Source organism: Populus trichocarpa, chromosome 8 (genome assembly GCF_000002775.5).
Source record: "Populus trichocarpa isolate Nisqually-1 chromosome 8, P.trichocarpa_v4.1, whole genome shotgun sequence".
NCBI lineage: Eukaryota > Viridiplantae > Streptophyta > Magnoliopsida > Malpighiales > Salicaceae > Populus > Populus trichocarpa.
Window position 1 is genome coordinate 4178935 of NC_037292.2, and position 71568 is coordinate 4250502.

The 71568-nt window shown below is 33.5% G+C and overlaps 6 protein-coding genes and 1 long non-coding RNA gene across 9 annotated transcripts in view; 5 read left to right on the forward strand and 2 right to left on the reverse strand.

Moving 5' to 3' along the window:
- The first annotated feature begins 15402 nt into the window (after positions 1-15402).
- LOC112328315 (uncharacterized) lies at positions 15403-16420 on the forward strand. Its single transcript, XR_002983069.2, has 2 exons — positions 15403-15856; positions 16158-16420. It is a non-coding gene; the product is annotated as an uncharacterized LOC112328315 (long non-coding RNA).
- A 3233-nt stretch (positions 16421-19653) lies between these two features.
- Positions 19654-24786, forward strand: LOC7494498 (protein SMAX1-LIKE 8). Its single transcript, XM_002311190.4, has 3 exons — positions 19654-21298; positions 21939-22182; positions 22663-24786. Exons 1-3 carry the CDS (start codon positions 20034-20036, stop codon positions 24574-24576), a joined length of 3423 nt encoding a protein of 1140 aa, XP_002311226.4. The 5' UTR covers positions 19654-20033; the 3' UTR covers positions 24577-24786.
- Positions 24787-27042: 2256 nt separating this feature from the next.
- On the forward strand, positions 27043-31662 carry LOC7494499 (PHD finger protein ALFIN-LIKE 2). Its single transcript, XM_052455487.1, has 5 exons — positions 27043-27289; positions 27412-27444; positions 27647-27873; positions 30984-31100; positions 31194-31662. The coding sequence occupies exons 1-5, from the start codon at positions 27196-27198 to the stop codon at positions 31434-31436; spliced, it is 714 nt and encodes a 237-aa protein (XP_052311447.1). The 5' UTR covers positions 27043-27195; the 3' UTR covers positions 31437-31662.
- An 8986-nt stretch (positions 31663-40648) lies between these two features.
- On the reverse strand, positions 40649-45181 carry LOC7494500 (jasmonate-induced oxygenase 2). 2 transcript variants are annotated; one of them, XM_024606447.2, is made up of 3 exons: positions 42991-45181; positions 42417-42669; positions 40649-41105 (listed from the first exon to the last, which is right to left on the reverse strand). In XM_024606447.2, exons 1-3 carry the CDS (start codon positions 43485-43487, stop codon positions 40857-40859), a joined length of 999 nt encoding a protein of 332 aa, XP_024462215.1. In that variant the 5' UTR covers positions 43488-45181; the 3' UTR covers positions 40649-40856. The 2 variants fall into 2 exon arrangements, with proteins under 2 accessions (XP_024462215.1, XP_002312162.1); XM_002312126.4 differs by having other exon boundaries at positions 42339-42669; positions 42991-45162.
- A 12268-nt stretch (positions 45182-57449) lies between these two features.
- On the forward strand, positions 57450-60732 carry LOC18101417 (zinc finger CCCH domain-containing protein 29). Its single transcript, XM_006379568.3, has 2 exons — positions 57450-57767; positions 58295-60732. Exon 2 carries the CDS (start codon positions 58304-58306, stop codon positions 60341-60343), a length of 2040 nt encoding a protein of 679 aa, XP_006379630.2. The 5' UTR covers positions 57450-57767; positions 58295-58303; the 3' UTR covers positions 60344-60732.
- A 5130-nt stretch (positions 60733-65862) lies between these two features.
- LOC7494501 (N-(5'-phosphoribosyl)anthranilate isomerase 1, chloroplastic) lies at positions 65863-68213 on the forward strand. Of its 2 annotated transcripts, none has more exons than XM_024606580.2 (5): positions 65863-66081; positions 66442-66504; positions 66728-67092; positions 67170-67333; positions 67709-68213. In XM_024606580.2, exons 3-5 carry the CDS (start codon positions 66862-66864, stop codon positions 67932-67934), a joined length of 621 nt encoding a protein of 206 aa, XP_024462348.1. In that variant the 5' UTR covers positions 65863-66081; positions 66442-66504; positions 66728-66861; the 3' UTR covers positions 67935-68213. The 2 variants fall into 2 exon arrangements, with proteins under 2 accessions (XP_024462348.1, XP_002311229.3); XM_002311193.4 differs by having other exon boundaries at positions 65901-66068.
- A 1239-nt stretch (positions 68214-69452) lies between these two features.
- Positions 69453-71568, reverse strand: part of LOC7494502 (omega-3 fatty acid desaturase, chloroplastic) — a 2737-nt gene continuing 621 nt past the window's right edge. Inside the window, exons 1-8 of the mRNA XM_002312127.4 lie at positions 71448-71568; positions 71173-71262; positions 70977-71043; positions 70787-70879; positions 70493-70678; positions 70300-70380; positions 70003-70140; positions 69453-69904 (exon numbers count right to left, since the gene is read on the reverse strand). The exon at positions 71448-71568 is cut by the window's right edge and continues 621 nt beyond it. Of these exons, the coding sequence (XP_002312163.4) occupies positions 69719-69904; positions 70003-70140; positions 70300-70380; positions 70493-70678; positions 70787-70879; positions 70977-71043; positions 71173-71262; positions 71448-71568 (962 nt within the window). The 3' untranslated portion in view covers positions 69453-69718. The remainder of the gene's footprint in view (positions 69905-70002; positions 70141-70299; positions 70381-70492; positions 70679-70786; positions 70880-70976; positions 71044-71172; positions 71263-71447) is intronic.

Sequence of the window (71568 nt, forward strand, 5' to 3'; positions counted from 1 at the left end):
AAACCATGCTTGGATTTTTTTATATATTAAACGTGTAAATGGATTAATGGACAGCTTCCTCTATATTCCAGAACCCTAAAAATATTTACAATATTCTCTGCCATCAATTTAAACTATTTTTCTCCTCAAATTCGTCGTAGGATTACACAGGCAGGAAGGTTTGAGGCAGTGCGTTTTCATTTTCACAGGTAAGAAGTCTTTCCGTCTGATGAGGTCTGACTCGGTAATTATTGGTCAAGTCTGATGTAGGGCCCGTTGATCATTTTACTGGTATAGCCTCCTGCTTCTCGTGGGGATCATCATGATAAGTAAAATACAACCCACGCCTCGCATCATAATGTTGTTCCTTCATGAATTGTGTGACGCAAAATGGCTTTTCTTTCACTTTCTAGCTTCTTTCCCCTGTGGCCATGGAAAGATTGACTCGGCTGCTCTTTTCCTCCTCTCCTTTCCCTTTATTATCATTATTGTCTTCTTTTTCTTTTCCTTTCCCTTTCCCTTTTTTTTTTTTGTGGGGTTGGAAATTTGAACCAGTTGCCCGTTGGGAAAAATTAGCTCTAATTTTCACTGCCAGAATTTATATTTATTTGTAAATTCAGTCGATAGGAATATTCAAAGACGAGACCGGACTTAGCAGGGGTGACCGTATAATTTTGATTTTGAAGGGGGCATTTAGTAAAAATGTTTTTTAAGAAATTGATAAGCACGTGGGTAATTTTTTGAAACTTTTCAAACTTCGGGGAGGTGGCCAGGCAACCATAGCCATCCAAAACCGTCCCTGTGAATACGTAGAGGAATCATGTATATCCGTTGGTAGATGCTCATTTTTTGTACCAATTTTCAAAGTTGGGCATGGAAAAAGGGGGTATTCACTGTTTCCAGATTGACCAAAGACTATAATAGGTTATTCGGGGTTTTGGTGTATCCCGCTTTTCATAATTTTTTAAATTTCTTTTAATTAAAATAATTTTTTTTGTTATCAGAAAATTATTTTAAAAAAAATTATGTAATATTTTAATATATTTTTAAATAAAAAAATATTTTAAAAAATAACAACATATTAAAACATCCCCGAACAAATCCACAGTATAATGGCTATTGATTAGTCATGCCATATGCCGTGGAGATGGATTGAATAGGATAAATACCTACGGTCAGCAAGTGTTTTTATATTTGTCGAGAATAAACCCGGTATTAGCCATAATTTTAGGAAGCGTGGACTTGCTGCTTCTCCATTCATGTGAACACACAAGCCTGCCATACGCTACAAATCTCTTCTATTTTTTCAATAAAAGATCCATGACTGCGCCAGGGAAAAAAAATGGAGATTCGTGAAAAAAGATTGTTATTAAATTCGGACAAGTTATGGGTTTCAAATTATTTGCAAGTAGTTCGGTAATATACATAATAATAATGATTCGGTTGTACCAAGACAAAAAAAGGAGGAGATTCACGAAAAAGAAGAGTTATTAAATTTTAATCAAATCATGGGTTTAAAATTGGTCAGCAAGTAGTTAAATAACACGCATGATGATAATGACTATCCAGCCGATTTAGATCAATATTATAAATTAGATATACAGATATTATATTAAAATCAATCAAACCTAGTTTAGTTTAGTCGAATATTGATTAAATGCTTAAGAGAATTGAGGTTTACTAGTATATTTAAGTAGATAGTTGTTTTTTAAAGTACTTTTTACTTTAAAATAATTTAAAATAAAATTTTTTATTTTTAATATCAACGTATTAAAACAAATTAAAATTTTAAAAATTTAAAAACAAAATTTAAATACAAAAACAAATATAATCTTAATCCCTCGACAATTGCAACAAGTTTTTGGATTTTTGACGCATTGCTGCACAATTAAAAACCTCTTCCTAATTCTCGAAAATTAATAATTTAATTATCACGTACATCTGTTTCTAGTTTTTTTTTTTTTTTAAAAAAAAAAAAGGGAAACCGAAGTGAACCTATAACATCGAGGCTTTACTATCTGGCATTACTATTTAGAGCCAAACTCGAAATTTGAGATAAGATGATTGGTAAACGAACACATCTTTTTATCTCTTGAATTTGTTTGGAGTTTTTTTCAACGAGAATTCGGAACCAATGCACCGTGCCGTGGCGACGACGAGTGGCGAGGTGACCCGTGAGTTTGAATTCTAGTCATCTCATACACTCAGGCCTTGGCAGATTTTTGGATCTCACTTGCTGGGTTTGAATAGCTAAGTGCATATTAGGCCCCACCTTTGATAGATGGCCCATCTAACCATGGATCAATGTCTGCTTAACAAGTGGGTTCTTACGTGAATCCAAGCAATCCACGCTCTTTTTTTGCTCGAAAGATTTTGAACTGTAAGCCCTGTTCAGTGTCTAGACCTCCTCTCAAGGATACCATTCTTGCCGACTGCCACATTTTATACACCCACAAGGTTCCTTAAAAGTACACAATAAGCTAAAAAAAAACATAATATAGGTATATAATAATCCAAGAAAATGGTAGATAGCCAGACGTACAAGACAAAATTGATATATATCTGTTCTAACTCTTTTCTTAATTTTCTTAATATTTTTTTTTATCAATTTACCTTTAATTTATATTTTTTGGTTTGATAAGATGTAATTTCAATTTAAATTAATTTCACATTAATTGGTATTAAATTCCCCCATTGAACACATGATTTATAGTAGTGTAATGTATTCAGATGAATTTAATACATTTATTTAAATTTTATCGAGAAGGTTTAAACTTAGACAATGTTTGTTTCTGGAAAATCACTTTTTAAATTTTCCTGTGTTTGTTTGTCATAAAAAAATATGGTCAACGGAAAATACTTTCCAGTCAAAATAAAAACACTTTCCGGTCAACGGAAAACACTTTCCGGTCAACGAAAAATTTCACTTGGTTTTCCAGGAAAGTGTTTTTTCTTTTGGCTATGTTTGTTTTCCGGAAAATAGTTTCCGGGAAACCACTTTCCAAACTTTCATGTGTTTGTTTGCCATTAGAAAAGTTGATCAACGGAAAACAATTTCCAATCAAAGAAAAATTTGACTTGGTTTTCAGGAAAGTGTTTTCCTGAAAAATTTGGGCGGAAAATACTTTCCGGAAGTTGTGAAAAATTTAAAAATGTTACTATTTGCTGATTATATCAAATTTGATCATCAAACTTTTGATTGCTATATATATTTTGTTTTGAATATTTATTTTTTAATCTCATCTCTTAAAATTAAATTTTTATATTAACTTTGGTCCTTGTTTTTATAATTGCTATTTGCTTTTTCCTTATCATTTTCTTTGTCCTCATTCTTTTTTTTTGTTACTTATTTTATTTGAAATAATTTATGAAATGTTTATTATTATTATTTTAATTTATTCATTTTTCAATTTTTTATTTTTTATTTGATCTCTGTTATTTTGATTATTATTTATTTTATCTGAAATAATTTATGAAATTATATTTTTTTCAATTTCATTCTCATTCAACCTTTTAATTTGTAAGATTTGTTCCTCATTATTTTAATAAACTTGAAAAAAATAAAACATTAATAAGTTATTTTCCAGCTCATTTTTCATAACATAACCAAATACTGGAAAGTGTTTTTCAACTTATTTTTCATTACACTACCAATTATCAGAATTCACTTTAAAAAAAAAAACTACTTTCCAGCAAACAAACGGGGTCTTAATAAATCAACTAATAAATCAAGAAAGAAAGCACAATTATTATTTAACCATCAAACCAATACCTTCAATTTCTTTTAACTATACGATACGTGTATATAATTTACAAGTAAATGTATAAATGTTTCTTGTCACATTATAATTCACTACTAACTTCTCTTATTCTGAAAGAAAAACTCTCAGACCGATGGTACGACACGAGTCCTTCTATGTTGGGCTAGGAATAAGCATTTATGAGCTCGAACTCAGGCATATAAAGTTATAAACCCAAAACAGCCGGAATCCAAGACAAGCCTTCCAAAATCCACCTATCCTACTCGGTCGTCAAGTTCCTCGAATGACGAGGCTGGGTCATTTATGATACGGGTTATTCAATGGATCCAACCCAACGTCTCTCTTCTTTCCCATTTTCTCGTTTGAGTGCACGGTGCAGCAGAAAGTGACCAAGCTCTTTCCCAGAACGAGCACATCTTTCTGCAAGCAATGTGTTTTAAAACATATACTCTATCCGTTCTAGAGAAAGCGAAAATTTGTCAAATGGTAGGACTAATGGAAGAGAAGAACTGGGTTCCCCACTAGCAGAAAACATATCACTACAAGATTTAACAGTTTTACCGACGGAATTTTTCCGTCGGGGTAAGACACATATTCCGTCGGTAAATTAATTACCGACGGAATCACTAACGAAAATGCTCTGTCGGTGAATCTTTTGTCGGTAATTTTTTTTCCGTCGGTAAATCCGTTGGTAATAAAAAAAATAAATTTATCCGTTTCATTTCGTCGGTATATCCCTCGGTAATAATATTTTTTTATTACCAACGAATTTACCGACGGAATTACCGATGGAATTTCCGTCGGTAATTATTTAAAAACATTTTTAAAAAAATTCATTTTATAAAATTATAAAATAATTTAATTAGCATAAATTAACACTGTATAATATATACTCAAAATGCTTGGAAAAAAGAATAAGAAAATCAACTCAAACAAATTTGCAACAAATAAATAAAACAAAAAAAAAATTCAACTAAAAAAATTCATATGAAAAAAATAAAGTTGCAATTGCTAAAAATTTAAAAATCATATAAATAAATCAACTAAAAATTGATCTCATATGAAAAAAAAATCTCACAACAACATTTATACAATTATTAAGAACAAAAACAATTAAAAATAAAATAAAAAACAAATATAGTGAAAAAAATCATGAAAAAAGAAGAAAAAAGAAAAATCTTACCTTAATGTAGTTGCAAGTGAAGCTAAGGAGAGAGAAAAAAATTTCGTTAAGCATATTAATTAAAAAAAAAACTAAGAGGATAAAAGAAGAAAGAAGAAGAAGACATACCCAAGCATGGAGGAAAAGAGAAGGAGATGAGGAGAGAAAAGAAGAGAAATAAATATATACTGATGTTTTTTACATATAGTGAAGAAGAAGAAGAACAAGAAGAAGAATAATAATAAGAAAAAGAAATGAGTCTGTCTCTTGTGAAATAAGGGGATTCAGGCTTTTTATTGGGGCGCGTTACCGACGGATAATTGAATATTAATATTTTTTAATTATTCCGTCGGTAATTCCCTCGGTAATATTTAATTTAAATTTTCAATTTCGTAAAAAGTTTTCAGAAACCGCCAATAATTACCGACGGTTTTTCAATCCGTCGGTGATTCTGTCTGTAATATTTAAATGAAAATTTTAAATTAATTGAATTTTTTCAGAAAACCGCCTAATAACACTCTCTGAAAAATACCGACAGAAAATTCTGTCGGTGATTCCCTTTGTAATTGACATGATGAATAGTGTCCACAGTTTACCAACGGAATTACCGAGGGAATTTACCAACGAAATTTTCCGTCGGTAATTCTGTTGGTAAAAATGACACGTCATCTTTTTTTTTTGCTTTGTTTTAAATTGTTTTCCCACGGTAATTCCGTCGGTATATACCGAGGGAATATTTCCGTCGGTAAAGTTCCTCGGAAATTTACCGACGAAAATATTTCCTTGATATTTCCGTTTGTATTTATCAATTTTCTGGTAGTGTATACACTACTTCCTATTTAGGGTAAAATCCAAAGCAATAGGAGGTAGTTCACTAAGCCACCCCCACCCACCCACCCTATTTCTGTTCATGTGCACTTTGTTTTCCCTTTCAACGCCTCCATAATTGCCTCTTTACGTGGAAAAGAAAAACTTTATCCACAGTTCAAGGATCACTTCCATGGTCATACGCATCTCCTACTAACAAATAGAGATCGCCACTGTAAAAACAGGGACCTTTGATTATATATTGTTGCTCGACTTTAATGATCGTAGCCATTATAAAACATGGTCTTGGTGGAGGCCAAAAGCACTACAGGACATGTGTATACCAAATATGGCAACGAACATACAAGTGGCCGGGAGATGCTTCCACAATTATGTGTACGATGGGGAATATTGGCGGTTTGCTTCTACTATGGCCTCAACTATGCAAGATGGTTTGATTTGAGTGGCCTCCTAATTCTGGCAAGTGGGGTTTTCCAGTCAGAGCCCTTTGAAATCAATGGTGCTGGGGTCTTGTCTTTGGTCCTCCGCTATCTGCTTACACTCCATCCAGTGAAGAAATTAGTGTCCTGTCAACCACCATAGGAGTTAGTTACATGACGGAGATGAATTGCCTAATTACCTGCCGTTGAGATTTCTATTATACTCGCATGAAATCATAAATACAGGAGGGAGCAGTGTTTCTTGAAAAACTTTTCTATTGTACAAAACTTTTCTTGTTTTGTTATTTTATGCACAAACGGGCATCCATACATGCATTATTCAATCTATTAAAAATGAGATACTAGATAAGTTAATTAAGATCCATACAATTTGAGATCTAATAAACTTAAAATAAAACAATAAAGATTAGTTAATTTTTAATTAAATATTAAAGATTATTAACTATATAGTTAAGTATCAGTTAATTGCCATGTATAAAAAAATGATTGAAGTTAGCAGTCAGTTAGTTTCAAAACATTAATTTGAAGTTATTTTTATCTTTAAAATGAAATACACAAACTTATACTGTAAAAATCATCACTTCTCATATTTTTTGAAGTTTAATTTAATATATATTTAAATTGTTTTTATAAAAAACACCTTTCACTCTCTAAAGTTAAACAACTAATTTTTAAAATTCTAACTAAATATTATTTTTGGTATTTTGCTTTGAAACAAAGCAATAAAATCTAGAAAAGTAGGGGCCAAACAAACTCCATCGGATAGGACGAGATCAAGAGAAAACTCAATTCTCTGTCATAATTATATATATTTGGTCATATTTTTCAAACTAATATAAAATAAAGCCCATGTTTGTAGCTCAGATCGACCATGTAAATCATATAGAATGTGGAGCAAATAACAGTTCATCTCTCCAGGGATTTCAAGTAGGCTTAGGATATGTTTGTTATAACAATTTCTTTGACATCTAAGAAGCCTTGATAGGGGATTCTCTCGTACCAAACACCCTATTAATTGCATGACATGTTCTTGCTCCTTGTATGTGTTTCTACATCAACCGCAATATTTGGCAGATGTGTTTTTATATTTGCAGGGAATTGCTAAATATATCAGGAGTAGTAGCATTGCTACTTTTTATATAATATGAAATCTAATGTAAAAATTATTTATAGATTTAAACTTTATGTGAGATGGAAGATTACAGTTCCAAATATATAATTGGAGTTTTATCTCTGCATTAGATCGCGCCAAGACTTCCACTGACTGTTGTCGACCAGGACTTGTCCCCAGCAATCTTCGATATGCTTACTATATAGTTTCCACTCGCAACTAACGAAAATTTAACCTGGGCGTACGTACTAGTTTTGTGTTCGGACAGACATACATACATAAAACGTAGAAAATCATCACAGTTTCGGAGTCTCTCGAAGTTCGTCGCCATACCAAAGCATATCTATCTCCCGATGCTTCATCGAATCACGTCCCGAATTTTTAAATTCCCATCCAAATCCGATCTTAAAAAAGACCCAGAATAAGAAAGAAAGAAAGAGGAGAGGAAACAAACGTCACCTAAGATCCATGTCCTTAATTAAATAGACCGATCCCCCTTTGCCTTTATGAGCATTTCCTTCTAATGTTTAACTGTAAGCTTATGATCAACCCCGTCACAAGAATACAGAGAAGAATTTGCTGGTTATTCGTAAAGTCTTGGTGAATATTTTCTCGCGAAGATTTAAACTAGCTAATCAAAGTTTGTTTGGTGTTATACGTACCAGATTCTTAGTTAAAGATGTTTAATGACAAGGGAAAACGATCGAGCACCGTATTTTTATCGGAGAAGATAAAAGAAATTGAGCCTGTGAATGTTGAATCTAAAAATAACGAAATTGAACTGATTAGTTTTATTTTTTGAAAAGGATGGAAGAAAGGATCATTTTTTGGGAAATAAATTGATTTTGTGAATTTTGAATTTAAAAATAATAACATTGAAGATACTACTTTTATTTTCGTGGAAAAGAAAGATCATTTCTTTGGGCGTCCCTCGGTTTCTAAATTTAAAAAAATATGAATGGTGTAGATGATGACGGATCGAGTGATGAATAGGTCAAAAAAATATAAGAATCCGATCTTGTATATTTTGTGATCAGTGGTTAAGAAAAATAATATAGCATATGGTTGAGAAATAATTATGCGTACACTGCTAGTGATGGTAGATTTTTGCATTATATCCCATTGGTTGGTGTAATTAATCGTCGCTATGGTGGAATAAATGGTGCTAATGCACTTGACAATTGCGTGAAATGTCAAATGTGCTCATAGTGACATGTTTAATAAAAATAATTGTCACTGAAATCATTTTTTCTTGGTGGGGCATTAATTATTACAATTTACAAGAACAATCTTAGGAAGAAAAAAAAATGTTGAATAGCTAAATTAATTTGTCTTTATAGGATGAGATATTTTTTAAATCCGTTTTTATATCTCTAATTCAGCCACTTTTAATCACGTAATTAATAATAAGTTTCTAAACTATCATTCATGTCAAATTCTCAAGCCAGCATATCAAGATTAATTAATCACTTAATAATATATAATTAAGTTTATATTAATTTGAATATGCATAAACTATCCAAGTCACGTTTTTTCATTTGTAAATCATGTCACTAATTTTGATGAAATATCCTAAAAATCTCATAAAAAATAGATTAGAACTTAATCTATATTTTATTATAAAATTAGCTCAATCAAAGATAAAATAATAAGCTGAAAACGTACTTCATTGATTTAATGATGTTTGTTTTACATAAAATAATTAATATAATATTTTTTATGATTTTATTGTATTTGTTCATTATAAAACATTTTTTATGAAAAATGTTTAACTAAAATATTTTCGTTTTCCAGTAAACCTTTATAAAAAATATTTTTAATTCATCAAATTCTATAAATAATATTATACAATAATTTACATCACCCCCCCCCCCCCCATCAATTACACTATTTTTACCACATCACCCATCACCCTACCACTAACACTACCAAAATCTCATCACTTCATAGTTCATACCACCATCGCTATCGTTAACTTCCATCTCTATTCTCATCAAAACTATTATCACAACTACCATCTTTGTTGTCTTATTACTACAACATGTTATCATTATTATATTTGTATATTTTTAACATCAAATATTGTAATTTTTTATGTTAAATAATTAATAATAAGGATTTCATATATATAATATCTTTAATTGGTAAAGTATTTTTTTTTAAAAAAAACAAATGTAATCTTAATAAGAAAGTGGCTAGATGTACCTGCACAAAAAAGCAAAGCAACATGACTGCCACAGGATTTCAATCCCGCGAAACACGACCTTAATTTCACTGAGGACCGCGCGCGGCAGCTCAGGAAAATCTGTGTAATTAAAGCGTGTTTATGTGATTGTGATATTTGGAATCAATACGTTGAAAATCATAAATGCCATTAAATCCAATTGGATTTGATACAGTGAAAGTTATAGCATCTCTCTCTCTAAAAAAAAAGAAAAAAAGAAGAGAGAGAGAGGGGCCAGGGTGATGCATTAATATGGAAAAAAAATATGCCACGACAGGTGAGAACGAGGCACATTCCACCTGCTTATTCATGCCACCAAATTTGTTCGTCCAAGATGCATCTCCACGTTTTAGCTCGACCAGTGCGAGAATGATGGCGGTGGAACGGCCCCCATCTAATCATCACTCAGAACTCAAAAGAGAATACTAGCTGGAAAGAAGGGGGGGGAAAGGGACAATAAGTATGAGAGGTATTAAATAAATAAATAAAATCTAAAAGGAATCACTGTTTTATTGTATACATAAACTAATTACAGTATGGATTATAATGATGTAATGACAGTTTTACTTTTCTAAAAAAATCAGAGGAATAACTATTAATTATTATCAATATTGATAGAGAATTGAGGAGAACTTGGTTTTTTATATATTTGTAGAGCAGGTAAAATAAGTAAATTATTTTTAAAATCAAGATTTATTTAACTAATTTTTGGGGGGTTTTTTTAATTTTTCGAGCACATTAAAATGATTAAATTAATCTTAAAAGCACAATTTATTTAATTAGTGTCCAAGGGCATTTCTATATTTTCATCATGATTTTTTTTTGTTAATTTAGTATTTTAATAAATATAAAATATTATTTACAAAACAAAATTAGTTGGCATGTACATTGCACGCGGCAACGCATCGATCCACTGCTTTGTCTTGTTCATTTTGGATGTGCAACAAAATCTATCGGCCAAAGACGACCTCTCTCGATGTAGTTGAGATTGTCTTGGTGGCCCATCTTTCCTCGTGCAACACGTGTAGTTTATTGACCTTGCGCAAACAACTTATTTTCCCTTTCTTTTTTTTTTCCTTGATTTTCATGTATAAACCTCTAGACCTCAATTCAAAACAACCTTTTCATTATAAGTTGGGAATGCTTACTTCATGATGTTTTATTTGGTTTGCTTTGACGACGTGTGAGGTTTCTTTCATTGTCATCGTATAACCTTTTACATTGGTGTTAGAATATCATTTTAGTGAGCTATTTTTTATGATGGAAGCGGTATCTATGATGGAGAAACGTTGAGTCTCTAGTGGACTTTTCTTTCTTCTTCTTCCAAATATAATATTGGTAAATTATTTTTTGTAGTTGATTGTTGCCATTTCTCTTTGTCAATGCTTTTTTTTAATCATGTTATTAAATTAATCAAGCTTATTGAATCCAGTCAAGTCAATGACATGAGTCTCAAAATTTTCTTACTTGTTTAAAAATGCTAGTGTTGCCTGAATATTGACCTTCATAATTTATTTTTATTTATTTTTTACAAGATTATTATAATTATACATGTTACAGATTTAACATGTTAACCTGAATTAATCTAATTACCGTCTTGATATTTTTAAAAATATTATTCAATATATCATTATATTAATATTTAAAAAATATATCATTCAATATATATTCTATTAGAAAATATGTTAACAATACTTAAATATTTTTTATACATTAAAAAAATTATTCAACTGACGACACAACACGTGTGAGTGATGAAGTATCACTTAAAGTAACAAGATACAATTGACGCGCATTAGAAGATGAGTCATAATAAAGTTTCTAAAAAATGGAAGTCAAATCCCATCACTCTTTACACACACACACACACACACACACACATAAAGCACATCCACGGATCATCAGCAATGGTGCTCATACAGTTTTCAACCAAGAAGTGAGGGGAAAGTTTAATATATCTTTATATATAGCAAAATATCCATGCGCTAAATGTTTTTTCTGAAAAGCGATGAACATCATCGACCATTGGAAATTGGTATTCTGTTGTTGGCCCCATGACAAATGAACCGAGAAAAGTAAGTTCTGTTCCTCCATATTTTCCCCATACAAAATTATTCCCTTGTAATTCATCTTCTCATCTACAGATCCCATTAAAGATTTGCTGTGCTAGCAGTATAACTCCAGGTATAAAATTAGCTAGCTAACTAGCTAGGAGAGGGCCACCAACAAAGCATCCACATGCATGCATGTCCCCCACTGATGATATGCAGTCACCTTTTTGTTGCTGTATTAACTATGAATAATTACTCAAGAACTAAATTAGCGTTTTCATAATCTTTTCCTTCTTCCCTGCCCTAGTCTTCATCGTACCCGAGTGCAGATTCCTTTAATGTACTCAGCATTAGCAAAAACGCAACAAATTTACTTTCCCATCTGCTTTTTCTCAAGAAATCATCAAACTTTGCGCCACGCAGATGAATGACGACCCTCCTCAGAATAAATCTATGGAGCAGTTGTCCTTCTAAAATGGAAGTTCGAAGTTCAAACGTTTACTGGTAGAGAGTTTATACATTAATTATAATTAACTTTAGCTCGTAAGCTACTCTCCAGGTGACTCCAATCAATGCTTTTATCCACCAACCACCAGGCACTTAAAGGAGAGTTCGAAAAGCATTAGACTTTAGCTTTGCTTTGGTGGCCATAGATGATAGTGGATTACTTTTTATACAAAGGATCTCTTCTGAACCATAAAAGTTCCTGATAGAATACACAGTTTTATCAATAAAACTGCTGAACTTGCACCTTGGTTGCTTTTACACATGTAACCAGAGCCATTTTCAAGTAGAACATGAGTAGAAGTGAAGCCAAGTCCACTAGGAGCAATGGAGTAAACTATTCCTGACCAAGCAAAAGTAAATACACTGACGAAAGATTCCAAATCCAAGAGATCTCCCTCGCCCAGATTCTAATTCTTCTCCTCTCCCTTTCTGCATCACAAATTTCCTTTCTATGCATTTTTCCAAAATATTTGATTATTGTTTGTGGTGGGACAAGAATGCCTGTCTCTTTGGCTACTGAGAGGACAGCAATTAAATGTATGTGCTTGAAAATGAGCCATGAAACCCGGCCTCTATATATCTCGCAAGTCACAGCAAACAATACGTGGACGGAGACTCTTCCGCTCATACCTGCCTACCTAACTAAACCTTTTTCCCTGTCGGATTCTGCTTCCAGGCTATATATTTTTTGAGTTAATTATAACCTAGTCCCTCTGGTTTATAACAATTAATTGATTAGTCCTATAGTGTCAAGATATAATTAAACAATCCATCAACTAACATTGACTTTACATAATTTAGTATTAGAAAATAGTATAAATCATATCTTGAAACCTCACCTAACAGTTTAAACTATTGGGTTGAGGTTAAACTATTGGGTTGAGATTATTCTTTGATATGATATCAAAGCCTTGATGACCAAGCAGTCACGAGTTCGAATCTCACTATTCTTATTTATTTGATAAAAATTAAGTATAAAATAGTGTGGGCTCGTGCAAGTTTCAAGTCTAAAGGGCTTTCACTTGAGATGGTGTGTTAGAGAATAATATAAATCATATAGAACCTTACCTAACAGTTTAAGCTATTAGATTGAAACGGTTCTTTGACATGGTACGTATCAGATTCTTAAAAATCAAACGGTCATGAGTTCGAATCTCATTATTTTTATTTATTTGATAAAAATTAAGCATAAGATAACATAATTATTGAATTAAGATGATTCTTTAACATTTAAGAGTCTTTCTTCTTCTTCTTTTACACACTTCTCTTTTCTAGTAAAAGATTTCCATATATGGTGTCTATTTCTTTTTCTTTTTATTTTTTTTAAAGAAAGGAAATAAAAAAATAACATAAAACTCATGATAGCTCCATGTTGTAAATATAATTAAGTAATCGTGTAAAGTCAGAGTTAGTTGATGGATTATTTAACTATATTTTGATACTATATATATTTGCTGAATTTATGGCGTGACTGGATAAAATTGCTTGATTAATACAGTCGTCAACTGTATATAACTGTCATCTGTAACTATCCAACTAACCTCTTTACCAATAATCTAAAGGCACCAGTGAACTTTCCTAGAGAAAAAGATAGTCTAGGGGATCCACTTTTTTATGGATCAAACCTTAGCCTTTACATCTAATCAGTATTTATCTATAATTCATAATTATATTACAGAATAGGGACGAAGCCGAGAAGAAAATTGATAAAGGCGAAAAAAAGCACAACGAAAGAAATAGACTAGTCTCGTTTGGGGTTTGTGGTTGTCCCTTCTAATAAATGTGTTTTCTGAGAATCAAACTTGTATTTTTATCCTTGCAGCGATATAACAGTGTCTTAATCGTTAGATCAATATTTTATTAGTATATGTGAAAATATTATAACTATCAGATATAATAACTAGCATATATATGTGCAAATATTGTTATAACTGAATGGAGCGATCCAGGTTTTTTTTTTTTTTGGTGAGATTTGTGAGATAAGTTAATTTGGACTATTTTCATAAAAACAGAGTCAGGTTTGAATTGCTTACGAGTTTCTCACCAGATCCAATACTTCTTTTTTTCTTTTCTCATAGTATTCTTGCTTTGTTCCTCTCCAATTCTGCCGCCTGCTTTTAACCTTTTCCCTTATTCTGTTGTTTTGTCTTTATATAGTTAGAAAGTTCCCAGTAATATATATTAGTCTTCCCAAGATACGAGAAAAAGAGTAGAAATGTTTTCTTGGAAGAATTTCTTTTTGAAAAATTACACGGTTAGGTAAAAAAATCTTAGAAGAATAATATAGGGTTGAAAAGAATTTGAAAAATAATATATTCTAAACACAGCCGTGTATTTTTTGATATCACTCCTATATATAATTATTTATTTACAATAGTGGTTGTTTAGTGAAAGACAAAATACATGTTATACCCAAATTTATTAATTTGAATAAAAAATAATTTAAAATTTTATAAAAATTTAATAGCCAAGAGATTTAAGATCTAATAGTCAAGAAAAAAAATAATGGTTGTTTAGTAAAAAAAAATGCATCTCTTATACAAATTAATTAATCTAGATAAAAATCAACCTAAAAATTTACAAAGATCTAATAACCAATATATAAGATTTAAGATCTAATGGTAAAAAAAGAGAGAAAAATAAGTTGATGTGATAAGATAAATAAATGAGAAAAGAAAAGGAAAAGAAAATAAAGAATGGGTCATCGGGAATACATCTAGACACTATTTTTAACACACTTGATATCGTTAGAAAAATATTCGATCAGATAATTCTAACAATACCTTTTAATACCACCAAACAAAATTATAATTAACCTTAAATTAACCCCGAACAAAACTCTTGACTAGTTACAACCTCGTTTGATAGTCTTTCAAGGTGTGATTGAAATCGTCTTGTCAGAATTTTTCTAACAGTATTGAATGTGTAAAAAACAAAGCACTTGTGTGTTCCTGGTAACTCTTTTTTCTTTCTTTTCTTCCTTCATTTCTCTCTTTTGCCATGTTAACTTATCTAGTCTCTCTTTTTCTCTCTTTGGATATTGAATCTCACCTTTTAACTATTTGATTTTCATAAAATTTTAGGTTAATTTACATATTAATTAATTAATTTGAATAAAATATGATTTTTTAAAAACCACTATTCTATTTTATTTTTAATTATATTTAAAATATGTTATTGTTCTAATATTTAGATTGTTCTATCCATGGTTGTTAAAATCACGATTCAAGTCGTAAAATCGTACGTTTTTACGAGTTAATATAGACTTTACGTGCTAAATCGTTTATAAAAATCGAAAATGAGTAAAATCGGGTCAAAAATAGTTAAAATCGGGTGAAATCGCCTAAAATCGCGATTTCACCACCGATTGAAAGAGTTTGCCCGCAGGAGAACAAAATTCAGTGTAGTTGCCACGTGTCACCCGCCTATTGGCTTGAACAGATCGAAGGCAAAGTAACTGTGACTCACCGAATCAGTCTTCTCTCTTCAGTCTTCTCTTCAGTGACATTCACAATTCAGTAATTCACGAAATCCCTAAATTGAAAATCTCAAATTTAACAACCAACAGTCTTCTCTCTTCAGTCTTCTCTTCACCGAATCAGTCTTCTCTCTTCAGTCTTCTCTTAATCTCTTGCAGTCTTCCTCTCAGCCAACAATCAACCACCGTCACAGCCCTCGCTCGTCCCTCGTCTGCATTATTTCCATCATCGACGATGTTCTTTCCACCGGCCACTGTGAGAATCACAGTCCACACAACAACAACGGTCAACGACGTCTCTCCAGTCTTCACGAGGTAAGTTACACTGTCCGTTTATCTTGTTTCTCTAGTCTTCAAGTGGGTTTATGATCAATGTACATTAGCAATAAATAGTATTTACGTCAGTCACATTGAGCCCAATAGTAGATAGCTATGTATACAACTCTTGTGACTGCCAAGAGCACCCTTGTACATTAGCAATTTGATATTGATGATGGTGAACTTCAAGATTGCTAAAGAAATTACCTGGACAATTTGCTGTTTCCTATTGAACTGCTGTACCCTTAACCTGTCTCTCATGAAGTTTGCTTCTTTATATGTGATACACTTTTGCAAGAATCAACATCAAATTGAGCAGTGGAGGGAACAATAGAGAAGCAAGTTGATTACTTATTCAGGATGTCCTTTACCTGGGACTGCAATGAGTTGATTTTTCCTTTTTAATTTCATATAGTTGTAATAACAACACATGAAAATTCTATTTAATAGCATTGAAAAAATTGGAAGTTCTCCATTTAAATTAGTATTTCTGTATTTATATTGTTGAGTTTCACCATGAACCTGAATAGTATTCGTTGCTCTCAGCAACAGAAAGATGAATATGAAAATACTGAGGGATTGCCAACTGATGGATCTGAAAGCACCGAGGGGTTGTTAAGAGAAGACCTGGGTCGCCTTGTTGCTTCGCGTTGGACAGGAGAAAAAACTGAACACCAAGTTGAGGAAGTTGAGGAATTTTTTTTTAATGTATTTTAAAATTCCTTATGATTTTTTTACGATTTTACAATCCGTTTTTACGATCCGAGTTTGCGTGCGGCTTTCCATGCCGTGTTAAAATCACGATTTTAACAACCTTGGTTCTATCTCTACAGAACTTTCAGAGAACAGTGTTAGAATAGTAGAAAAACCTTTACAAGAATCAGAGTTGCAATGCTCGTTTTTTCATAACTGTGGTAATTATGATTTTGTAGCCGTAAGTCATCCATAGGATATAATGGCAGTAACCAGGGATGTCAATAGAAGTGGAAGATGCATCATCTTTATAGATATTTCCTGACCTCTGTATTCATCTATATGTATACCACAAATAAATTTTATCACAGTACTGGCTTCTATTAGTGCTCGAGGTCAATCTTTATTGAATAAAACATATAAACCATCAAAAAAATAAAATAACTTTTATTTCTCGAACAAAGTCAATGGAAATAATATTAGAAAAGAAATACACAATATTTTAGATATACATCTGAAAATTATAGATACAATATATAAAAATATAGATGTAAAAGTCGATCAAGTGAAAAGATATCAAAATAAGTTCAATATTTTTACCCGCATTACTTCTATCTCTTAAAACAAAAGTCTCCATGTAATAATACCGACTCTCTAAAAGGTGTAATTCAACTAATAATGTTTTGGGTTTATTTTCTAGAAGTCACTAATTCGAGTTTTATAAATTTTAAAATTATTAAAAATTTATATAATTATTAATTTTAAAACTCATAAAATTAATCGAGATACATATAAATGTTATTAGTTATTAAAGACAAATTATAATCATCTTCTAAGTGATTATTCCATATATCGGGATTTATGCGGGCTCCCCATGTAAAGTTAAGATGAATATTTATTTATTTATTTATTTTTATAACGAGTACATGTACACTTACGTAAAAAGGATAATATTTTACACGGTATTAACCAGTGAACACCTTGCTCTGTGAACATCTCTTCCTCTTTTTACATAAGTACTGAAGCCAATATTTAGTTTTTATATTACGAGAAATTAAAATCAAAGATATCTTAACAAGGGACAGATTACTATAAACGTTGGGTTCAGAACTAAACCCACGCTAATTAACTTTAAAGATTTGATTTAATTGTTCAAACAATCAAGGGGCCGTTTGCCTTCCAGTGAAGTTGGATTCGCCCATCAAGAAAATTAATAAATGGAAACTTCAAATTGTAATCGTCACACATTAAAAAAAGAAAGATTTTGACTCGTGGAGTCGGCTGTAGAAGACGGGGGAATCGGAGGAGGGGTTCGAATAATGACCGCTAGCTAGCCAGGACGAGACCAGCGAGGAGAAAGGTCGGATGTGTTGGTATCTAGGGAAAAAGAGGCTGCTGACAAGGGTTGCAAAAATGAACAAAGAAGGCACCAACAAAACACCATGTCAATTCGATTACCTTTTTTCACCTCCCCCCCCACACAGACACGCTTGAGCGTGTTTCATGGTTTTGATCAGAGATCGTTTGCTTTGATATTCCACTCAGATGATGAAAGGTAAGTGTGCGGTAGTGGGTGCAAGGCTAATTCTCTCCGTCACTTTCAACCTTTTCAATTTTGAAGCGACCCCACTCCCCCCCTTTTCATACATTGACACGTAGATGCATATGGAGACTGCTTGAAACTGTAGTTGAAAATCGAATTTGTCACGCAACCTTCTCATCCTCGAAATTTAAGCCGAAATTAGATTCGAAGATATAATTAATTTAATTTTTTAATATATAAACAAAATTAAATAATTACATGAGATATTAAAATATAATTTTCTAACATATTTTTTTTAAAGGTAGAATTTATATAATTCTTTAATATACCTTCTCAGATAAAAACATTTTGAGCTTAAAACTTGTATAAATTTATATTATTTTATGTTTAATTTTTATCAAATAAAATAAGATGATAAGATTAAAATTAGTGATTATTTATTTGACAAGGATTTGATAACACGTTAAAGAAATATATTAATCTAAAAATTTAAGTTATTAGATGATATTTTAAAAATAATTTTATATTATTTTTTAGTAGTGTTTAATTAAATTAGGTTTTTTTTAAATAATTTTAAAGTGTGATATTAAAAATTATTTAATGTATTTAAGAAAACCAAGATTATTTTTTTCACAAATGAACCAATGATTAGTCTGCTCGATCTCGGGGTGTGAAAATTGATTTTCTTCATGATTTCGGAACTGATCAAGCGAACCCATTTGCATCATTTGCAAAAGTTTATTACTCTCACTCATATTTAATTATTAGGTCAACTTATCTTTGTTTAATCACTTTTGGGACACAATAATCTTCACTTTATGAAAAGCTAAGGTAGTAGTTGATGGAAATAGAAAGTTGACCCTCCCTTTTCTGAGGACAGGTGCACTGCACGGCTTGAGAGATGGTAAACAAATCTATATATTTATTATATCCATAAAAATAAAAAAAAAGCCTACATAATTGAAAGACGCTCACTGTAAACCATAAATAAAACACAGTACGTATAACCCACAAGTACTATTCTATTCTCCTTCGGATCACTAGATACCTCTGTGATGAAAATGTACTTGGAGGTATTTTTTAAAATATTTTTTATTTAAAAAGATATATTTTTATTTTTAAAAAATTAATTTTAATATTAACACATCAAAATAATTTAAAAATATATTAATTTAAAATAAAAAATAAAAGAATTAATTTCTTTCGAAAACATTTTTAACACCACCAAGATTTTATCTCTGTTAAGGAACTCGACCGAAGCAGCTGGTGGGTTTTATTACCTAGTCTAATCGTATATTATAACTCAAACATTCGACTCGAGTCAAGCTGGTGATCTAACTCATCACCGAGTCAACTTACTATCAGCACTTTTTTGAAAACTCAATGACTCCCTTCTCACTCTTTACGGGGAAAAAAAACCCCACCATGGCACCAAACAATTACACGTAAGCAGACAGTGACGTTGACTGTCACTGTTGGTCCACTCAAACTTAAGTGGACACAGCATCTCTTTCTATCTCCGCGTAGCTAGCTTGATGTTATCAAACAAACACACAAACTCTCTCCCTCCTCCGATAAACACAGAAACAGAAAGATATTTAGATATATAGAATCTATGCTCCCCACCCCTCTCTTTCTCTTACTGGGCTCCACTTCTCCCCTCCACCTCCACCACCCTCGGTACCTCCTCCACCACCAACATCATCATCGTCGTCATCATCATCATACCATCATATTTAAGTTTTTAACACCCTTTACCAAAACACCGAACTTATTCTTTCTCATTTCTTTCTTTATAAGCCAACTTTCTTTATCTTTCTCTTCTAATCTATAGAAAATATACAAAACAACACAAAACAAATATATATATATATATATATAATAGTCGAAACAATTTTTTCTTTACCTTGTAACTATTTCGTACAGATTTTACCGGCCATGCCGACGCCGGTAACAACAGCAAGGCAATGCTTGACTGAAGAAGCAGCTCACGCTCTCGACGAGGCAGTGAACGTCGCACGCAGAAGAGGACATGGCCAGACCACGTCGCTTCATGCCGTCTCGGCTCTGTTATCACTCCCTTCGTCACCTCTACGCGAAGCGTGTGCGCGTGCGAGGAACTCTGCGTACTCACCGCGACTCCAATTCAAAGCGCTCGAGCTCTGCCTCGGGGTGTCACTCGACCGAGTGCCGACGAGTCAACTCGGTGATGACTCACCTCCTGTTTCGAACTCGCTCATGGCTGCTATTAAGCGTTCGCAAGCGAACCAGAGGAGACAGCCGGAGAATTTCAATTTGTATCATCAAATTCAACAGCAGCAGCAATCGTCTTCTTCGATTTCGTGTATTAAAGTGGAGCTTCAGAACCTGATTCTATCGATTTTGGATGATCCGGTTGTGAGCCGGGTTTTCGGTGAAGCGGGATTTCGGAGCTCGGAAATCAAGTTGGCTATTGTTAGACCGTTGCCTCAGGTTTTTAAATTCCCATCCTCACGTTTCAAAGGCCCGCCCTTGTTTTTATGCAATATATTATCAAGTGAGGATCCGGATTCGTTGTACTCGTGTCCGGGTCGGAGCGGTGTTTTTAGTTTTCCATTTTCGGGCGGGTCGTTCCTTAATAATAACAACAGCAGTCATAGTACTACTAATAGGGATGTTAATTGTCGGAGGATTGGTGAGGTTCTAGCGAGCAGCAGAGGGAGGAATCCTCTGCTTGTAGGTTCAGGTGCTTACGATACACTTGCAATTTTTAGTGAGATAGTAGAGAAAAGAAAAGAGAATATCTTGCCTGTGGAGTTACGTGGGTTAAGTGTTATTTGCATTGAAAGCTATGTTAACAAGTTTATTACAAGTGAGGATTTTGATAAAAAGAGAGTGGATTTGAGGTTTGAGGAGTTGGGTCAGTTTGCGGAGAGGCATTTGGGACCTGGGTTGCTGGTGAATTTTGGTGACTTGAAGGCATTTGTTAGTGACGACAGTGATAATAATGGTTTGGGTGATGCAGCTAGTTATGTTATTGAGAAACTGACCAAGCTGTTGCAGTTATATGGAGGGAGGGTGTGGCTTATCGGTGCGGCGAGTTATGAGAACTATTCCAAGTTTGTTGGAAGATTTCCTTCCACTGAAAAGGATTGGGATTTGCAGCTCTTGCCTATCACTTCTCTCCCGACTTCTTCCATGGCTGAATCTTACCCCAGGTCAAGGTAAAGTGATGTTTCTTGCATTTTGGTACTCTGGTGTTTTTTTTTAGTTTTTATAGACATGCATGCATGCTTGCAAGTCTTTTTTTTTAAAAAAAAAATGGTTTTTGAATTTAGAATTAGTTTTTATAGACAGTTTTTCTTTTCTAATGAAAAATTAAAAAAAAAAAACGTGTTTATTTATTTAAAAGAAGAAGAATTTTTCCACCGGAAAAATAAACAATACATCATGATTACAACTATTTTTCATAAAAAATAAAAAATCTTAATATTTTGTATTTAAGATAACTTAACCGTAGAATGTTAATTTTATTTTATTCAAATTTAAAACCATCACAAAAAAGTTATATTGTTTGCTCAAAATATAAAGTCTTTATATTAGATTTATATAATTTGAAGTATGTACATAGCGATTTATTTAATTCAGTCTCTCGTTTGGGTGAAATCTCTAATAATAGTTCATCCCGAAGGTCTTGTATTTTAAGAAACCTAAAAAAAACCCATCATTTTTAAGTCCTTTGTGTGAGAGCATGTGGACCTTCCTTGTGTAGGCTGTATGCATGTGTATATGTTTCATTCTAACCTTCAATCATTTCTTGCCTACTATTCTCACATTTTCATGTTTTTCCTGCTGTAATTGCAGCTTGATGGAGTCATTTGTTCCATTTGGCGGGTTCTTCTCCACACCTTCTGACTTGAATGGCCCTTTAAATACCCCATACCATTGTATACCCCTTTGTCATCTATGCAATGAGAAGTGCAAACAAGAAATACTTTCTGTTTCAAAGGGAGGATTTGTCGGCTCAGTAGCAGACCATTACCAATCTAGCTTACCTTCTTGGCTGCAGATGGCTGAAATCGGCACTAACAAGGGACTGGATGCGAAGGTGTGTATCGTTTTTATCCTCCAAATATGATACGCTTCCTTACTTGAACTGGAGTTGACTATAATGTGGTTCAAGTGTTTAAATGTAATATATTGTGGCTGTACACCTCTGAATAGCTACAAGGCACATCATATTTAGTTAACCTTACTCTCGTCTGGCCTTATTGGAAATAGAATTTGTGCATCAACATAATGTCTATAATTTCAACAGGTATGATCTGATCTCAGGGGGCCTAATAATTGTAAGCCCAACTTCCTTGTTAGGAACCACAAACTTAACTAAGTCTATGCTTTCGGTGCAAGTTTATGGTATGCTTCATACGGTACTTGGTGTTTTGGACAAGAACTGGCTAGTAATTCTTTCTTGCAGGACAAATGGAGGGGATATTGTCATAGCACATTTGATTTAACACACTGCATTAAATTATGATGAATTTTTTCCATGTCCATGTAAACACCAGTTTGTACCTTTTCAGTGCAGACCAGAGATGATGGAACGGTATTGAGTGCCAAAGTTGCAGGTCTGCAAAGGAAATGGGACAATATATGTCAGCGTCTTCATCACACCCAGCCACCTGGGTTAAACACTCATCTCCCTCAGTTTCCAACTGTTGCGGGCTTTCAGCTGGTTGAAGACAAAAAGGAAAATGCTGAAAATCCTAGAAGCAAAAATACAAGTGCACTGCCAAATGGAAGCAGATGTGTGAATGTAAATTCATGCATTCCCTCTGACATACAAAAGACACCGAGAAAGCAATTAGGTTTTCCTCTTCCTATTGTTTCTGAGGCTAAGAGTGATTGTATTCTATCCAAGCAACGGGAAAAACCTTCAAAAGAAGAAGATCTTGAGTCTGGTGGCTTCAGTTCTCCACAGAATTTCTCCAATTCGAGCATAGTTGATGGCAGTCAAGCATCTCCAACATCCATGACTTCTGTGACCACAGATTTGGGCTTGAGAATAAGTTCCGTCCCTACTAGTAATGAACTGAAGAAAACTGTAAATCAAAACCACATGGAGCTTCCACAGGACCGATCAGGTTCCTTTTCAGCAAATGTTGATGTTGTGCATGGGAGTATGTCTGACCATTGGGCTCCATCATCATCATCATCTTCTTCTCCTGACTACGGCGGGCAGTTTGATCTCAGCAATGCCAAGATGCTCTTTAGAGCTGTCGTTGAAAGGGTTGGCTGGCAAGATGAAGCTATACGCGTTATTAGCCAAACAATAGCTCGCTGCAAGGCAAGAAATGAGAAACGACAGGGGGCAAGTCTCAGAGGGGATATATGGTTCAGTTTCTGTGGACCTGATAGGCGTGGGAAAAAGAAAATTGCTTCTGCCCTTGCAGAAATCATATATGGAAGCAGGGAGAACTTTATTTCTGCAGATTTAAGTGCCCAAGATGGGATGATCCATACCCACATGCTCTTTGACCACCCAGAGGTGAATGGCTACACTGCAAAGTTAAGGGGGAAGACTGTGGTTGATTTTGTTGCCGGGGAGCTGTGCAAGAAACCCTTGTCTATTGTGTTTCTTGAAAATATAGACAAGGCTGATGTGCAGGCTCAAAAGAGCTTGTCACATGCTATTCAGACTGGTAAATTTGCAGATTCTCATGGGAGAGAAATTGGAATCAGCAATGCAATATTCGTGACAACTTCAACATTGACGGAGGATAAAGTTTGCTCTTCTAGTAATGAGTTCTTCACCTATTCCGAGGAGAGAATATCAAGAGTCAGGGACTGGCCAGTGAAGATATTAATTGAACAAGCTCTTGATGACGAAGTAGGCAAAATGGTTGCTCCATTCACACTGAGAAAAGGCGTCTCTGGTTCTATCTTTTTGAATAAAAGAAAGCTGGTTGGGGCAAATCAAAATCTAGACAGACAAGAAATCAAAGAGATGGTGAAACGAGCTCATAAGACGTCAGCTAGGAATCTAGATCTGAACCTTCCTGCAGAAGAGAATGATGTGCTAGACACTGACGATGGAAGCTCTGATAATGATCATGCATCTGACAACTCCAAGGCTTGGTTGCAAGATTTTCTTGAAAAAATTGACGCAAGAGTGTTTTTCAAGCCTTTTGATTTTGATGCTCTTGCTGAAAGAATATTGAATGAACTTAATGGGTGCTTCCACAAGATTGTAGGTTCGGAATGCTTGCTAGATATTGATCCAAAAGTCACGGAGCAGTTACTCGCAGCTGCGTATTTATCTGATCGGAAGAGAGTGGTTGAGGATTGGGTGGAGCAAGTTCTTGGTTGGGGATTTGTTGAAGTTTTGAGAAGGTACAAACTGAAAGCAAATTCCATTGTGAAACTTGTTGCCTGCAAGGGCTTGTTTGTAGAAGAGCGCATGTCAGGAGATCACCTTCCAACAAAAATTATAATCAGCTGATGCCTTCAAAAAGGGCAATTCCTGTGTTTTTTAATGTGTAATTTAGCATTTAGGATCAAGTAGCTCTTGTTTATCCTCTTAATCCCATCAATTCTAGCGGGTTTTGCAGGATAGGTACGTGTAATTGTGTATTAATTATAATCTGCATGTAGTGCTTTGGTGATGTGTCACCTGCTTGTTAAATACATAGTTATATGTCTTCATTGCTTTGATTCCTGCAGCTGATGTACAATATTTTTGATTTCCGACTAGGTTTGTGGTATCCTAGCAGATACTAACCTACATAGGAACTTTTTGTTCAAGGTTCTTGAATGCAACTTCAATTGTGTAAATGTGTTGGCTTGCTGTTTCAAGACAAGGACAGAATATTGGGATAAAAATCTGTTTAATAGCAGAGAGAGAGAGAGAGAGAGGGAGGGACGAGAACAAAAACTAAATTTCATCTGTCTTCGAGTCAGAAATTGAGCCAATTTAGGTATCTCCAAAAAAGAGTATAAGAGGGACATGTTCTAGAGATATAAATAATATATTTTTTTCAAAACTAGCCAAAAAAGCAATTTTTTCGTTGTGATACACTCGTGAGAGGAGATGAGCGCCGAACACACATTGTCTACGCTAATCTTTCTTGCCCAAGGTGCGTCCCAATCCTGACACACCTAGCAGTGGTTCCAAGCCCGGATCTGCTTCTTTTTTCCTCTATCTATTCCAATTTCTTTTACACGTGTATATTTTTAAAATTTCCCTTATATTTTTTTTATTATAAAACTTTATTTATCCGCCAGTCAAGAAAATTTAATAAAATTAACTAACTAAAGTAGATTATGAGTTTTTCCTAATATATATCAATAAAAAAATGAATTAACCAAAGTAAATTACAATGTATTAGATAAAATATTTTTTTATAAAGTTACATTGAAAAATAATAAATAAATAAATAAATTATGAAATGAAGAATGTTTTTCAAAATTTAAATAAAAACTTAAGTAATTATAGAATTAAGAATTTATTTTTAGCACAATGTGAATTGAAAAGAATATTATTATTAAGAAATTATTAAATAATTAACATGCATTATTATTAAATGAAAAAAAAATCTATTGTTTTAAAAAAAATTATTAACATGCATAACTCCTGAAAGGCCTTCAAGGAACCCCGTCACCGCTGTTTTATATTTGATGATGTTGTAGAAATTTAAGTATTTTAGAAATAAAGTTTTCGAATTGGATAATCAGTTAATTAATTAACTATAATGATTTTGTAATAAAGATAGTTATTAACTTATATTTAATACTTAATAGATCAAGATAGATTGTGATTAGTATCTACAAAAGTTTCTCTTTGATGAAAGTAAAGACTCTTTAATATTTAAATAAATATCTTTTTAAATAAAAAAATACAATAATATCAACAAAAGGTTCTCTTTGATTATAGTATTTTTTTTTTAACAAAGGTGGTTGATAGCTTATATTTAATGTTTAATAGATCAAGATGGATTGTGGCTAGTATCTATAAAAGGCCCTCTTTGATGAAAATAAAGATTATTTAGTATTTAAATAAATATCTTTTTAGATAAAAAAAATACAATAATATTCTAGAGAGAGATGCTTTCAATATGTATGTGCAGTCAAGAATAAAAATTGCGAACTTTTATTTTGAAAATTTCACAGTGTAATTATAGTCCACGAGTCTTGTCATTTTGTGTAGATGAAAAACTAAAGTGTAATTCCACCTCTGTAATATTTTGAGTTGTATTCCATTCATTTTATCTAGCTAAAAAAGAATGACATGACTGGTCATGAAGGAATTTAATATACTTAATTGTTTTGGTGGAGTATAAACTTGATAAATTAAGCTTATTTTTTGTGAAATAATTCATTTATAATTTTATATAAAAATATTCTTAAGGCTTGACACATTGTCTAATCCAATCGTAGCTGGGTTTGGCTAGCGCCGGATCCATAACGTTAGGGCTTGTCACACCGCCAAGCCAATCATGGTCGAGTTTGGATTTAACTAAATTTATTATGTCAGATCCAAGTATAATATACTGACGCATACCAGCTCAATACACCAAAAATTTCAAAAACATTATATCTATATATTTTTTTTCTTAATCAAGTAATTTTTATAAAAATATACCAATAAAATCTTATTTTATCGACATCCTAAATCGCATGCTAGCACCAACCACTGCTTACACTGCTTACTTGCCTGCAGTTTAGAGCCACTTTTAGAGATTGACATTCAAATACTCACAAGAATACCTGTTAACCGATCCAATAAAAAAGGAACAACAAATTAAACCCATGGGTTTGAAAGTCCAGAGTCCAAGTTCTAATAATACGGCCCAATAGAACAAAACGTCTAGATAGTCCATTTTCACCAAAACCAGCCCGAAGTGAAAAAAGAAATCCTGGCCTGCCAAAACTCACACAAACCCAAAAGACATAAAAACCTCCTCTTTCTCATTCTTCTCAGTCTTCAGTCGCAGCCTCGGTCTCGATGCAAAAGACGACTTCAACAACCTTTACCACCAGTACTCTCCTGTACAGACACTAACCTACCAAATTACCCTATCCATCAACAATAACCAAATTAACATCATTAATTAACTTATGTATGGCTTCCATACTCACAAGCCCTCGCACTGTAGAAGAGATCTTCAAAGATTACAGCGCTCGTCGCTCTGCCCTCGTTCGTGCTCTCACTATCGGTATCCCGATTTCAAATCCCTAAATTTCTTAATTCATTAAATTAATCTTCTTCGCGTGCATGTGTATATCTTGGGTTTCTTTTTACTTGTGCTGATGTTGTTGCTGTTGTTGTCTTTGTCAGAAGCCGATGAAGTTTACATTCAATGCGATCCAGGTTTGTTTCTCGCTCTCTCTTTTAAGCTCAACGTTGACCTAACAAACAAAACAAAATAAATTCAATAATTTTTTAGTTTCCTTTTCTTTTAGGATTCTACTGTTGTTTTTATTAATCTTTTCATTATTTGTGATTTTTTCTTGGATTTTTCATTAATGTTTGTTTTAACCAACGGAAATTGACCGTGTACAATGGATTTTAGAAAAAGAAAATTTGTGCTTGTATGGACATCCAACTGAGTCATGGGAGGTGACTCTGCCAGCTGAGGAAGTCCCCCCGGAGCTCCCTGAGCCTGCTTTGGGCATTAATTTTGCCAGGGATGGGATGAGTCGTAAAGATTGGCTTTCTCTTGTGGCTGTCCATAGTGACTGTTGGTTGCTTTCCATGGCATTCTACTTTGGTGCACGACTTAATCGCAACGACAGGCACGTTGTTCATTCTAATTTTGTTTGTTGATTCCTGCTTACATTTGTTCACAAATAGGTGGTGGAGTCTTAGGTTCTTAATTCTCCGTATTTCAGAGGTTCCATTTGTACTTGCACTGATTTTCATGTGATGCCAATTGCTTTATTTGTTAACTTAACTTGGTATTCTGATTCATGAATTCTGTTTTGTATAATTTATGTGAAAAAGTCAACTATTCATAGTGGCCAAGAATTTTTTGGGCTAGGGTATAAAAGAAACAAAATTCTGGGAAGCTAATATTTTTTAAGACATGAAATAGTGTGAAGAAATATTGTGTTACACTCCATGAACACTTAAATGGTGCTTGTGAGAGTTTTAAGAAAACTCAGTCAAAGGAAATGTTCTGTTATGCAACATGATTGGTGCTTTTGAGAGGATGGCAAGAAATTTTCATTTGCTGAAAGTTATATTTCTAAATAAATAAAATGCGCAATCATTCTGGACTTCACAGACATCTCAGCTAGCTCAGTAGCATTGCTGTGTAATGTTGCTTTTTATCAGAATTCAACAACTTTTCACAGTTAGGTGAAAAGACAACATTTTGAACCTGTTAATGCATTTTGAGCACATAGAGTAGTTTGAATGATAGCTTTCTTAAGTTCATGAACATTGTTATCATATTTAAAATAGAAATTGCAGTTTTAGACATAGCAGGAAAAAGTAATATTCATGTGGTTAACTAAAATCACCTTATCTAAAAGGCATGCTTCCCGTGTTTATGTTGTTAAGAGGAATGTAATAGATGAAAAGGGGACTTGATAGGATAAAGTTAACGTGTTTGTAAATGTAAAGAGACAAATATTTCTCATTTTCCCCTCATTAATCTTCAACAAACAAGATTGCTATTGAATTGGTCTGTGCTGTTTTTCTTTTGTTTGTGAGCTTGTTCACGTACCCCAAGACTTTTTTGCTCATTTGCTGCAACATCACATTGAGGTATCTTCTCAAGTTGTCTGCATTTTTTCATTTTGAATAGGCATATGGTTGGGGATTTTTCTATGTTGATGTAGAAGAAAAAAGACATTTGGGTAGTTAGGGTAACAAGACATTGTGCTTATTGAAATAAAACTGGCCCCTACAGCGACGTAATAAAAACTAACTAAATGAAGCAAAATGATATTTGAATTATTTGAATCTTGAGAATCAACTCCTTTGACTAAAGACAGTCCTGTTGTTCAACTACTTAATTTGTTGTCTTGTCTTCACTGAAGGTTTGTCGCATTGTGAAACCTCCTGTAGTTATATGTGTTGTGGTAGAATAGTTGCTTTGTGGAATATTGATGTGAAGTGAATTTGAGGAAGGATGTAGGTCCTGTATCAACTTTCCCAGTATATTCATCCCTTACATTATGATACTTGATCTCCGGTAGATATTGCTTTCTCTCACCACTCTGTTTGTTGTTTTAGTTGCATTGGTCAATTAAGAATGGTAGAATGGTGATGTGGCACACCATGCCACTAACTTGTAGTTTTGAGAAAAGTATCTTCTAAGAAATATGTTTTGCTTTGTGCACAAGTTATAAAAGTGACGATGTCCTACACTCCATGGAAGACTGCTGAAGTATCGTCCATCATCAGTCACACTTGCGTACTTCGTGACGCAATGTATAACATAGATAGAAACCAAGTTTCTCAACAAGTAAACCTCCAAGGTTATAGCCCTATACTATAGAGAAATTAATAGAGAAAAACTCTAATATATTCTGAAAAGTTTTTAATTCAATTATCTATAAAAAAAAATATCACACCAATTGTTTATATAGAGGTAAAAACTGGTCTAACCAAAAGAATCTAAAGCAAGTTGGAAAAACAATAAGAATCTGAAATTAACTAGGAAAATAATTAAAACAACAAAAACAATAACTTCATCGCCTAATTTGAGGGCCATCCCGACCTCGGCTAGCTGACCCCTATAGAACCGTGCTCTTGAATCTCTTGATCAAATTTGAGCTTGGTACAATGATCATATCTAAAGTTATGGTTGTTTTTGTCAGATATTGTGTTTGATGTGTTCTTCGTAGGCTCTGACTTATTTATCTGGTCTATAAACTCATCCGCAACATGTTCCACATCATTCGGTATGGAATTAATCTTAATTGCTTGAGAGGGAATTTTGACCTTTTGAGTTTGCAGCTTCTTGTTTTCATATTTTGGTATCAAAGTTAGCAGTTTTGCCATTATGGAGAAGCACTCTAGCAGTGCTTGTAAGCACTTAGGTGTAATATTTCCTTCTTTTTATCCTTGATCTTTTTTTAATGAAACACCAGAGAGAATGAGCTGGGCTTCTAATGTCTTCAACAGCATTGCTTGTTAGTTTGTTAATTAAGTGTATCTTCTTTTTAATATTTGTGCTTGGGAATGGTCAGAAGTTTGTTGGATTGTGCCTGACTGTACTATGGCCCAAATGAATTAGAATGCTACTCTGGTCTTTGGGACCTGCCTGGGATTTAGATATGAATATGATCGCAGGCATACATGGCACAAACTGAACAACAGATTTAAATCAGGTTGCACCTGTCTTATCTTTTCCATGTTCAAGTTTACCTCTCTGTTAGAATGGCGATATCTTGGGTTCTTGACCTGCATAGGATGTAAATACCATCATAGAAATATTTGCAATAAAGTGAACTTAAAACTGGACAATTTGGATCTCCTTGGGAGTGCACATGTATCCGCAATGCAATTGTTTTATGATCCCCCAGACATTGATGATAACCCAGATCTTGGGTTCTGCTTGCTGGAATTTCCATCCACTACTAGAATAGCATATGGCTAGTAGTTTTGAATAATCTTATTAGCCGGATACTGTATAATGAGGACCTTGTGATAGAGCTGTTAGATGTTTTCTACATGGACTTGTGTTAACTATTATTGATTGATAATCTTGCGTTCCTGTTCTCTTCATGCACCTGTCTCAATTTGTTTTGCACAAGTTGTCCAACACTAAATACTTTATGTTTCTGATATGATTTCCTTTTCCTTGTTGTGTGCTTATGTATTGAACCTTTGATTTCAATGTTGACATTTCACAGTAGCATAATTTAGTGGTTATGTGCTTTTCCCCCCTCAGGAAGCGATTGTTTAGCATGATAAATGATCTGCCCACCCTCTTTGAAATTGTAACTGGGAGGAAACCAGTAGAAGACAAACCTAGTGCGGAAAGTGGCAGCAAATCCAGGAATAACACAAAGGTGAAAATGTCTCTAATTATCAAATTTAAACTCATAAATGCATTTGTTTTGTTTGACTAGTTTTGGATCTTTAACCTACCTATTATATTGCAGAGATCAATAGATGGACAGGCGAGAAGTAATTCCAAGTTAAGTTATGTGGAGGATGAAGACGAGCATGGAGACACCATTTGTGGGAGCTGTGCAGGGAACTACAATGCCGATGAGTTTTGGATTGGTTGTGACATCTGTGAACGATGGTACCATGGAAAATGTGTGAAGATAACACCAGCAAAAGCAGAAAGTATCAAGCAGTACAAATGCCCTTCTTGCAGCACAAAGAAGTCTAGGCACTAACAGACAGCAAAGCTTTTGAGGGATCGACCTCATTATTGCTCACTGATGTTGTTCCAATGCACGATAGTTTTTTCTTTTATTGCTTAAAAAAACGGTGTTAAGGTTCCATCTGGGGATCACAGTGCTTATCTAAGTGAATGTTGTTATAACTTTGGGGTCTTCACACCGAGAAATTCTTGTCTTAGATTTTGGTTAACGATAGTTTATGGAGGGTGATTAATATTAATGGTGCGAATATCGAATTGCAGGAGGCTATCCCCGAAGGATATCCCAAGGACAGCCACGGTTCGATACAGTTGTAGATCCTAGCTATGCTGTGAGTCACGTCTGCAAGTGAATTGTGGAGCCCATTGCGTGTGATTTGCATGTATAACTAGGATTTGGGACTGCATGCAATCGTGGCTATGTTTGGCACGGTCCATTAATGAACTTCGGCTGATGGATCTCGGAGTATAAAGGTTCAAACCTGGAGATATCATCTCATTCTCTGTGGGTGGTAGAGCATTTTTTTCGTGACGAGTCAGCTGCTTCTAACACGAGTCAGTCGAGTTGGATATTTGTATTTTGGGTGCGTAAGTTAAGCCCGTCTGTGCAAAATGGTCCTCTCTAATCCTGTATGCCATGCGCCGCCCTCGAGTTCTCTTGACAGTAGCTGATTAATTAATGCCTTTTTCTTTCTGATGAACGAGTTAATTTCATTATCGATGGAAAGAGGAAAGAAAGAAAGAAGAGGACAACGGAGTTAATCCCTGTTGAAATGAAGGATTCAAACAGACCACAGTTAATAAAAGGCAGTCTGATACCGTCTCTTTTTATTAAGGGGAACAGAAAAATATGTCAACCTCAATCATTAAGCAAATCTCAAACAGCAAACATAATAGGTTGTCTAACATCAACTTTACAAAAAGGGGAACCATAAAATCTATTTCTATTTTCGAACACAAACACAGTAGATTGAGCTATGCAGTTCGGAGAAGATCAATGATTAATATACAGTCTAGCATTACTTCCATCCATGAAAAAATGATGCATGCACACCAAGAGATTCATCAGGATTCCAGTTTCCAAAATCTAAGTTTTCTTCTGTAAGCTCTGTTTATACCAGGCAAATTCTTGATCCCAACTTACTTGTTGATGTTACATTTCAAGTTCGTATTTCTTTGAAAAAATGGCTAATCAAAGAACAAGTGATCTCTGCTTTTGTTTGCTTGCTCGCAGAGAAGGCCTCCTATGTTGCAAGTCAAGCAGATTCATGGAGCATCTATGATGTGGCGCCTTCCTCCATAACTTGGACTTCCGTCAAACAAAAATCTGCTGTTTCAGCTAGGCATGTTGCTATTTATTAATTATTAAAGCAGTGTTTTTCAACAAATAAACCAGGTAGAAGTAATATGCTGAATTAAAAAAAAAATGAAGATGATGGCCTTATAAGTTATAAATATACTGCAGATGATTGATCTCGTCAAATGATGATCCGTTATAAAGTCCAATTCTCAAAGACTCGGTTGGAACTGCATCTCTTTTCCTCTTCAGTTTTGTTTGAAGGTGTGTTTTGGTGGGATGGAACTGGAACAGATAAATGAGCCAGCAATTTGAGGTTTTTGAAATTTATTCTTTAACGGAAACCCCTCATGTCACGAAGCTTTTCTCCTCATTCCTCCAATATTATGTTTCTACGCTGGGGGAGGAAGTGGAGAGAAAAGGGGAGCCTTGTTTTAGCCCCTAACGTTTTACCTGACTGTCAATCTCATCCGAAAGTAACTGCTTTTATCAACATTTCTCAATTGGGTTCTTTCTTTCTACACGGTTTCGTAACGAAAAACGTCAAATTATCTTGAAAAGGGGTATTTAATGAAAAACATTAATGGACATGGAAATGTTTGATGTTTTAGGGACACAACAGAGAAAACATTTAGCTTGGAGATCCAATTTAGAGCTGGTGAACGGGCTGGGGACTCATCGAGGATTCTCTAAAGATAAGGAAAGCTGGAAAAATATTTTTAAAACTTTGTAAAATGTCCTAGAGCAAACAAGAAAATAAAAGTTGAAGGAGATTGAAGGGGTGTTTTTTTTTTTAGCATGTTCTTTAAAAAAATATTGGTGATTACTGAAATATTTTTTTAGATATCAGATAGGATCTATTTGGGATGGTGATAGTGATGGCGGTTCAAAGTGTTTTTCGCTTAGAAATATATTAAAATAATTTTTTTATATTTTTTAAAAATTATTTTTAATACTAACACACCAAAACAATCTAAAAATATATATAAAAAATTTAATTAAAAAAATAATTTTTTTTATAAAAACAGTCCAATCACTCTCATGAGATTGTACGATAGTGTATCAGGTGACGTTTTATCATACGAAAGGGATCACGATTACATACACGGAAAAATAAATAATTGGTACCGTGCTTGTTGGCTATGATCAAGGCCAATTCTAATAGTTTCTTGACCGTCTACTCTTCTCTGATCGTGCCCTTCTAACCACCGCCTACAGAAAATAAACGTGCCATGTCTTTTTAGCACGTGGAATCTGAGTCTACCTCTCCCTTGTGCATGATCACGCAAACACAGTAACATTTGCCCTACTTTGATAGTAATAATCACACACAGACACAGTAGTAAACTATTGACGAGATTTTTGTTACTTTGCCCCCATTTGAGCATCGGAATTTCACATCTTTCTTATCGAAATTTAAGGTTCACTGAATCCAACCAGTGGAACACTGTGTGACACTGAGTACTCCGGTGCCATACATGCAATTAATTACAAGTTGCAATGTACTTAATAAATATCCTGATAAATCCATGCCGATGGTTTCCTTGAGCTGTTTGTTTTTCATGTCTTGTCTGTCCTGTGTTCAGGTTAGGAAAAACAAGATTTTCTTTTTCTGTGAACGTATTTTTCTTGGTGCAGGTGAGGATAATCTTTTGAGTATTTGATTTTAGAGAGAGAGAAAAAAAGAATATTTATTATTTTTGTAGATGTACGTGTTTTTCTAGCTAGGTGTCGGTGAGGATATAATCTTTTGAATGTATATTTGACTTAGAAAAATATATATTTACTATTTTTGTGATTTTTGCTGAATTAAACCCACAACCAACCACCATGTTATGATTTAACTGGGATTTTTTTTCGGAATTCTAATCACTGGAGTATCAGCTTAGTAGGTGCCAAAGTTTGTTGAAAGGCTCCTATCCGTATCCAACGCAGCAAAGAGGCAAGCAAATCAAATTAATTGAATGTTGATTGATATAATTTATGCATTATTGACCGTCGTGTGTTTTTTTCTTTTCTTTTTCTCGTTAAAATTATTAAAGTTGTATCTGAAAGAGAAGCGCACATGGACTGTCAACTGTCAACATTCGTAATATCAGCAGCACTTGGGATCTTGAGAAAATTGCAAAAAACAAGAGGAACATAAGAACTCCTAGTCTCCAAGGGAAATTAAGCAAATATCTTGGATCCGCACAATTAATTAATATTATTATTCACATCCAACCCGCTTTCAATCAGGTCAGATCAAACGAAAGCTTCTTTTTAGATGTGATTACTGTGAAGGATCTCATGTATTTGTCAATAATTTTATTTTCCCGGGAATTAATATTAGATGTGATTTAAAAATATAAAATTATATCATTAAAGACCGATACTAATTAAAGCAAGAGTTTATAAGTGATTAATGCGATTAATGTATACTATATAGTGTTGAACTATGTGGTTATTAATTATTAAGTGACTTTGCAAGTCATGTAGTAAGAAAAGAATACATCACCACCTAATTTGCATCACACATCGCTTGGTACGTACTTGATATATAAGAACTTAGAGACCTTAAATACTAGTTTTATATATTTTTAATTGATTACTATTATTATTATTATTATTATTACTATCATGCATTCATAATTATAAATTAAAATTCAATTATAAACGTAGATTTATTTTTACAGGGTTTGCTATGTAATATAATGATAATTAGAAAAATTAATTAATTTATTAAATAAGATTTAGTTTATAAGCGAAGGTTGGATAGTTAAATTTATTTTATAAGGCTTATAATAACCATGTATAGTGATAAAAAAAATATTAAAAATACTAAGTTGAATGATGGGTCATATAAACCTTTGACGTGCACTTATATATCCAATCCATTTAATTTAACCCTGATCAAATCCAATAAAAACTCAATTCAATTGAGTTGGGTAATATCCATTACCCAATATTGGATAAAATTATCATTCATAAGTTCTTCAATGCCGCCTGTTGTGCTTTTTTTTTTTTTTTTTCTTTCGAGTTGTATAATTTTTTTTTAAAAAAATTTGAACTAGACTATGATCCTACTCCAAGACCCTCTTAGGATCAAAATGCTTTCTTGTTACTACAAATCTTATATTCAATTATCACAAATCTTAATTTTTTTATTTTATTTTGTTTAGGAAATAGAAAACTAAGAAAACACATTTACTTATGGAAAATGATTTTTTTTTCTTGAAAACAAATGTTTTCTAATTTTTCACTTTTCTAAAAAACTCAAAAAACATTATCACATTTAACAGTTTTTCCGATGAAAAATTCTGTCGATGTTTACTCTAATATGTCGTAGGTGATTATCTTACCTATAGATTCACGGATGGCCGTCTGAAAAAATCTCATCAGTAATTTTTGGGCTGTCGATAAATCCGTCGTTAATAAAAAAAAATTACTAATGGTTTTACAGACAAATAATGCATGCAAAAAAAAATTTATCCACTGAAATAAACTGATGGAATAATTCCGTCGGTGATTCGCAATGGTATTTGTAGTAATTCTTTTCTAACTCTCTAGAATATATCAACAAAATATTTTGTCAGTGACCCCGTCCATAATAATTTAAAAATATTTTTTATTTAAAAATTTATTGAACAAAAATAGAAATTAAAAAAAAATTAATTTGTTGATTCTTCCCAACTTTAAGAGTAGATTGATTTGACTAAGCAACCTACTACTATTCTAACACCTACCGAATCTCACCCGAGTCACTTCACTCCGCCTTCAGTCTTAGAATGTGCCAAATAAAATTCAAGTATGTAAAAATCAATTATCTTAATATAAAAGTTAAATATTTATTACAAATTTATACGTTCAAATATAATGAAACTAGAACAAAAGAAACGCTAAAGGAGGAGGAAACTAGTCTTTTCCGGGGCCGTAGGGCCAATAAAAGGATGCATATGTATCACCCATCTATATATGATTTAATAGACATGATCATTAGGTGGAGTTCTTCATAATCCGCAGAGCGTCGTTTATATTTTTCATGGAGATGAGTCGTACGTTCTTCCACTCCTTGATCTAACAAGGTCGCGAACTTCAGAGACTGAGTGTTCGAGACCGATTACGAGCTCTCAAGGGTTGAAACACCACGAGCTATCCGTAAATTCTCGACCTTAGTGCTGGAGAGTCCGTACACCTGAATTCTATTAGCTCCACCAGATGATCCTACCTCCAACCATAAATCCGAATCGAAATCTGGGTAGGTCGAATAATTGTCCCTGTATCTCTTCTTCAATCGGTTGTTATATGTGTCCTGAAAATAAAAAAATCAAATTATCAAATTCAAGAAAATAATAACTTAAAAAAAATAGTTGAAAACCAATATACCATAAAGTGTTGAGCTTGGTTGTCGACGAACTACTGCACTCTTTTTTGGCGGTCTTCACTCCGCATGTGCTTTCCATAAAAAGTTTCATTGGGCTTGACTTACGTTCAAGTGTCGTAGCTTGTAAGATAACAATGTAGTCAGTTAAATATATTTATAAATAACAATAAATTAATTAAAAATAGATGTGATTAAAATAAATTTTACCATCTGCTTCGCATGCGAAATAAACGGAACGGAGCTGCCGGTGTGCGTTGTAATCTAAGAATGAATCTACCGACTCCGGTTCCCCACACTGAATTATAATCGTCGTGTGAAACGCTCAGACATCATGTGCTGAATATATTTCATCCAAATATTTTTTTGGGATGTACAATAATATGAAATCCTTCCAAACCCAGCAAGACGCATCAATAAATATATGTAAAAATGAATTTCCTAGTAAGCAGTACGAGCAAGACAAAATTGTATGAACCCAGCAAAAGAATGCAATTTGTACAGTAAACGAAACATTAGTTATTGAGACAATAAAGTACAATTTATGGGTACAGGTTGAAACGTGGCACTATTCTGATTGCGTATCATTGCTCCAATGATTAATTGTTTGCTGTGCTTGACGGACTCTTCGGCGCCAAAGAATGAATCAAAAGGGGACAAACGTGAATGCAAAGTGTCTTTTCAGTGGAAAAGGAAGCCAGGATAGTGTCCACATTTCCTTCCACCAAACAATCAAGTGCTTGATACTCGAAAGGAGCATTGCAGTAGCTGTGGGTGTGGGGTGATTAGTTCGATGTAGAACCCCGTTGATATTACTAGAGTTGAAAGGCTCGGAAGAACAGTTTGCAATGACGTTTGTTTTAGCTGCTATAATGTGAACTAAATAGTTTACTAGTGATGCTTATTCTAATTAATCCATAATTTTGAGAGAGGGGATTGGATCCAGCACCTGGTAGATGAAATTTGTCGTTTCTTCTGCTTACAACATTCAATATGATTTTATTTTTCTTCTTTTCTTTTGAAGGTGAGGAAAGTCATTTGAAATAGTCAATCAATAATATTATTTGATTTCAAATGTTGTCTACGACCTTCTTATCTCTTTTAATCGCAAAAAATCAGTATGGAAGTCCACATCTACATGAGGAACAGACTTCCAAATACCTAATCCTGATTATTTTTTGCCTAATTCCAACGGATACAGACATGTTGGAATCCTAGTGGATATAGCTCGTAGAAGTCATATTTTAGAAGATAATGATATATAGGAGAACTTTGTCTCTTGCTTGACTGCCTCATATTATTGTCACAGATTGACAATCAAGTTGCAAAACATTTCTACACAGCAAGATTCAATAATGCCTGCAACTGGGAATCAATTATTTTCTAATTTGATGTTTTTTATATAAGATTTCAAGATGACATCGAAAAACTAACAACACCCGATCGACATTAACCTTTTTTAATTTTACTCTTTAGCCCCGTTTTCTCAAAACTCCAAGGAAACTCTCCCTCCCTCCCTAGAATGGTTCGTTTGGGAAAAGAAAAGGTTTAACAGCGATTTTCGTCCTTCAACAAAGGCGATTTAGGAACATTGAACGTGGTGGTTTAAACCATCACAATTGCAGCCTTATGGTATTGTACGTGGTAGTGATTCTTCCATCTAACACTGTCATGTTTTGTTGTTAGAATCTGGACAAAAAAAGGGTTTACAATTTCAATTATTTGAGTCTAGGTTTTATCCAGAAGTCCAAGTCTTACCAAGATGTGAGACATGTGCTTTAACACCCCCTCTGATCACTTGCATCCCATTTTTTAGGATCTGACGAGTAATAGCTCAGAATATTTATTGGGTATTTGGATATTGAACTAGATGATTGAGTCTAGGTTTCATTCAAAGGATCCAAACCTTGTTGTGGGTGGTCTGATATTTTCGCTGTATGTCTTATCACGTCAGGGTTATATCACAGCACAAATTCTTGCTTTTGCTGTTTCGAGATACAGTTTGCACCAAAGTGGGACACCAAACTAAAGAAACATCAACATCGATCAAAGATCAGACCCAACTTGTAAATCCTTAATTTAAGACTTGGATTTTGCGATTCGTAGATAGCACCACACAGTGATCAGAAGCCAAAGGCCACCCAAAATTGCCTTCATGATGATAGCAATATAATACTGACACTATTTTCAACAGCCATTTTCAAAGGTTCTTTTTAAAAAACCTGTCGATATGTTAACTTCATTATATAAATAAAGATTTTGTTAAATCATGCAATCTGCCAGCAGTAAGAAAAAAATCTTAGTGAAGTCCTTTCCATTACAAGGCAATGATTTTTTTTTTTTTATTATTTATTTACGTGGGTGTCCGGGCCAGCTTGCGCGCACCACGACTAATCCCACGGTCCACTGAACACCCTGCAAACCCAGTGAGCATGTAAGGCACCGCGGGGGTGACAGGCATGCACATGAGAACTCGAACCCAAGAGCAGCAGGAGGAGACAAGCCCCTCCTACCGCCAGGCCAAGACCCTCAGTGCTACAAGGCAATGATTTTGATCTTAAAGCTACATGACAATAAAACGTGATCTTTTTGGTTATTTTATAATAATTCAACAAGAAACTTAACCCACATATATAGTTGACAAAATTGACTTTTAAAACATGATCGATGCATAAAAAATTAATTTTCAATAGTAATTATGTATGTATATGTATTAATTTGCTAATATATTATGTTTTTGTCCATTTAGACAGAGATAAAGCTAAAAAGAGACGAAAAAAGATTAAAAAACCTCACATATATGCAAAAGACACGGCTTTTGCGAGTTTGAAAGTTTAAATGATTTAAAATTGGATAATGCGAATATAAGTTGTCATAAACAATGGCATTCTTCGATCTTTGACTTCATTCAATCAGAAATAAATCAGTGATGTATGAGTGCTTCAGTCTACGGGATATAAATAAAATAAATGGCTCCACCCACCATTGTGTAGAGTGACACATGTTTATTCTCGCTTCATCTTTTTGAAAAGTCTTGAAGCAGAAGGTTAAAAAATTTAGTTGTCAATTACAAGGACAAATAATCATGGGTAATTATAACTTGGTAGTTTAGCAAAAATAATTAATTAATCCTCGTGGTCTTAATAATTGTTACTTAATCCTTATGTTTTAGCATTTATTTATAAATCAACCCTTCTGTCTATTTCATGTTTCTTTAATCTTCAATTTATTTGATTTTTTTAGTTTTTAAAAATACAAATGATTAAACTAAGTATGGTCAACACTGATCAAAACAACTATTTAATTATTTTTTAGTACAAAATTTAATTAATTTATTTTGATAAAATATAAAGACTAGATTATAATTGACTCAATAATTATTTATGCAATATTTTTCTATTTTAGTGTTGCCTCGTGCGTGCCTCGTTAATCAATTAAATGTTAAACACACATGTTTTTTAAACAGCGATTTGTTGCCTTAATCAACGGTACCTAGACGGGACAGCATCTCGTCACAAGATGTAATTGGAATCTTTTTGGGCTCAAATTTTTCTCAAACGAGAAATGGAAGTATAGAATATTTTTTTCTCATTTTTTATTTATCTTGCCGCTTAGTTATATCATAAATTCACGATTTTTTTTTCAAGGCATTCTCCTCTATGATTACAAGATGTGTATAGTTACTCAAATTCTAACCAATGAAGGGGGTGTTTGCTTGTGATTTACAATAATGTAATAAACTATCTAGAACAAAAATTTCCTAAGTATTATCGTCACCATCATCTCGGAGATTTTAGAGACTCCACTTGGGATTTGCCACTGGGACCTCTCATTCTTATGAAGAGTCTGTATTCATCAAATGTCATCGCTGGATAGAGTGGAGGTCTGTCAGGCGCCAGAAGCTCCTTCAATGGCTCTATGGGTATATCACTCTTTGGATTGTAGAAGAAAGCAAGAGAGACACGCTCTTTCGATGAATTTACTATCACTCTATGCTCCACACTCTTGTAAGTTGCATTGCTTAGCACCTAATTAAACGAAATATCAGAAAACAAAGAACAAATCGTTTACTACGTGCATCACTTCAGACTGAGAGTGAGTTTGCGACAGTCATTTAATTATATTATATATTATTCAAATCACTTGGCATCGTTCAAAAAACTAAATAAAAAACAGGAAAGTTAAGGAATAAATTGCTCAAATGAAAGGAACAAGATGCTAGACTGCTTGTGAACTTTGCAATCCTAATGAACTCTACGGGAACCAAACAAATCGTCTAAAAGTATGAACCCAACTAGGGATCGTTTGATTTAGATTCCATAATTTAATAATTCAATTAAGGTTCCTCATGTAATAATTTATTTATTTTTTATCAACGCTTTCCATTAACTTCATCAGCCACTTCATCGTAAGTTAAATAACGACAATTGCCAAAAATTAATATTCGAAGACATTTACAATGGAGAATACATTAGGTGGCTTCCATATTGTTTTAGGCAGAAAAATGGTACATATAATTAATTTGATGGAATGGTAGTTAACAAGGGATAAGCCATGATGGTAGTTATTATCCTAGGATAAGTTAAATTGTAATTATTATATGCATCCTTGTAAGAACTTACTACACCTATATATTTGCTTTCTTTTTTGTTACAATTGTTTAAATATATGTTTTCTGTATCCTATTCCACATGTTTCAAACGTGGCACTGGATAGGTCATCTGTGTTTGTGAAAATCAGAAGAAAAGCGGGAGGTCTATGTATGATCTTCTTAATTAATTCTGAAAGCGGGAAGAACAATACTGGTACTTATGTAGGTCTAAACGAGAAGCTGTATATGCTTTTCCCCCTCTCTAGGAATCTGAGAAACTTTATTGATTAATCCACAATTTCAAACTAAGAGAAGAAGCTATGTATTCATGCCAATTAAGTTATTAAAATTGGCTAGGACTTGATCTATCTAAGGTACATGTTATATGTTGGATCTGTTCACTCAAATCACTTCAAGCTTTTATTCATCACTGATGAGACCACTCTCCCTCATTCGTCCCTGTTCTAAAACGGGACCACATGGCAAGTTACTAAAAAAACTTTGGACCACCCGTTGCATAAATACTCACCACTTATCCATCAAAAACATATGTGCCCTATACATGTAATAAATTTCAATTCTCAACCAAGCGCGCATATATATATATATATATAGAGATAGATATTTCGTATGTAGATAATCTAGCGAGAGAAATAGAGAGTTAGGTTACCTGAATTTGATCACCAATATTAACAATAAAAGCATGTGGAGCTGGTTTTACAGTAATCCAATTCTCATCCTTACGAACCTGAAGACCAGGGACATGATTGTCTGGCAAGAGAAGGGTTATGCCACCGGGATCCGAATGCGATGATAAACCAAGGGCCAGGTCAGGCTGTGGACACTTGGGGTAAAAATTAACTCTGAGGCATGCCCCAATATTTTCGCCGCCAAATGCATTTTGAAGTCGTTCCTCTCCTAATCCAAGGTTTATTGATAAAATCTTCATTAACCTCCCACATAGCTTCACCAATTGCTTGCCATATTCATCAAGCACTTCCCTACAAATTAGTAAAGGGTTACTTAAAACTAATTAAATTGAAATTGCGGCTTTAAAGATAACTAATAAACCAAATGGTAGTTAGGTAAAATCCAAATATATGGTTGATATCCAACATTTAGATGTAATGATAATTATAAGTGGCCGGCAAAAGTGCGGTCAATTACTAGGTACGATGTATCATATATAGGAAATCAATATGACACGTCGAATTTGCAACTTGAGACGCCTTCGTGTAATTTTAGTGTGCTAAAAAGTATGAAGAACCAAAAAGATATGCGCATATATATGTTATGAAAATGGAATGAAATATATATATAACCTGCAATCAGCTGGAATGGTAGGCCATTTGCTACAGTCCTTCAATGTTGAAGGAAGATAGTGGAGGAAGTAGTAATCACTCCAATCAAGTATGGCACCCTTTTCAACCCCTAACCGGCTACCATAACCTTCATAAGTCTTGGGTGTGTTTGCATAAGCTTGCTTAACCTCCATGGGCGAATGAAAGAACTGCCTCCATGCTTCTCGGGCACGGTCCATCAATTGAGGGCTAACACCATGGTTAATCACTTGAAAAAATCCCCACTCCCGGCATGCTATAGAAATTTGGTCAAGTATAGCGGCACGGAGGGCATGATCATCACCGTACAGTCCGACAAGATCAATAACAGGGATGTTCACATCCATTGAAGCAGTGGAATTTATGGATGGCCTCTCTAGCGGGGGCTTGACATATCGCTCAGGAATCAGGGGTGTGCCGCTGTCGGACAAGGATTGTACACGAACTATTGGTTCGGGCCAATCTAAGAGCTTATTCATAACGTTTGTAGCTAGCTAGGTTTTTGTCTCCGAGGTTGATTCTATATAAATGATAAGAGGTACCGTGAAACAGTAGACATGGTCTTTTATTAGCAATCAGTTTTGAGAGCGAAAGAGTAAGACGATGAAAGAAAGCGGTCTTAGTTCCCAAAAACTAAAGAGGGAGCTGGGAGGGAGAGGGGCATGAGAGAAGAATGTAAAGAGCGGTGATTATGGAGGGGTGGGGGGGGATAGTGGCAAGCGTTCGGGAAGTGAAATTGACGTGGAAGAGAACGTGCAAATTATTATGTTTTAAAATATAAGAATGGAGGCATGATAATATATATCCAGATATTATATGCATATTGTGTGAATTTGGGTTTGAGATGGAGAGCAAGACAAACAACAGTCTTCTTCACTCAATTTTTCTATTTGGGTGATTGTGGACGAGCCAAAATAGAGATGGGCAAGTAGGAGTTCATATATCATCCCATCTTCTACTATAGTACTCCAATTACCAATCTATTTTATAAACCGAAAAGACCCATTCCAATATTTCAGCGACTCTAAAGAAACCAGAAAAGAAAAATAAATTCAGCGATTTATTTTTATTTGATTTTCAATATTGAATAAAACCATTCATAACTCTTGTCGTGAGTACACATGTGAAGGGGACTATAAATTTCGGCGCCGTGCTCACTTTTGTTTGCTCTCCCTTTCATTAGATGTAATCCACATACTCCAATATAGAACCACTTCAAGAGAAAGCAGTGTTCTCGAATGGGTGGCAGCAATAATTAATAATGATAAGTGTTGAAAGCTCACACACTCTCTCTCTCTCTCTCTATTTGGCATTCAAGTTTTACCAGAAGAAGAAGAAGAAGATCTTGTCAGTTACTCGGTCAGCTTAATATTTGATAAATATGTAAATGCGATTGTTCTAGCTAGAAACACGAGAACAGTGATATGAATTAAATGGTGTGAACATGTGAACAAAATATGCGAGCTAAATTTATAATACATGATTACCAAAACATGTTATATATGACGTTATTTATTTATTTATTTATAATATATGTGAACAAAATATGTGTCGATATAATTTAAATGTTTTGTTAAAATATATTTAGTTTAAATGTAATCAATAAAAAAAATTCTTATAGAGCAGAGGAGGCGCTGAATCAGATATACTTGCACGTCAAACAAAAACTATTCCAGGGACGAAAGATAACTAGACAATTAATCGTGTGGATAACCATGGCTTTTCAACCGGTCAATTAGATGACACTCCATTCCCAAGTTGACGCAAACTTCTATCACCCTCCTGTTTATGGATTTACATATGATTATGCTTTCACTGAGAATGAATTAATGGCCTTTTTTTTTCTAATCACAGCATGACATGGCTTTCAATGGTACTACGTCGTGTATAAATCAATACCAATTCCGTTACAATTACCGAGTGGTCGTCTAGTATTATTTTTGTTTTTTGTTTCTATCAGAATTAATGTAATTATACTCTCTTTATTCAAGATTATATATCTATATAGTGTAATAAGCTGTGCGACAATTACCTTTTTTTCAATTTGCACTATACATCACGCTTGGCTTAAAAATTTAATGAAAAGAATATATTTTTGGTATTTTATTATTAGATGAGTAATTGTCTTATTTAAGAAGTTGTTATTTAATATTATGGTCACTAGAAATCCTAACTGGTCAATAGAGATTCTATGATACGAGACTGGTTAAAAAAAAAAAAGATATTATCATCCCTTAAGCGTCCTTTCTTAGACAGGCTGCATTGCTGATTTTGTTTTAAATTGTTAAAAATTTGTTGGTTTATGCTATGATGGTTTGTTTGTAATATTCTTAACTCTAACGTCAATAAATATTCAACTGTGAATATTTTCAATCCTGGTGTTGATAAATATTATATAGTAAAAAAAAATATGATATTCTTGACTCTAACGTAAATAAATAAACTAGGAAGGAATAAACTAGCAAAATGAAATTCATGCATATATATATATTATAAGAGGATGTTTCTTTTTTCAAGTAAGCTTCTTTCTTGTTGCCCTTTCAATTTGAAGTTTAAAGAAGAGAGAAGAAACGATGACTCCCAAATGGAGACCCACAGCTACAGTAGTGTGAATTATAATTCACAGCTACAGTAGCGTGAATTATAATGCAAAGGATAAATTAAACTGTAAAGCTGGGGAAGAGAAGAAGAGATACTTACCTGGGCTGCTACTCCTGTAGGCTGTAGATGAAGACAAAGTTGAGGGCGATTGGTGCTCTGGTTGGGCGACGTTTCTTTCTCTCCTTCTGCTACTGTTTTCGTTTCTGATTCTTCTTTTCGTTCAATTCTTGTCTGCACTCTTCTTCCTCTTCATCTATGTTATCCCCTGGTCTTCTCTGTGTTTCTCTTCAGGAGCCGCTGCTTGAAGACGAAGATGTTGATGAGGGGGGGTTGGTTAACCAATGTTCCCCTCTGCTTCTGTTTCTTCTTATGTTCACTTGTTCTGGTCACCGGTTCTCTCTGTCTCTATGTTCTTCTTCTTTTTCTCCTCTCTCTTCTCGACTCTCTCTACACTCTCTTTGTCTATTCTTTTTTTCTTTGCGTTTTCTTTCAGTCTGTCCTCCTGCTCGCTCTCCTCTGTCCGTTTTTTTTTTCGTTTGTGGCCTTCTCTGACTTTTTATAAAGCCAAAGGATGGCCCCTGTTCATGTGTTCGTGCCCCACGATCGTGAGGCACGAACGCCTCTGTTTCTTTGAGAAAAAACAGGGGGCAGCTGAGGAGACGTTCATGGGAGACGTGGCCCAAAACGGTTTTGGTTTCCTGTTGAATCGGTCCCTGGTCTGGAGATGAAAAAGGCGATGAACAGTGGTTCAAACGGCGCCGTTTGTATTCCTGGAAATGACTATTTTCAACCTGGCCCCTGCACTTATGCCATTTAACAATTGGGTCCCTAATTAATGAAAATCAATTTTTAATTTTACCCCTGCAACAATTGCAATTCGACCGCTGGATTATAGTGTCATTTACAAAGTTATCCTTGGTTTCTAGATTATTTAATTTAATTCTTAATTGACTCTTCAACTTTTAATTCTTTCACAATTACCCCTGGAAACATCAATTAAACTCCCTAAAGTAACCCTGTCATTTCACTTCGGTCTTTGAACTTTAATTTCTTGTAATTTTGCTTTGAATTAGCGCCAAACTTTAGTATTTCTTTAATTAAGAACCTGATTTCATTAATTAGTTAAATCATAGTTTAATTAAGTCTCTAAATTTATCAATTATTCAATTAAGCTTTTGAAACCAATTCAAAGTTTAATTAAGTCCTTAAACTTATCAATTCTTAAAATTTATAACTATATTGACTTCCAGATTTATAATTTCTTCCTCAAACTTTCAATTTGTGTTGTTTTAACCCCTTTCTCAAATATAATTTTATTTTATTTTGAAAAATTCAAAAATTAGGTTATGACATGCAATATATGCTTGACTTGTGCAACTTCTAAGATTAATTATAGATGAAATTAACCGAATACCATTAAATAATTAATACCATCATAAGAGATTCTAGAGTCTTGACTAGCTTAAAAGACCCTTTATGAACTTTGTGAATAAATGGTGTGTGTATGAAAGGGACCAAGATTAACTTAGTCGGCTAAAAATGTATTGATAGTCATTTTTTGAACTTGTAAGCTATCTAAGTAGGTGGGGAGGTAGCTTCTACCTTCATTTTATCAATTACCATAATAAAAGACCGGAGATTGTCTGCGATACCTTGAACTTACCTCTGTAGCTTATTAATCCACTATTCAAACATAATAAAAATAAAGAAAAAGGTCTAGAAGAAGCCTGGAGAACGAACACAGTACAAAAGGGTCAAAGCATTTGCTAACCTCTATTTTCATTTCCCTCTTTTGGGACTTGGCTTGTGAGTGAGTGAGTGAGTGAGAGGGAGAAGGAGATTAACATGCGGACTTTCCTTGTAAATGAAATCAATACAGATATGATGGTATAAAACCTGTGCAACATTAATAAGTTAGAATATATTCATGAATATATACGAGGAAAATGAAAAAAATAAAAAAATATATGATGGAAAATCATACTTTCTTGTGGACGTCATATATACATTGTATTATAAATTATTTTTTAAGTAACTAAAGTATAATTTCTAAAATATTATAGATGCATTATGGTTTGTAACAATGTTTTTCTATCTATTACAAAGTTCACCAGGTCTTAATAAATATTTCAATTAATTACGGGATGGTTTTTCTATCAATCAAATTCTGATTTAACGATGACTATAGATGTCCTCATGAAGGGCGAAATTGGATATTATCGGAATTAATGTCTAGGTCGCTTAATATTAAAGTTCGTCAACAAAACAACTCGTGCTATTAGATGGGTTATTTATGTCGTTTTCTAGTGGGCTATTTAACATTTTCAGTATAGCTTTCATGTATAAAAGATTAAATTAATCTGTTTTTTCAATGCAATCAAATTAAGAGAAACTACATTGGATTATTAATAAGAATTTTATAATTCCTTGTTACATCATGTTCAATCGCGTGGCTAAAAAACAGTGCATATACCCATGACTTCAACTATCAAACCAGATACTCCTTGTATAAAGAATAAGTTATAATTCTGAGGAATGTAATTTAACTGATCAGGTTCTAGATTTATTCTTTAAAAATCATCAGTTCGAGATTTACAAACATCAATGTCATTGGAGACTTATATGATCGTTAATTTCAGGGCCCGTGAGATTAGTCAATGTGCGTACAAGTTGGTCTGAACACCCACGTTAGTCAAAAAAAAAAAAACAATCATGCATTAATTATTTTATCATAATCGAGTTATTCTGACTCCCGACACGCACTAAATTTTACATATATAACATAAATAACATAGTCAACCTTTTGTTTTAATCATCTAAGTTGGAAAACTCATCTTTATCCTCGCATATTCCTTCTTTCACAGAAATTAATTATGACATAACTATATAATAATAACATTTAATTTTTCATTTTTAAACGTAAAACTCAATGCCCAACACATAACTTTCTTAATTATATATATAAAATAAATAGTAAAATCTAAATATTTTATAAAAGTAGGTTAAGAATTAAAGTTCAAGACTTCGTGTCACTCTATATTTTATTTGATTAGTAACTACGTACGTACACATGTAATCACGAGACAAACATACGCAACGTGTAAAATAAAATAAAAGTATTACTTTCTTGCACAACCACTCACCAGAAGACATATGGAAGAGAGCATTCTTTGCTTCAAGGCCCATTAGTCAGTTGCCACGTTAAAGTCGGACATACGTGGAGCGGCTCATGCTTATCTTTCATTTTTAAACAGTAAAATCCAGTATTTAACATTTAATCTCTTTAGCTATATAAGAAAAAAAAAATAAGTATTTTTCCTTTAATTATCAGCTACACATATAATCGGGAACATTGAAAAAAAGTAATGATAATTCTGGAATGACTATTATTTAGCGGACGACGTGTGGAAGAGAGGCTTCGCATCAAGTACAATTAATCGGTTGTCACATTAATATATTTGTTTACTCACGGTGCTTTTCAAAAAAAAAAAAAAAAAATTGTTTTTTATTATTTTTTATTTTTTAATTATTTTAATATACTAATATTAAAAATAAAATTTAAAAACAATCACTATGAATCCGTGGTGGACTCGTACTTATCCTCTATGTGCAAAAAGCCATTATACCTACATATATAGAGCACGTGCTTGCATAAATAAGACGTCGACTTATCAAGCCACCAACCTCTTTAGTCCGACAGTTCACACCCAGCAAACCATCTTTATGTCACCTCCAAAATAATAATAAAATAAAAAACATCTTACTTTATCGTAGGAAAAGCTATACGGATATTTATTTTCTTTTCCTGATTAAAAAGAAAATTGTATCTTTTTTCCCCAAAATACCCTTTGTTTTAAAATCATAAATTTCCAACGTAAGTCATGTGCTTTAATTTATAATTTCCAGGGTCATTATCTAAAAACAGGGGAATTGCTTCAGCTTTCAATTGATAAGTTGTAAACTTCAGCGTGCGGTCTTCGGAACGCCAGTTGTAAACACTGCGCGTGGTAGAAAGAATGTGCTTGATGAGGCATTAGCAACTCACTCGGTGTTAGTTGCTACTAGTTTTATTCCTCCTTAATGCAAATCCATTTCATTTCCAACAACCTTCACTTGTTGATTACATCCATAAATGAAAGCAAATTAAATTTAAAAATTCGTTTGAATGTAATTAACTCAAAATATATATTTGTATTATATAGATATATTTATTAAAAATTTAAATTTTTTTAATACATTATTATTATTATTATTATTATTATTATTCCATAGCTTGCTAGTTTTGACATGCACACACAATCTGCTTCGTTTAATAAAACACTTAAATGTAATTTGTACCTTACTTTTAATTAGAATTTGATCGAATTATTTAAGATAGTTGTGCCGATGATTTTTTATAATTCAATAGTATTCTTGCTCATGTACGAGGGATGAAATCAACGATCGAGTATCGTTATTGCTAAATCATATAAATCACAACTCTACGAGCATATTTAAGTGATATTATAAATTAAGAACCTTGTAGCCTGTAGGTAATAATCTGTCATTCAAGAATCCAGATAAAATTCAAGGTAGAAGTTTCAACACTCGTCGATTTCAGCAGCAGTTGTTTCATATATCCAGATAAACATATATATGCCAGTAGTTTCCACTCTCATTTTCTCTGTTCCTTAATCTGATTGACTAAGGACAAATAGAACTGTCTGCCATAATATTTTGCAGCTCTCGCAGGCTTCCATGATAGGGACATGGAACTAGCAGTGCAGCCGTGCGTAATTAACATAGGTCAGGTCTACAGCTCGTGTTCTCATCATCTGCCCACTTGTTCTTAACATGAAGCTAGGGTACCCCCGCAACCCCCAAAAACGCAGGAGGACTAGGCAAGTTGCTTTAGCATGACAAATCAAATAAATAAAATCAAGAACCATCCATCGTACTATAGGTAGCATATATTTCAAAGTTTACTGTTAAACACTAGAAATATTGTTTTATGTTCTTTAATGAAATTGGATATTGGATACCAGATACTTGATTTAATTATTCAATTAGTGCGGTGGGAGTGAGCTTTTCAGATCACATGAATGTTTCCTTAAACTGGTGATTTTCCGATAATCCACGGAGAGAGGGATGGATCACACCCGGACTTCGATCCTACTCTCGCCCTCCATGATCACCAACCAAGAAACAGCATTCGTGATAGCACCCGTGGCAGCTTGAAGAAGAAAATAAAACAGGGATTCGGTGGTCTTGGAATTCAATATTTTTTAGAAACTTTTCGTGTTAAAGATTCAAAAGCAGTGAAGGGCAGGCCTGAGAAATGAAAAGACAACGGACTGTCTTAAAAATATAACTGATGGGGTCACGCTGTAAGTGGGTTTTGTTAAATACAAAGCACACGAAAGGAGAAATGGTGGATGCTCAAGTGACAGAGCTAGAAAACTTTTGGTGGTGGAGAAAGGCTGACAAGTATACCTGGATAAAAAAAAAGTTTTTATACGCGTGCGCAAAGGATGGATCAAGAAATTGGATTTTGCGGTACTAAAGCGCTACTGTTTTGTTCTGTGGAGGATTCTAATGTACAAGATTGCAAGAAAATAATAATTAAATACCCCCTAAATTTAAGAAATTTCTTGTTTTCCGAAAAGATGTTCAATTTATAACTACCAATAACATATTAAAGTTTTTGAAATATTTTTATCATTTTTTATTCAAATATAATATTTTTTTTCCTATTTCTTTTCTTTGTTATAACTATCAATAGTTTACCGTTAAAACTTTTAACGAGGACCGAGAAAATTATGATGATTGATGATTTCAAAGGGAAATGGGCCTCGTTTTTAGCAGTTGCCTACCACTGCTCACTGGTATAAAAACAAAATTAACGAATTAAAAGGTCAGCCCAGAGCCTAGATTGCCATGTCCCATTTTTAACGAACACACCAACATCTAGCCTGATCAAAGCTAAATTGGACCGTCTTCTTGCGTAGAAAAGCCTCGCCCGGCTTTATGAATTAAATATGGCTTAGTTAATTAAGGAATAGTTTAATTGGTTGAGTTTTGAATTTGTTTTTTAATTATTATGAGTTTAAATTTTTTTTAAAATTATTGAAAACTTATATAATTATTAAAAATTTATATGATGATTAATTTTAGAATTTATAAAATTAGTTAAGATGTGTAAAAACTAGCTTGGACATATTTGTTAATAAAAAAAGAAAATGACTTAGCTGAGCCACACCGTGAAACAAAACTGGAGCATCTCCCCTTTCCTTTGACATGCATGTTTTAAGACGCGGATCCAGAAACTACACAGAACATTACGGCTAAGCAATATTTATCCCGTCTGACTGCCAACAAGAAGAAAGATCATAACCACCAATTCCATGGATCTTGGTCTATAGAGCTTAGCATCTGCTTGGTCACGCTCAGAACCTGTTTTCTGCTTGAAATCGTCTGGTTTAGGAACACTTAATGATCGCTCCAAGGCAACTCGTTGAGTTAAATTTGAACATCTGATAGAGAGTTTTGTGTTAACAACTGTACCAAGGAACTCCATTTGTTGTGCAAACTATAGATCTTCATGCCATTTCTCTCTCTTTTTAGTTTTAAATTCATAAGTGATGGGTTAAAGGTTAAAGTATCTGAGCTTATTTCCACTGCTTCCCTGTTTTTATTGCTTTACTTTAAAATAAACTAACTAAAAGCACAAAAAAAATGATTGGTAAAGATTTTAAAAGTTAATTATTTAACTTTTAAGTGTGAGATTAATTTTTCTAGGAAAAAAAAAAAACAGGTTAAAGATATACTAATTTTCACTTCAAAAGCATGAAAGGTAATGTTTTTTAGACACAAGGATAGAATAATTTATCTTAATGCATACACGTTCAATTTCTTATACAAAATATTTTATTTAATTTATGTGTTTAATATTAATTTTAATTTAAACAACACAACAAATCCGACAACATAAATAAAACATAGTTTAATACATTTAATGTTGTAACACGATACAATATAAATAAAACATATTACTAATGTGGATGCTTAGTATGATTTCTAAATTTAACCTGACCCAGTAAACCTGGAACTAGTAGCATAGTCTAGACTGAGTTTTAATTTAAAATTTTGAACTAGTTTTGACTTTGACTAAAGTAAACTTGAGTAATTTAATGGATTGACTCGTGATTTAATTCACTTAGGGAGAGTCGTTAAGTAAAATGCAGTGATTTTATTTATAAAAAAAGAATAAACTTGTTAAAAGGGATGCAACTTGGAGCACCAATGCCCTTCGCAGCTCGTGTTTTTTTGTCTTGGCTAGTGCCGGTCTACCCCTCAGAAGTATCCAAAGTTCCAGAAACACCGAATTATTGATTTAAGAGTAAAAATAGCCCAACTTGCAAATTGAAATCCAATATAAATTAATTCTTAAAAAGGCCTGGATCATATTGCTTCTCCATGGGTCTTTGGCCTTTGGACTTTTATTTTCATCGAATTAAAAAAAATCAAAAGAAACGAGCATGTTAAAATCTTACATTTTTTTCCTCGTCATAATTTAAGCTTTAGTTCTAATTTAAACCAGATAGTTGGTCAATGCTATGCCACAACCTGGGTTTTTGTTTTAATGAAAAAAAAATATTCAAGTGATGCTAGTATTTAAAAAAAACAAGAAAAGCTTTTATTCAAATAAATATTAAAGAATAAAATTAAAAAATATTAAGTTGAAAAAAAAATAAAGCAATTTTAAGTGAATCTTTTAAATTTAGATTAATCTCCTAAACTCACAACACCCTGAACTCACAACACGTGAAGTTTTAGATCCAAATTCATTCAAGAAAATTTAATTTTTAGTAAATTTAATGTTAAAGGATAAAAAAAATATTAATTTAAAAAAATATATAATTAAAAAATAATAATTAAAAAAATAATAATTAGCCGCCTAACACCCCTTTACACATTACGCAGATTGCATGGAACAGCTCACATGCTAAAACGTGTGTCAATTGTTTTTTAAAAATAATATTTATATTTATAAAAGTACTAAATTGCTACTGTATCAACATTATCATATAAAAAAAAATACAAAAACGCCCTAGTTAGCAAATCCAAATATCTGTCATTTTACGACATCATGCCCCCGAAAACAAGGCATATATCAACCCCTCAGAAGATATCTTCAACGTCAATTAGCCATATTGCATACAAAATGGTCAAATACGAATCCAGGTACAAATATCACAAGGGATGGTCAGATGCTTTAATTTTAATTCAAGGGCAGACTAGTCAGCTACCATAATAATTAAGACGAAATTGGATGCTTTAATTTTAATTCAAGGGTAGATTAGTCAGCTACCATAATAATTAAGACGAAATTGATTTTTGTTGCATCACATACTTATGGAGCTGCTAGAAATTTTCTGCGAGGCCGAATCCAATTCTGCTGTAAACAATAACCCACTGATTCGACCTTCAGAGCTGGAGCTTAGGTTATATCACAACATCATGTTTGTTTGTTATTAGCACAAGTTATTGACGAATGTACAGAAACAACACTTTGGAAATCAAGCCCGTTTGGATTGGGCAACCAGCATCATCGCCATTTCTTATGCGCTAAAACAAGAAAATCAATATTATGAAATTAAAATGGAGAAGGAGAGACGAGTAGTGCTATGATTTTTTAGTATTATTAATTTATTATAAACAAGAGAGAGAGAGGGAGACACGAGGCATGGGCGTAGTGGAAGGCTGAGTCAGGTATATCCTGTCACCCACCTAAGTGGAAGGGAAACGCGTGATGCGTAGTGGACTAGACCGCCCTAGCCAAAGTTGGAATCTTCCTTCAACCGGTCACCCTTGGTCCACTTTTTTTTGATTCCCGACTCCATCACTCAAACCCACTCGCATCCAATATTGTTTGCTTCAACGCACTCGCCTCGTCTCTCCTTTCCTCTTCCTGCCTGCCTGCCAACCGAGGTGGAATGCAGAGAAAATCACTTCTTTTTTATTATTATTAATGTAGTTATTCGTCTCACCTTGCGTTCATTTTTATTAATTTCAGGTGTTCTAAAATTAATACTATGTAAGTTCTATTAATAATTTTAAAAATACTCCAACTCATAACCATTAAAATATAAACTTAAAATTTTACCAGCTTACATTTTTATATTTACACGAGTAATGTTATTTTGCCCATGAAATTTGCAATTGTGTTGATTAAGGTTTGCTGTAACTTCATGTTGAAATTAATATGACAATAGTCAGCGAGAAGACTCCTAGCAGTCTCTGTACAGATGATTGAAAAATCTCTACTTTACATGCGACATGCGGTGGGAATTTTAAATCTTATTTTCGGATAATATAGATATTTTTAAAAAATTATGTTTGATTTTTTATTGACTTCAATGAAGTCTTATTAATGGTTTTTCTGCGTGTAATCCTATTAAATCTTCTCTGTCTTCAATGGTTTTATGTTTTTTAGAAGCATTAATTTAATATTTTTTCGGCTAAAAAAACAATTAAACCCAAAAACAAATAGATGAATAGTCTCTTAAATTTTACAAAATTTAATTTTGATACCAAACTTTATTTTTTATTTTTCAATTATTTTTTGGTTTGAGAAGGTCATCGAATTTCAACTTAGAGAGAGAAAATGTTTGTTAGTAAGGAATCTAGCTATCAAAATGGTTATTTCTTGTTTCAAATGATTACACATGATGAAGGGAGCTAAGATTAATTTTTTTTTTTTTTACATTGAAAACACCTAAAAATCATATACGAGCCTGGAATTTTTTTTTTGTTTTGGATGGATTTCAGGTTTAAGGACTGTTTCTTACATTTTTTCCAAGGTCATTAGTTGGTTTAACAAGGTCTCTAAGATATTTTTATGAGTGTTTTTAAGCCTACAATGGATTGGAAATGGGTTTTGGGGTAAAAAACAAGGGATTTTATTTTTCCAGCCACCACAAAAGCCAGATTATAGGGATGAATAGACAACGCGTTGTTTGTTAATGCAGGTGACATGTTAATTTTTTTTTCTAATGCTTGGGGCAAACAAAAAAAATATATAAGCTCGCGCATGCGGCGTTGCTTGATCTGGCCAGGCACTCAGTTTGGCTTACCAGACCCAAAAGCACTTGACCTGATTCTTTTTTAAAAAATGATTTTTTTAAAATAATGTATTAGTTGATATTTTTTTCAAATAAATTATGGGTTTGTTTTAATTAGTTTGTGATGATTTTTTAATGATACTGAGTATGTTTAATTTTAAAGAGGCAGGTATAATTCATCTATGATTTTTTCTTTATTTTATATAAATTAAATTTGTTTTTTATATTTGTTTTTTATAAGATTTTTCATATATGCAGCCTTGCATTTTGTTCTATTCAATAAATTTTATACGTGTGTTAGTTTCTATTACAATTTTTTGTGTTTTTCTATTATAAATTTATTTTAATAGAGAAATCCATTAAACACAACAAGGTAAATTATCCATGTTGTAATGTTAAATATTTTGATCTTAATTTGTAACTTAATTGTTTACATCATCTCAACATTAGGTTGGTTATTTATTTTGTGATTATATATTTTTTTATCATGTAGTTAAGAAACAAAATTTTTGGAAAAAATAATTACAATCCCATTGTAGTCCATAACCCGGTTCAAATATTTGACATACTAACCCGAGTTACCCGGTTTATAGGTTTGATGAGTTCACCCAATGGCTGGATATGCTTTTTTGGCTTTTGGTCCATTAATTATTTTTAATATTTTTTTCTCGATTTTATCCTTTAATATTTGAATGGCTGAGAAATAAAATGCATGATTTTTTTTTTGCTTTCCTTAGGGCTATCACTATTTCAAATAAGTTTTTATTTTCCTAAGTTGGTGTTTAATTTTGTGATCATATATTTTTATCATATAATTTAAAAAATATTTTTATAAAAAATAAATTATTAAACTTAATGGAGTCCATGACATGGTTTACCTAGGAACTGAGATTTAATCCAATAATTTTTTAATAAGTTTTTTTATAATTTTATCATTCAATACTGGATTTGTTAAGAAATAAACTACATGATTTATTTATTTTTTTTGCTTTCTTCAAGGTTATCATTGTTTCAAAAAAAAATTTATTTTAGGTTGGTGTTTAATTTTATGACCATATATTTTTATCATATAATTAAAAAAATTATATATAAAAAAATAATTAAACTCAATAGAATTTACGACACGATTTTCTTGAGAACTAAAATTGATTTAATTTGTCATTGTCTCAATAGTTTTCGTGAAAACAATTATCATTATAAAGTTTTGTTAAAATTTAAGTAATGTTTTTATCGGTTTTTGATTTATAAAATTAATTAATTTAATTTGGGCTAGCTCCTGTTGGATTTAATTTGAAAAAGATAGATAAATAGTTAGATTGTGAAATTTTAAAATTGATTTATTAAACCAAATCTAATAATACAATTAAAAAATTTCTTCATAGTTTTAATATCTTTTTATATTTTAAAAAATTTATTAAACTTACAGCGAAAGACGGGGAATCAACTAGTAAAACAAACAAAACACACCCAATTGATTTTTGAAAGAAATTGGAGGAATATAATTACACGACGGGTCAACCTCTAGGATGAGTGTCTTGTTTTTCTTCGGTGCTGTAACAAAAAGACACTCACTGTCCCGTGCGTGAGCTAAGTACTGGAATGCACGCGCACACGTGACGGACTACCCGTTGAGTCGGTAAGACACAGGAGAGAAACGCGGGTCCCACATCAACTCGAAAAATTTAATACTCATCTACATTTCATTTGAATTTCATTTCAAAACCCGAACAGCAGAATTAAACAACTGTTAACCCTGATAGTGAGAGAAATAGGAGCCCTGCTTTGAAGATTTGACTTTGACCATAATCCCGAGAGAGAGAGAGAGAGAGAAGGTGAGCGGAAGAAAAGTCCGACTTTCCTCTCTCCTTCCTCCTGAAGAAAACCCACATATATAGAACCCACAACTGGGTCTTATTTTGCAGCTCACCTCCTCCTCATTTGAGCTAAACAAAACTCTTCTCTATATTCATCTCTTCAACAAACGATAGAAACTAACAAGACTTCAACTCATTAGCTGTCTCTTACTCTTTCCATCACAAGTACTACCGCTCATAGGTATGTTTCTTGTTATTCTTAAAGACAGAAAAAAAATAACTTTCTAGTTTCATTTTTGATGATGATGTAGCTATGTTGGTTCTTGATGAACTGTAGGGTATTTTTGTTTCCTGGGTTTGGTTAAAGTTTGAAATTTTGTTTCTGGCGTTGCTTAATCTGACCTGTTCTTTAATGATTTTTTTTCCATGTTTTTGTTTTGTTGCAAGTAACAGTGATCTTATTAGAGTAAGTCATTTTTTTGTTCTTTGGTGGATTTTGTTCTGCCTGTGTTTTCTTCTGGTTTGTTTGGAGAGGAAATTCGCGGATAAAAGCATTAGAAGTTGAGCAGAAAAGTTTGAAACTGTTTAATTGTTGTCTACTTTGTCATCAATAATTAGTCTTGCTCCTCTGATCTGAACTAGCAAATAGTTTTCCAAGACTTAGTATTTTTAGGCTTTTTTTTTTACTTTTTTTTTTCTTGGTCTGATTAATCAATAGTCTAAATTCTTGATTATGGTATACTTAACATGTTTGTTTTAACGATGCAGGACTTGGGTATGTGCAAAGGTTCAAAGGGTGATTCTTTCTCTTCAAATCCGATCATGGAAGACAAATCTTACAGCAAGAAAGACAATTTCTTGCATGAATGCTCAGTTTTGCTCGAATTGTCTGCCTCTGATGATCTTGCTGGGTTCAAAATTGAGGTTGAACAGAAGGGTTTGGATATAGATGGGGCAAACTATTGGTATGGTAAAAGAATTGGGTCGAAAAAGATGGGTTTCGAAGAGAGGACACCCCTGATGATTGCTGCCATGTTTGGAAGCACTCATGTTTTGAAGTATATTATTGAAACTGGCAAGGTCAACGTCAACAGGGTGTGTGGCTCGGATAAGGTCACTGCCCTTCACTGCGCTGTTGCTGGCTGTGCTGCTTCATCAGTTGGGATTGTCAAGCTCTTGCTTGACGCGTCTGCTGATCCTAACAGTGCTGATGCTAACGGAAATAAACCTGGTGATCTATTTTCCACTTCATCCAAGTGTATGTGCAATTCAAGGAAGAAGTTGATTGAGTTGTTGCTAAAAGGCCAAAACTTAAGTGAAGATGAAGAAGAGAAACTGATCATAATGCCTCAGTTGGCAAAAGAAGGAACTGAAAAGAAAGAGTATCCTCTTGATGTGACATTGCCTGACATAAACAATGGAATATATGGCACCGATGAGTTTAGAATGTACTCCTTCAAGGTCAAGCCTTGCTCCAGGGCATACTCTCATGATTGGACTGAGTGCCCGTTTGTCCATCCAGGAGAGAATGCCAGGAGGAGAGACCCAATGAAGTACCCTTACAGCTGTGTCCCTTGCCCTGAATTTCGTAAGGGAACATGCCAGAAGGGTGATTCTTGTGAATATGCACATGGTGTTTTTGAGTCATGGCTTCATCCTGCCCAGTATCGAACCCGGCTTTGCAAGGATGAAACTGGTTGCGCACGAAAAGTTTGTTTCTTTGCACACAAACCTGAGGAACTGCGCCCTGTGTATGCTTCTACAGGTTCAGCAATGCCTTCACCGAGGTCGAATTCTAGTGCAGTGGACATGACAACTTTGAGTCCGTTGGCCCTTGGATCATCACCTTTGCCGTTGCCTGCTACATCAACTCCACCAATGTCTCCCTTGGCTGTAGCCTCTTCATCTCCCAAGAGCGGAGGCTTGTGGCAGAACAAAGTTAGCCAAACCCCACCAGCTTTGCAGCTCCCAGGAAGTAGGCTAAAGACTGCTTTCTGTGCTAGAGATTTGAATTTGGAGATGGAATTGCTTGGGCTGGAAAGTTACTCAAGCCAACTCCAGCAACAGCAACAGCAACTAAGGGATGAGATGTCTTGTCTCTCCTCACCATCTCACTGGAGCAATAGGATTGCGGATTTGAAACCTACCAACCGTGATGATGTTTTTGGATCTCTCGATTCTTCTCTAATGTCTCCGCTGCAGGGAGTTTCATTAAATGCTAGCGCACAATCTCAGTTACAGTCTCCTAATGGGATGCAGATCCGCCAGAACATGAACCAACTTCGTTCAAGCTACCCAGCCGCCAGTCTCTCATCTTCTCCAGCTAGGAACCCTATTTCATATGGGTTTGATACATCTGCCGCAGTGGCAGCTGCTGTAATGAATTCAAGGTCCTCTGCATTTGCAAAGAGGAGCCAGAGTTTCATTGACCGTGGTGCAGTACCCAACCGTCTTGGCTTCACTGCAGCTGCTAACACTATATCCATGATGCCCTCCAACCTTCCTGACTGGAGCTCCCCTAATGGGAAACTGGATTGGGGCATTCAAGGAGATGAACTGAACAAGCTCAAGAAGTCTGCTTCCTTTGGATTTCGAAGCAACAATAATCCTGCTGCGACAACAGCTGCTAACGTGACAGCTTCACATGTTGGTGAGCCAGATGTTTCTTGGGTTAATTCGTTGGTTAAAGATGCCCCCCCTGCTGGAAGCACATTTTTTGGTGCTGAGAAGCAATACAGTCTTGGTAAAGGAGTTCGTGAATCGCTGCCACCATGGATGGAGCAGATTTACATGGAACAGGAGCAGATGGTGGCATAGACCTCAATGCTCTTAGCTTATTATGCTGACACACATGTGTATTTAAGTTTAGGAGAAGCAAAGTTGATGCTAAAGCAAGCTGCAAATCGAAAGCAAAAATTAAGAGCTGCAAGTATGCTCATCATTGACTGACCAAGTGAGAATTAGGATAAATATTAGGTGGAACAAGGAGAAATTTTTTTAATTATTTGATATCCTCATTATTTCTTTTTCTCCCCCTCTGGGAGAGTGTACTTTATATTTCAGTACTATGAAGAGAGTTACGTATTGTTTTCTCAAACACTTGATCTCAGAAGGAAAACTGTAAGTCAGTTTCCTTCATGAATGACTTCATTATAAACTTTATTGAATAATAAAAATCTTTTCAATAAAAATCATGATTGTTCTCATGTATTGTTGTGGACTTGTGGTATAGTGATGATGCTTATTTCCTTTTCCAGTCCTGTGAACGATGATGATTTTGCTTATTGTTGTGGACTCCCGCGTAGCAAGGAGGTTGAGACCCAATGAAACATTAGATCTCATGGGAAAATAGAGGCTGAGATTGCTAAAAAGGAATTGGAGGTTATCCATATCATTAATTATTTGTTTCTCATGGCAGAGCAAAGAGCTTCAATAGTGTTTTCCCCCCTTTTTTCTCGTGGAAGTCCCTTCCATACAATGCCTGGAACCGCCTAAACCTCCTTGTGATTGAACAGCATATGATTCTCTTAAATAATTGGTTTATTCAAGCTATCCTTGTGTTGAAACCCCATTTTCGCTCGAGAAAGATATACATGGCGAGCTCATAGGTTAAACAAATGTCTTGTGATAAGGTAACGAACTAAAACAAGTTAAACCTCATTACCTTCACAAGGCAAGATAATTTCTTTAACTATTCAAAAAAATAATAATAAAAATTAAAATAAAAATAAATAGCCAGAGATAAACTAAGGTTGTCAATTCTATTCCAATTGAAGATAATTTATTGGATCAACTTTGGTTAATTTTACAAATTTGTGCCTTCAGTTATGAGAATATAATAACTTTAAATAGAATAAATAAAAATAAATTATAAAGCTCAATTATCAATAAATTTATTGTTGAATGATAAAATTAATATAAAAAAATAAAAAAATGATCTTTTAAAATAAAATTATAAATTTGGATAAAATTATGAAAATACTATTAATAGTCTCACAAAACCTTTCTAAACTTCAATTGCTCTAAAATTTTAATTTGAAATATAAAAATATATTAGAAAACTCCTCATAAAATGTCAGCCTAATACAATTATCAGACTAAGAGATATAATTAATACTGTAAAATTAGATAATATTTTTTTAAAAAAATACATTATTTGGCCAGAACGAACTTCAACATTCTGACTGGATTTTGGGTGAAATTTATTGAACGAATCAAAATTTTAAGCGAAATGAAATCTTTTCCAAGATATTCCAGACGTATTCCAGACGTAATTAAGTTATCTAGTAAGTCATTTGCTATCTATGCCATGGATATTTATATATCATCACCGTCCACCATATCAATCAAACAAATTATATTTATATTTATATTTATATTTATATTTTATATATCATCATCAAGGCGTAGGATAATGCAACTTAATCTGTAGTTGGTACTGGCCAGCACTCTATTTCCATTTTAACATTAAAAAACTATTAATCCTCATAATTAATTATAAGAGAGTTGAACCTCTCAACAGCTTGATATGGACACCAATTATACAGATGAAGGAGTGATTGGTTTTAATTTTTGAACTTAAATGTGCTGAGAAAATTTATCCTTCTGAGCTGGGATGTACATGAAAGTCTGGCTTCGAATTTCGATTCAAGCTATGAGATGACGTGTGAGTCCCACGTCTTTCACCGCTGTCTTTCTTGGTCTCCCAGCAATGGAAAAATCCATGCAAGGGTTGTGTAGCCAGAGCCGCCCACGAACTTAATTCTCAGCCAAGCATTATTTTCCATGATCCTGAAATCGAAGTTGCTTCCGACCGTCCTTCGTTGGCGTGATAATAATTGGACCGACCAGCGACGTCATTGATGCTTCCACTGATGGATATTGTTTATCGAGAGGGCCCACCACTACAAAGGCCCACACTTGAGAGTCGAGGGCCCTCTAGCCCCTTGCATCCATCGGCCTTGTATGGGCTAGTAAGTTGGGTGTGGATCTATTGCCAGCCTGCCAGGTTATGTAGAGAAAATCTGCATGGCTGTTTCCCATTCTTAAAGAGGTCCGTTGCCAGGTGGACTTTTTCCTTGAAAGGAACCGTTGGTCAGCAGACAGATAACAAGATAAAATCTTACATATTTATTTTTTTTCCCGAATCGAGGCTAGCAAAAGTTTAAGAATCCCTTTTTAGTCCAACACTTCTCAATTTGTTCTTTCAAGCATTTAATTCTAGATGATCATCCTGTTATCCACGCATAAAATCTTATAGCTTTGGAGGTGTTGGGTTAGGCATGGAGTGACTTTTCATATCAGAGTTTCTTGCCATGCCTTGCATATGGCCTACACGTGCAAATATTCAGATCAAATTTTTACATGCGATCCCGTGGTAAATAATTTTTTTTTAAAAAAAAGAGTCATGTTTTGTGACGGGATATTTTATTTTTTCAACTTGTTTTAATTTTTTTACTGATTTGTGATATATAAGTCTCAATGAAAAAGATATAGTATGGTTTTTGAAGGAAAAAAAATTCAGATACTGAAAATGAATAAAAAAAATATAAAATTTTATTTATAACAGATATGTAAAAACACTAATTAGGGTTAAGTCAGTACATGATATTCCTTCAAATTTATGGTCCAGATTATGCGACTGAAATAACCCGATTAAAAATAAAATAAAAAATTATAATTTATTTTAAAAAATATGTTAATTTTTTAAACATGTGACCTTGGTTATTAAATTTAAAGCGCCCAAACTATAAAAATCAAGAAATTCAATTCCAAAAAAATTAAATATTAAATAAAAAAATTATATAAAAAAACTCTAGTTATATAAGAGGATTTTAAAAAATAGCAATTCGTGAAATGAAATTCAAAATCAGTATCACAATTGTTATTAATAATATCATCAATGTTGCTAGTATCATTATGATCACTATCATTATTTATATTATTATTAAAATTATTGTTGTTGATTATTATCATTGTTAATATTATTATTATTAGTTGTTGTTGTGAAATTCCTATTAATATTATTATTATTTTTAATTGTCAATATCATAATCATCATTATTGTTTTTGTTATTACTTATTATCATTGTTATCACAACAACTATTATTAATATTTTTATTATCATCACTATTCTTCTTATTATTATTATTATTATCACAACTGATTTTTTTATTATATTATTAGCATTAACGCTATCATTAATTATATTATTACCATTATCATCATCATCACTATTATCATTATTAATTTACTTGTTGTTGTTATTAATAATATTATTATTTTCATTGCTATTTTTATAATTATTGTCATTGTTATTATTATTAATAATAGCAGCATCACCGTTGTCATCATCATCATAACTATCATTATAATTATTGTTGTTTTTAAGCATCATCATTATTATTAACATTACCATGAGTACTACTATTAACATTACCATAAGTACTATTACAATCATTGTTGTTATTGCTGCTCCTACTATTATTATTGAAAAAATAAAAATCATGAATTCAATTTGAAGGATAGAATTAAAAACTACTTTTTTTTGTTGACGAAAGGGCCAAGAAGAACAATAAAAAATAAAAAGAAAAAAGACCACATTGAAATCATTTTTATCATCAAAAAAACAAAAATCATAAATTTGATTTGAAGAATAAAATTGAAAGCCATAAAATACTTTAACAAAAGCACAAAGAAATAAAATAAGAAATAAAAAAATATAAGAACCAAATTGAGATGTCATATATATACAAATTAAACATCAATGATTAAATTGAAAATAAACAAAACTTCAACTTAAGGTAAAATGAATAAAAAACAATAATTAAAACTAAAAGATATGAATATGAAATAATTGTAACAATGAGAATCATCATGCATTTATCGAGATAGGTGAGAGAAATGAAGAAAAAAAAAAAACAGTAATTGATAACATACCGGTCACATTTGAAAAACACACATTATTTATAATAAAATAAGAGTTGACGAGAAATAAACTGAGATGACAAAAGCCTATTTTGACCACCACATGCTGCACCCATACAACACTTGTGTGCAGCTTTTTAAATATAAAATTATTAATTTAATATTAAGTTGTATTATTATTCTCAACTAAATTTATAATTAATAAAAGAATTGAGGTCGAAAAACCAAATATCGTTGACTATAATGAGTTTAATATCCTGCCTCCATAATTCAAATACCAAAAAGACAAATCAGCAATAACCAATGCACTATAAAAATACCAAAATAACCCTATTTCAAATACTTGTATATTTCTATGGATCGAACAAAATGGTCATTATAATATATGGGTGAATAATAAAAAGTGAGAGTAGTGAATGCTCCTCGTGTTTTAGGTGTTTGTTAATGTATATATATATATATATATATATTATTTTATAATAATTACCTGTGGTGACTCAAGTGGTTGAGATACGCGTGCAAGGACGGATATCACGGGTTTGAATCCGCCATTTTAATAAACCAAAAAATAAATAAAGAAGGTACAAGTGCGCGGGCCGCCGCCTGGCCCACATTGCCCCCAAAAGAACAGCTGTTGCAGTTAAGAACCAAAACACGTAATATTTACGTAAAAGGAAAGGGATCTCTAATTTCTAACCCATTGATCTGAAATAGAAGTTTTATGCTATGCACAATCAAGATTGCGAAAAATAAGGTTGGTGCCTCTCTCTCTCTCTCTTCAGTGCACTCAAGGTAACTGCCACATCACTGGATTGGAGAATTGTGGGGCGCAAAAAAGAAAAAGAAAAGAGAAAGAAAAAGAAAAAGAAAAAGGAAAAGGAAAAGATGTCATTCGTGACAAAGTGAGAAAACAAAAACAGAAAGTCTGAATTCTGAATATAATCATGATTTATAATAATAGTAATCTAAAGAAAAAAATAGATTACAATTATTATAAACTATTTTACATGTGAAAAAATTGTGATAATCTAATAAAAAATAGATTATAAACTATTTTAATTTTTACACTCAAACATTGAAAAACAATATTATACATGTATGTTTTTTCAAAATTAAAAGAAAAGAAAAATCATTTAATTGGTAAGTATATAAAGATGGTAATATAAACAATACAATTACAAATGATTTTTTGTTTTTATATTTGTAATAGCTTTCAATCACATATAAAATATAAATACATTATTTTAATATTTTTTAAATTATTTTAATAATCATAAAATATTTTTTTATATAAAAACAATAATTTCATTTAAAAAACTTGTATTCATTAAATTAAATAAAAAATACATTGAATAAAAAACACAATAATATCATGAAAAAAAGAGAGGCATTCAACTCGCTTTTCTAATCCATCAAAAAATCAAAATATCTCCGAAATTCAAGCGGGGGCCTATTTCAAGCTCACCTAACCCGAAGTCACAAACACACGCTCCTAATACAATTGAATTCGGAAAAACCTGTTCGTCCTGGCCTTGGATTTTTCTCTCCATTACAGAAAAGCTTTTAGCACCGCCGCAACGCAAATCGAAATTGTTGACAAAAACATGCTCGCAGGTCTCTGTCTCTCGTACGTCTTTGTTTTCATGTGATTAACTTCCAATGCACATTAACCGTTCGCTGAATCTCCTCAGAGAGATGATATGTTTCATTACGAAGTGAAAGATTCTTTTTCTATATCATGACATCAACTAGGTTGTTAACCTTCGTTGATAAATGGAAAGGAAGTTATGCTGGAGGCATAATTAAAAATTTCACTGTGCCCTGTGCTTCAAAATGATGCAAGTCTGAACTATCCATCCATCATACTATTTTAAAGCACAACATTCAGCTTGGTTTTTATTGAACTGAGCATTGTAAATGCATTTTTTTTTGGAATAAAGATTACGAGTCTTCCGGTTTTTCAATGATCTTTGGTCTTTATTGACAGGGTTGGCTACCGGAGGTCACTTGCAGCTAAAATTTGTCAACTTGCAAAGAAGCCATGTTCATGGTAGTTTCTGTCCTCTGTTATTTTAGAATATAACATTCCTTTGTTTCCGCCCGTTCCAATTAGAACCCCATTTACCTCAACAGACAAAAGATTAAACCCCAATCCATGTCTCCGGTGCATTATATATGCAAGATAAATAACTCTTATGCATGTTCTTTTTGAATGTCTAGATGAGATTTTGATATTGTATATTTAAAGAGTCGAGAATGCTGAGTATTTGCAGGTCTGGCTGGGAGTGAACTGAACTTCTCGATAATTACATCCCATTCAAGGAGTAAGGTTAATTGCATTTCCACCCCACCAAAGAAAGCCGCCTTTACTCATGAAGAACATGAAAAGAAGTGTCCTTTAGTTAAAATGTGCGGGATTACCTCAGTTCGAGATGCTTCGATGGCAGCAGAAGTTGGTGCTAATTTTATTGGGATGATTCTTTCGCCCAACTCAAAGCGTTCCATTTCACTTTCAGTTGCAAAGGAAATTTCGAAAGTTGCAAGAGAATATGAAGCAGCACCGGTAGGGGTGTTTGTGGATGATGATGCAGACACAATATTGAGAGCCGCTGATGCAGCAGACCTTGAATTCGTGCAGGTATATGTTTTGGACTTTTGACTACTTCGTGTGTAGTATATCATTTTGGTTTCTGACTTTGATATTCTATTATTCAGCTTCACGGGAAAGGTTCACGGGCAGCTTTTCATGATTTAATGGGAAAAAATCGAATCGTGTATGTTCTCCATGCAAATGAGAATGGAAACCTTCTAAATCAAATTTCAGATGAAGAATGTTCTTTGGTTGATTGGATTCTTGTGGATAGCGCAACAGGTGGCAGGTAAGAAAATGATTTACCTTCATGTATAGCACATCCATCGTCTCCATTTTGTCAGTTTGTATACTCCGTTGCCCATCAATATTGAGGTTTAAAAATATAGAATTCTGGTACTAATTCATTTGATGCATTATATTCAATGAACTCCACGCTCAGGAACTGAATAGTTTTCCATGGTCCACCATGAGCAAAACCCAGTAGATTGTGTGCAGGATGATCAATAAAACCTCAATTTGCATCTAGACCTCTCAATTTGCCTAAAATTTTTGTTTACATATCCTGCATATACGTAACTCACACTCCCACTATCGTTTTCTTTGGCATTGCCAATCTTGTTTAAGATTTCTTCCTCGAATAAACTTATGATCCTGTTTGTAGTGGCAAAGGATTTAACTGGACGGGGTTTGAATTACCACCTATCAAAAGCAAGAACGGATGGCTCTTGGCGGGAGGGATTAAGCCTGAAAACGTTAGTGAAGCTCTCTCTCTCCTCAAACCTCACGGTGTTGATGTTAGTAGTGGTATCTGCGGCTCGGATGGCATTAATAAGGATCGATCACGAATAGTGTCCTTTATGAATGCCGTACATTCTGTACGCTATTGATTGGCCACAAGGAAAAAGAAACCACTCCTGACCGCGTCACTTGGAACCTGATCTGCAATATGCCGCGGTATTACTGTCATCTCATTCTATGGAGTTATCTAGTTGAATATGGATGTAGCACGGGTCGGGTCTGAGATGGAAATCCAAGCTTTTAAACCACGAGGCAGCTCCTCGAAGTGTATTTTAATGTCTTATTCAAACATTTCAGAATGGATATCTATAAGATGCTACCGACGTAACAAAGGTAATAAAGATAGCGTGGGAAATTGTTTTTTAAAATATTTTTTATTTAAAAAATTTAAAATAATATGTTTTTTATTTTTTAAAATTTAAAAATACTAAAAAAATATAATTTTTTTTAAAATCAATTTTAATAAAAAAATCAAATTTAAAACTCTTTAATTACGGTGGAAATGATTGTCAATACTTTAACTATTTTGTTCTTTTTTGTAATACATTCATAGACCCACGAGTTTTGAAAATCAGTCACAAACCCGATATTGATCACACAAGACCCTATATTTTCATTTATTGATCATCCAGGGTCCTTCCATCCATGCCCATTAACAACTCGAACTAAATCTAAGAAAAACGGAGAAAAAAACGGAATTTTTCTTTTCAAAAAGAAAGGAAATGAACAAGATAATTAATCCTAGCACTAAACTCCTTACAAATTCTCCCCCCCCCCCCCCAACCACCAATTCCGCACCTCAGGCGTTTCCTCCAAAAGTTTCGTTGTGGTTTTTGTCACGGAGTCATCAATCTCAATACCACAAACTTTGATTTCCAACTTGATAAGGCCCCCGGCGCCGCCCCCCCCCCCCCCCCCCCCCCCCCCCCCCTGATTGTCATTACGACCTTGAGTTTTGCCTTTTTTCCTTTCTTCTCTTTTTCTTATTTAATAGCTAATGCTTCCCCGTTGCAAGGGTGATTCCTATTTTTTATTTTATTTTAGAAAATTGTTCTTTTTTTTTTCAAATATAACAAACAATATATTTTTTTCCTAAATGTCATGATATTTGAGGTGATAATATTTTCTGAAAATTTGGTGATATTTTATTATATTTATCATAAAAAAACACAATCTTTTGGTAATTATTATGATTATTTTTTCAGATTTTTTTAATTTAAATTTATTATCTGTGTTTTTGTATAGTTTTTAATGGTATTTTCATCCATTTTAATAAGATTTTTTTTACAAGTTCACATACATTCTAAAAAACACACATTATTTTCCGACAATTAATATACATATTGATTTGTTGAAAATAAATTTATTGTTTTATGTTTTCATGCGATTTTATTTAATGATATTTTTATCTATTCAACACACAAATTATTATATATATATATATATATATATATATTGAATTTATGTTTATTATTTTATATTTTTGTGTGTTTTTCCTTTATTTTTTATAAGATTTTATTATAAATTGATAATATATATAAAAACAAAGCCCGCATACTACATACACAACCGCATATAGACCTATCAACATAAAAAATAAGAGGAGAGAAGCCGAAGATGTCGATTTTCTATTACAATGACGTAACAAATATAGTAAACTTCTTGTATCCATGTTGCAGTGGCTGAGATTTACCATCTGCGACACCTCTTATCAAATAAGAAAGAGAAGAAAAGAAAAAAACGCGTGGCAGAATGAATGGATGTCCCAATGGCTGAGGACAATGCTGCCTAATTGTCAGAAGTTAAATGACTTGATATTATAGAATCCTGGCTTGGTAGGCTTCTCTTGCGATGCCCAGAAGCTTTGGTTTCTTCACTCTGTTTTCTCTGGTCCACAGAGCTCGGGGTCTGTTTGATAATATAAAACATCTCCAGTATTACTAACATAGTGATCTTGTTTCATGCTTCTTACAAGTGTTCCCAACAAGTAAAATGGAAGAGGCTCAGATTTCCTTGGTTCGCGGTAATACTTCCCGAGTACAGGCTTAGCTGCTTCTGTCTGTAAAAGATCAAAATGAACAATCATTACAAGCAGAAGAAAGTGGACCACTAAAGAAACACAACAACAATTAAGGTGCAAACCATAACGCCACTTACTGCTTCAACTAAGTGGTAGTGTGGGATTTGAGGGAAGAGGTGGTGAATCACATGGGTCCCAATATCATGGTGGATGTTGTTGATCCATCCATAGTCACGGTCAAGTGTTGTAAGGCCTCCCCTCAGATAGCTCCATTCCTATTGACAGCCAGAAAGTATTAGATGTTAGCTCAGATAATTTAACCCCACTGAACTTGTATATCTCGAGGAAAAATAGACAATTTGGTAGGAGAAGAAAAATGACCAGATGTTGATAAGTAATGTAAGACCAAAGGCTAAGGAGATTCGTCTTCCTACCTTTCCTCGATACCAAGGAAGTTTCTCATCATGACCATGGTGATGCAAATAAGTGACCAGGTCCAACCACATAACAAAAATCTGCATTTATAGGCAAATCCAAAAGTATGAACATAAGCACTAAAGAAGAATTGACTTGTAGCAATTCTAACAAATGGCAACGAGATACGTGAAACCCAAGAGCTAAACCTACCCAGTAGGGAATACCATAGAGTTTAAGCACTTGGAAAGGACCCATTACAAAGGATAAACTAACAAGCAATGCTGCCATTGCAGTCCAACAGGCGGTTGAGGTAATGACATCTTTCCTCTCATTTGGGACAAACAAATCACTGTCTGGATGGAAATGAGAGCCCTTCTTTCCTGGACTTCTACTCCACTGTATGGTCATTGAAACCCGCATCACATAACAGTCATCAATCTATTAAAAAAATTATCTCCTAAAGTTAATTACTGGATTTGGCTAACCAAGACGCAAAAGGCTCACCAGATAGACAGGGTAGGCAAGCATAGGGAAAGGCAAAGTGAATCTCAATTTTCTTGTGACATTATCCAAACTCCTGTAAATTTTCTCAGGCAACTACAATAACAAATAGTATACATCAATGAGTTCCGAGTTTGAAAGAATTGAAACAATATTACTTGAAACTAAGAGGTCAATATTCACAAAAACTCACTGGATGCCAAGATTCATCATTCTCAACATGTCCATGGTTTTGATGGTGGGTTCTGTGGCTAATTCTCCTGAAATAATTATCAAAATTGCAAGTATATGAGTATACCAGATTGTATTGAATAGGTAAATACTAAATTGCTAAAAACTAAACAGGACACTGAAATACTTGAAATTTAGCAGGTATCGCAGCAACATACCATCCATGATAAGGGACAAGGATTGAAGAATGAAGGAGATGACCCACTACACTATTAAGCTTTGGATTATTTGAGAAGCTCCCATGACCACTGCATAATTATAGAGAAACGCAGTCAATGTTAGAAACAAATAAATAGGCACCTCAAATGCAGCACCAGAACACAAGGAAAGCTGCAAATCCAGTGTTAGAAAAATAAAATAAAATGGCCATAACATTTCCTATAGAAAGAAATAAAAATTCAAGCTCAATAAACGAAAAAACATATGAATTTACCAATCATGGCCAAGAACAAAGAGGGCCCAGAACATGGTCCCCTGAGCAAACCAGTAAAGTGGCCAAACAACCCAATTGTTGAAGTAAGCAGCAATAGCAGCCAATCCAAAAACCACAGCAA

Excerpts from the sequence above, each read along its gene's own strand:
- LOC7494498 (XM_002311190.4), top strand. The coding sequence starts at position 20,034 with ATGCCGACGCCGGTAACAACAGCAAGGCAATGCTTGACTGAAGAAGCA. Across the intron at positions 21,299-21,938 it reads GAATCTTACCCCAGGTCAAG|CTTGATGGAGTCATTTGTTC; the intron begins GTAAAGTGATGT and ends CTGTAATTGCAG. Across the intron at positions 22,183-22,662 it reads ACAAGGGACTGGATGCGAAG|ACCAGAGATGATGGAACGGT; the intron begins GTGTGTATCGTT and ends TTTTCAGTGCAG.
- LOC7494500 (XM_002312126.4), bottom strand. The coding sequence starts at position 43,487 with ATGAATAAGCTCTTAGATTGGCCCGAACCAATAGTTCGTGTACAATCC. Across the intron at positions 42,670-42,990 it reads ACCATTCCAGCTGATTGCAG|GGAAGTGCTTGATGAATATG; the intron begins GTTATATATATA and ends ACTAATTTGTAG. Across the intron at positions 41,106-42,338 it reads ATATTGGTGATCAAATTCAG|GTGCTAAGCAATGCAACTTA; the intron begins GTAACCTAACTC and ends TCGTTTAATTAG.
- LOC7494501 (XM_002311193.4), top strand. Across the intron at positions 67,093-67,169 it reads CAGACCTTGAATTCGTGCAG|CTTCACGGGAAAGGTTCACG; the intron begins GTATATGTTTTG and ends TCTATTATTCAG. Across the intron at positions 67,334-67,708 it reads GATAGCGCAACAGGTGGCAG|TGGCAAAGGATTTAACTGGA; the intron begins GTAAGAAAATGA and ends TCCTGTTTGTAG.
- LOC18101417 (XM_006379568.3), top strand. The coding sequence starts at position 58,304 with ATGTGCAAAGGTTCAAAGGGTGATTCTTTCTCTTCAAATCCGATCATG.
- LOC7494499 (XM_052455487.1), top strand. The coding sequence starts at position 27,196 with ATGGCTTCCATACTCACAAGCCCTCGCACTGTAGAAGAGATCTTCAAA. Across the intron at positions 27,445-27,646 it reads TTACATTCAATGCGATCCAG|AAAAAGAAAATTTGTGCTTG; the intron begins GTTTGTTTCTCG and ends AATGGATTTTAG. Across the intron at positions 31,101-31,193 it reads AATCCAGGAATAACACAAAG|AGATCAATAGATGGACAGGC; the intron begins GTGAAAATGTCT and ends ATTATATTGCAG.